A 72,089-nucleotide genomic window follows, 5' to 3' on the forward strand; every position below is an offset into this window, starting at 1 on the left:
TATGTCCTATAAAATTTGTTGATATATCTTACAGTTTTAATGAAAAATTTGCATAATTAATGATTTTAGGTAAGTTGACTGTATCTTAAAAATGTAAGCTTTAAATTTTGTATAATATGGTACATATATCAACCATAATAATACGCACCTGTCCTATGAAGTTTGTTGCTACAACTTTTACCTTTAATGAGTATTTTGAATAATGAATGATATTCAGTAATTAAGCAGTATCATGCACTCTTCAACTTCTGTATAATTTGGCACATACATTAACCTAAGAAAGCATGCTTGTCCAAAAAGAAAGCCTGTTACCATAGTTTTTTTTTTTCAATTAGTTATTTGCATAATTAGTGATTCCCTTAGGGGAGGCATTCTGTTTAAAATCTCGTTACATTTGTATTTCACACAACCATGATTGATGCAATCATTCCTGGTTATACACTGTACGGTACCTAATCAGGAGTCAACACTAATGATAGTCTCGCATCTCCAGACTATCAATACTTGTCATGTGGACTCACCATAATATACTTTTGGTGGCCTACTTGGGCTAACACAGATTTTGCAACAATTTTTGCTAGAAGATAGACGATTGAGGAATGGAAGTATTTTAATTAATACATGCATATTTCCAATGTGGACCTCAGGTCACCATCCATTAGCAGTCAATTTCTGAAAATGAGTCCACTGGGACTAAGAGAAAAGCTAATATTGATCCCTGGATTGTCTGTAGATGTACTATGCATGTAGTTGACAAACAATGGCAAGAAACCAGGAAGGGAGTGCATGTTACTTCAAGCTATGAATATTCATCAGGCTCATGATATTTACTGTCATCAATTTGGGACATTCCCTGTCTTGTATCATGTGTATAGCAGTTGAAACAATGAAGCTTTCAGTGTACAGTTGTTTCAGATTTATCTATTTATCTTGATTTATTTAATGATCAGTTCCGCAGATTAGAAGCGGACCTTAGCAGGGAGTTTGGTGATGAGATTTCCATCGTAAGTGATGTGTTTATCCTATTTCTTTACTCCAACCCTATTGATGTGAGCTTTCTAAGGGATATCATATCAATGTCAGGATATATTATAACAGTATTTTTTGTCAGAAAACAAATCCCAAAAATAGCTTGATGAGTTGGTAATGGTCCATGTATTAGTGAGCATTAACATCTAGAGTATCCTAAATTATTGTTACCCAGTAATGGCTAATGATTTGATGGAGTAACCTCCTAAACTGAATTATTCATTGCGTCTGTGCAGATGTAACCATTAGCTTGGTAGGTGCTTGGAATCACATAAAGAGTAAACAACAATGGATCATTCAGTCTAACCTCCTTCCTGAATGAATAAACTGGATTTGATCCTCATAAGCTAGTCATACAACATACATTTTGAGGTCTGTGTATTAAAATGTCTAACTCATGATTACTTTGTACTCAGGAAGGAATGTCCACACCAAGCAATACTGGCTATTTTGAGGTAGAAGTTGGCGGCAAGCTGGTTCACTCCAAAAAGGTCAAATAAATGCATTCTGACTTGTAGTTTAAGAGCATACACATAACACATATATTTGTTCACATATCACCATCCTCAGAGTCCTAACCATTACATCAATATCTTTCACAGTACAAAAACTATATCAAGTAAACTAATAACAAACTTCATAGACACAATGGAGAGACGATTAGCAGAGATTAACAGAAATTAGAAAACAGTCCCAAAGATGTACACCATCACACCTAAAATTGTAAATTGTATTTCCCCTTTTTTCATAGAATGGTGGTGGGTTTCCAGATAAACCCAAGACTCAGAAGATCATCAAAGCTATAGAGGGCGCACTGAAGAATTAACTACAAACACTGAAGTCTTTTGAATGTCAGAAGATAAACTAAGGTAACAATTATTACAGTGTAATCAGGGTTGCCTCCAGGATATTTCCATTCTTTCATCAACGAAATTGATGGCAACAAAAAAATCATTCTAATGAAACTGGATATTTTTAATGCAAATGTCGTTTAGATCAGATGTTGTAGTCAATCATTCAATTGTATTTTTCTGTTGACACAACATGTGTTTCAGATGGTGCTATAAGAGGAATGTGGTTTGAACTCAACCATCCTCGATTTGCACCTTCCATGCAAGGGAACCTTTGGTTGCTTTACATCAAAGGAAACCCAAAAGTCTAACAGCAAGACTGGTAATTTTATCAAAATGAGTTGAACAGTGAATGCAAAAAGTATGTGTAGTAGATCATGATGATGTAGAGATGATTTATGTTGAGTTGAATTTAACTCTGATTAAAGTAAGACACCAAATCTCTAGAAGTTAGTAGAATGCTTCCTGGTTAAAATCTGTTTCAGTCAGCTAGTTGTTCAGTTGGATTAAGATATCTTTTTTTTTTCTTGAATACTAAATTTGTATTATTGTTGTTGGTTTTTCAATCTTGACTGCTGTTCTAACATGTCTATGAAAGACATACCCTAGTGAATTGAACTACACAGATATACATCCAATGTGGAAGTTTAAAACATATGCCTTCTTGTTAGCAGCACATGTACATGTATATACAAAAATGGTTTATTTTGTCTCAGTGAACACATTCTTTTGTACTAAAATGTCATTTTCGTTATGTCTCTTTATTTAACAGTCCACAGTCCTCTCCACAATGTTTTAGATAAATTTGCAAAATAACAACTTTTTTTCTGTTGTAGTTGAAGCTGCTTGACTTGTTCCAAGTGAGAAGTCTCTATATGACAGAGCTAGCTGAAAAATGGCACAAACACCATTGGGTTAGGTTCTTGATGAAATGAGAAAATTCACTAAGAATAGGCTAACCATTTGACTTTGTCAGTTTGTAGATTAGAATTGATGTTATGTCTTCATGATTATGTTTTATTATCTTGTCTTTCTGTCTCATCATCCAAATACTCATCTAACAGTGAGTGGCTTTTAGATTCTTCAAATGTTGTGTCACCCACCTGTTGATTCCACACCTATTGATGTACTTAGATGGTCAAAGTTCAATTATCATTGATGTATGATTTATCTGACTGTTGCTTTAAAATTGATAAAACAAATTATTAATGGATCAGGGAGCATCTGATTTATACCAAAGTTGTATTTGACATGTCAAGATCCAGTCATTGAAGATGTCTGAATTTCTAACTACATGTCGCAGGAGTACAGATATATTTTCTTGAGTACAAACAAAGTTGAAAATACATGAGTATATAAATTACAATACTAGTAATACATATCTTTATTTTTTTACTGAAATACATTGCATAACTGCTTTGCTTTAAAGAACTTGAATGTACAAAGACTTACAGTTTGAATTACATTAACTTGTTTGAATTACATTAAGTTGTTTTCTCAAATTTATTCATTGATGGCTCAGGAGAATCTATAAAATGACATCAAAATTCAGTATGCCAATATTTCAACAAGGAGCATGTTTACAGAAATAAAAAAGGCCAACATAACCAAACATTTTTTCCCATTCAGTAAACAAGGTTGGAACTTCAATTATTCACCACACTGCCCTCTGGTGGTGGATGTAGACTCAGTAAACAAGTTCGTACTGAGGTTGCAACTTCAATAATATAGTAATGTTCTTTGATAAGTTACACAACCAAATTATTTTCGTTCATGTCTACTTGACTCTTGCCGTCCTTGGTCAAACTGACACTTTTAATCGAAAAGTATTTTTTCCAGATTTGTAGATCATTATAAAGATTGTAGTAAATTATGACATTATGCAGTAGAAACTATTTGAAGTGCAATTCTTGTAACAGGACTACATTTAATCATAGACAATCTCAATCCTTTCTAATGTTTGTTTATATCAAAGTTCATATTTTATGAAAGATGTATTTATTGTATCTAGCTTTAATATTCTGATTTCTTTGGATGAAATAAAGTGAAATTCTTGAGTTTGGACTTCATTTATTGACTTAATAATATGTGTATCATTTTCACTAATAGAAAATTGTAACCAAGATGATCGATTGGACCAGGTTCAATAATGGCAAATGTTTTGTAAACCTTCGGTTGCATTAGTTTCAGCTCAAACCAACTACAATGGTCTGAGGTTGCAGATTATTTAGGTTCTATGGTGATGGGTGTATGTGTGTGTGAAAACTTAAGGAAAATGTGGTATACTTTTCCCCCAGTTACTTGTAGCCTCCCAAGAGGGCTATACGCAATCTCCACTTTTGCAATCACTCACTTGGAGACTTTCACACACAAGAAAAAAAGAACACAATTGTGTTTCAACAATTCATTGAAATAAAGATTGAAAAAAACCCATAGACTTGAGGAAGCCTAAAGAGATCTTCAGATTCAAACCCAATAGCCTCTAGACCAGCTAAGCCATCACTAAAGTCATGCTCAGTCTGTGCATGCCTGTCATTTCCCACACTTAAAAAAATAATACAGACATTCGCAATGTAACCTGTGATTTAATACCTGTGTTTACCCAGTTTGTTTACAAATCACTTCCTGTAAGTAAGCAAAAGTATTGGTGCTATCTTTAGTTTTTCGCAATTTATTGAGTTACAAAGGTTTGGTTTATGCTATTTCATTTTTTTAAAAGTCATTAATTAACTAAATATACAAACCCATTCCTCATCCATATTCTCTGCTCATTCATATGGAAACTTGCTGTAAACACCATGCATACATCATTCGGCTCAACAGTGTTAGCGCCCTCTACGATTTCCCGGGAAATCAAAAACCGGATTGTTTTTTGGTTATGACAGTGAAATAAACGTTTCTGTATCAAGCATGAACGATCTCAACATTTAATCACGCATTATGCATCATGCATCTACAATAAAATGGCCCACATATGTGACCAACGTGTTATATGATATTCTATCCTCAACAGGGCCATATTCGAACAACGGCAAAGCTAGGGGTGCTTATTCTGAACGCGCCATTTTCAATATTCAGTAAGTTTCCTGTGGTTTACTGTACATACTACATGTAATATTTTCAGTCAATACACGTATAACGTAGACAACGATCTGTGATATCGTCGCAATCGGTTTGGCAAAAGTGTAGCAACATGGCTGGGTTAGACGACGGGGTCAAAGTATTCGCCGTCTTATCGGTTCATGAGAGTCCCAAAGAGTTATTCAGGTTAGTTTCGGTGCAGGTTTCCACTTCCAGTTACCTCTTTATCAGTGTATGTATTACCACAGACAAGTATTATTCAGTGTAACGTTATGTTTTCACAGTCCCTCTGTAGAGGATATAATGTAGCTCCCAATTGCAATACATATCTGAAAGCTGTCTGTGATCAAATCCAAGGGTTTTTATTATTGTCACGGTACAGTAACACCACCCTGCGGCCTGTTACACTTACAGGATTACACCCTTTATTATTGTTTTGTTTTTGACAAGGACTTCATCACCTACAACTTGGTACAAGTTAAATTACAAAAATATTAGCGCCATTTAAAATACATTTTTCTGAAGGTGACCGGCCTGCAGCAGACTTAAAAGTTAAATCAGTTGCATTCGTGAGATATGCATACAGTCACCCAACTTTTACTTTGAGCACAAATATTTAAAACAAATGTGCATGTTTAATTATTTAAACCAAATGATGTAAAATTGTTTCCCATGAAATCCATGTCATAGGCTCAGTGTAAAATTAATGCAAAGGCAAACCAGGGAATACCTGTGTTTGTCAGTCAAACTGAGCAGTATTTACAGTGTAGCAAATTTAAACCTAAATCTTGCCATGGCCATCGTCATTTACATTTAGCTGCAATAATTGTAGTATTTGTTTGGAGTGAGTTTTTCCCGTTTTTTGAGCTTTTTGCATTCCATCGTTTAACCGGGTTTTTTTTCAGTTAAACAACAGAACGAAAAAAGCTCAAAAACAGGGGAATAAAACTGAAACTCAAAACAAATGTTGCATTTATTATATGAAGTTGAACTGAGGGTTAAAACAAGTCCTGGTCATTACCCAAACCACAGACACCAGTGGGTAAGAGGCCACTCTGTGACTCTCCTGATAAAAACTGATGGGTTTTATTTCTATTGCAGTAATGAAGATCAGCATCGTTTTCATTGCCGTTTTCCCCTACCACTACCTGACTTCCTTGTGTGCTTTACTGTTGGGTCTTGGCAGCAGTACAGTGATGGCAGTGCAATGCAAATCAAAGTGGTATTAGATGAAGAAACTGAACCAGTTAGTATTGGTGTTCTGTCTGAACACAACAGGTGAATGAAATGTTATTCTCATCCATATATCATTGTGAATTATACAATACACTTTTCACCACTTCATTTCAAATTTCAATAGAATTATATAATGAGTATCCATGTTCTAAGAAGAATATTGACCTTGCTGTTTACATGCAAAGGTCAAGTACAAAATTACTAGTATTTTCACCATTTCAATGAAATGCTAATTTAGTAGTTGCTTGACTGCAGTTTCTTTAGTTTAATCTCCACAATTTTTGTCAAAATGTATTCTTGAATTTACTTATTATGTTAGATATAACAGTTAGGTTATATGGTTTACCTATCTATAAATTTAACCAATGGTAGCCTTAGATTTATACCCTTATCAACCAATGACAACTTGATATAGTATCCTAATGACCCAATGACAATGCAGCTTTGTATTCTACACAACAAATGAAAATTTGGATTTTATCCCAGTCAGTCAGTGTCAGGCTGATTGCTTTCAGAAGACTTACAGATACACACACATAGGAATCATATGTTCAAATAGTCACACATGCAATGTTGTGTTATTTTTTAATCCTCTTTCTCCATGGGGGGTATTTTGTTTGTACACAACTACATACAAGGTGGGACAAAGAGGATAAAGATTTTTTTATTTTTAATTGCAGGTCATTATATTGGCAAGAAGCATGGCCAGATGATTTTTTTTCTAAAAGTTTACAAATGCAAGCCCAGGGAAGAATGGCCAAGTTAGAGGTGACAGTGGGAGACATTCAGAAAGAGTCTAGTTGTACGATGGACAGTGGACTAGATGTAGAACTATTGACAGCTAAAGATTTACTTTTACAAACTGATAAAGATATTGATGATGTCCAGAAATTAGTTGAAGAAAGTAAACTAGGAGAGTCAGACAAGAATACTTTCATTACTCCAAAGGTGAGGATTATTGACTTGTTTTAGATTATCATTACAAAGTGGTTTCAGCAGTGTACAGTGGCATGACAAATTGACATAGAGGGCATGCTGCTAGTAGGATGATCTACCCTAGTAGAGTTGTTGATTTTCATAATACCAAGTAAATTCTTTCAAGACTGCGACTGGACTTTTCTGTACTTATCCACTTACATATTCCACCAAACATGTAATATATTACTTTCATGTTTTAAAACAGTTGTAGAGAATGAAGTGTTCATTTTTGTTGCTTTACAGTATTTGTTGTATATCACAAAGTGTTCAATTTCACATGATTCTTGCAAAAGAAGTGTTCATTTTCATGTTGTAGAGAACGAAGTGTTGAATTAAAGCCCTGCTGTTCATAGAAGCTTAGACACAGTTTGTTTGATTTGTTTTTTTTAACTGTCATAATTGATAGTATTTGTTATTTACATACAGGTTGAAAAGTTAAAGTCAAAGTCAGAATCGAAGTCAGCTAGGGGAAGTAACAAGAAGAAGAGAAAACCCAGTGATGACTCGGCAGAGATAACACCAAATTCAACAAGTAAGAAGACAAAGAGTGTATCTAAAACAAGAAGATTACAAGAGGAGTGGAAACAGTCTCCAGGAAAAAATAATCATACAAAAGGTAGACAATAACTAATTCTAATTTGAAATAAGATGTCAATTTTGAACCAGGCATTGGCAAATAAGAACTACTAATATTGTGCTTCTGAGACTTGCACTGTACTGCACTGTACTGTTCTGCACTGTACTGTACTGTACTGTACTGTACTGTACTGTACTGTACTGTGGAGTCATGATGGGTGAATGGCTAGCGTGACCGGCTTGGAATCTACAGGTTGCAGGTTCGAGCCCCGTCGCTGCCTGCTGTTTGTTTCTGAGTGGCTAAAGTCCTTGGGCAAGATTTGAACCACGACTGTGCCTCAGTCAACCCAGCTGTATAACTGGGGACCTGGTAGGATGTAGGTTGCAATGTGAAGGCTTTAATCCTATGCGCTTAAATGGCTGCAATGGATTGTATGCTCCCCGGGGAGTTGAGGAAGACTAAAGGGCCGTTGTGCCATTCTGATCCGAGCCAGGGGTAATAATTGTAAAGCGCTTTGAGCACGGAGTGGGAAAGCGCTATATAAGAAACCAACATTATTATTATTATTATTACTAACTCAACCAACCAGTGGCTTGCAATGCCGTAGTAGCAGTAAAAATTACAAGGTTTCACTGTACATGCAATTATAAATTTCTGAAAGCTTTCCATATATAACTACCTCTTAATAGATTGCGATGACTTGATATTACAGTTCCAAGTGAGAGATGGGGTCACACATTATGTATGATTGGCACCAAAGAAGCCTTGTTAGTTGGTGGACAAGGCCCTAAACAACAATTAAGCAAGGACTCTGTATGGATACTTGAAACTGGTAAGTATAGTTCATTCAGTAATAAAATTTGATTGATCTGATGATAAATATCAATGTGATGTGAAACTTGTTTTTGTCTACCTCCAACTCCAACAAGAGCATATCACTCAACCACTTTGTCTTTGATAGACCAATAGCAATGGTCTGTTTTGACAATTTTATATCCACTTTCTGTATCATATGATCCCATGTCTATTAATTGTTACTAATTTACTGAGAACATAAACTCTATTTTTTTGTATTGACAGAGAAAAAGAGCTGGAAGACACCAACAATTGTGAATAGTGATAACAATAAAGCTCAGTACAGAATGGGTCACACAGCTACATATGATCCAGTTGTTAAGTGTGTCTATGTCTTTGGTGGCTCTAAAAATTTACGATGGTACAGTGATATACATGTCCTAGATGTGGAATCATGGACTTGGTCTTTGGTTCAAGTAAGTAGTCATAGTGAGATGAATACTTTATCCATTACATTAACAGTCTATGCTTTAACAACCATCAGAATATCTGCACTGAACAAACAAAACCAGACAAAAAGTGTAAAATGTTAACTGCATAGTTCATGTAAAGCACTACCCACAAAGTGGGATAGACTCTGGTGGTTATATTCTCAACTCATTTGGGGCAAAAAGTATTACAATTCTCACTAAGTCTTGAAACCACAAAAAGCATTCACATATAACTGTACTGTCACTGGGTGGAGGACATTTGGTAAGATACCCTGGGAAATTGTATTGATTTCATCTAGTTGCTGTCCTTAACCAAACAATCATTTAGTTGTACAAGTATAAACTAGTAGTTTCCAGTTGTTGTTCTCAGCATAGCCATACTGATAAACAATATAATTTACACTGAATGCATAAATATGAATGAATCATGAACTAAGTTTTATCTACAGAGGCAGTGAATGTTTAACAATTATTTTATTCCCTTGACTTTGATAGACCAACGGCAAGGCCCCAACCAGAGCTTACCACTCTACCACTTTATACCGCAATGAATTATTTGTCTTTGGTGGTGTTTACCCCAATCCTGACCCTGAACCTGATGGATGCAGTAATCAACTACATGTTTATAATCCAGGTAAAATTAATTAAAAAAGTGAAATAGATAATTGATCATGATGACAGAGGTAGTCTGAGCTTGCTCATTTTCATTATGTATTCAAGATGTGAGATGTTATAGAGCATATGCTGATGATCCCCAGTGTAGGGAGACTTCAGAGGAGGGTTATATTCAATATTCAACAAATCGATTATCATGTGTCTCAAAACTGCTGTTCTGTGTTACTTTTATAATTTGAATTACATTTGTTATTTTGTATCCCTTATGATCTTATCTCACAAAAATGTTGTCTCTCACAGCTAATGAAAGTTGGTATGAACCAATTGTGATGGGAGATAAACCATTGCCAAGATCAGGGTATGTTGATAAGTGTTCTTTCTCTGATTCTCTTTTCCTCTCTCTGACCCCCTCTCCCCATGTATGACCATTTCTCACTGCCCCCCCCCCCCCCCCCCCCCCCCACTTCATGTCCGTTTCCTTTCCTTTCAGACCCCCTCCAATTTATGTACAATATCTTTATAGCAAATAAATGGATTGGTCACCCTTTCATTGTGACATAGATGTGACAAAAGGCTTCTAAATATGATTTACATGTAAGAACAACACAAGATATATTTACTGAGATATGTGTCCTGTTTCCATCCATCGTACCTCCCCATCATCCAATATACGAAAGACAAACAATACAGTGTATATAGTATACAGCTACTTAACTGCAACAACCAATATAAGCAGACTAACTTTATGCCGATTTTGTCAAATTGCACTCAAATCAAAGTACCAAGTATGTGTATAAATGCAGAACTTTTATTCTTAGAATTTGTACATAAAATACCGATTTACACATACATGTATACACACTGAAATATTTATAAGTGTGTATATATATAACACAGACTGGGATTGTTTTGAATGTAATACTTAGTAGTTTGCTCACACACTTTAAATATTATTATGATAATGAAGTACTATATGTTGTCCATAATATTGTATACTGTTAGGGAGAAATTGAGAGTGAATTGATATATATACACTAGTCTGTACTATATTAATCCATATTCCAGTATAGTGAAAAGTATTGCACAGAATATACATCTGTATAATTATGTATGTATTTCCCCATACATCGTAAAGGTGTCCTACAATTGTAATACAACTATTAATGCATGCCATGTGTACTTCTTCACAGACATTCAGCCACACCCATTGGTGACAAGTTAGTTATTTTTGGTGGTTGGGATGCGCCAGTTTCTTACAATGATCTCTCCATTTTGGATCTTGGTAGGTCTTGGTTTAAAGCAGATTTCAAATACATACATGTATATTTATATATTCTGATTCTGTTGATGTATCACTATTCAAATTGTCATATTATGCATCACTGCAGTTTCTCGTGAGTCCTTGTTTCTATCTCCAGTAGAATAGTTACCTGGATGCATTAGAATTGACACAGGCAGCAAACTATTCACCGTTTGTTTTCACCTATTCTTTTGACTCCTAAATCCTATCCAGGCCAACTTCAAATTAGATTAAACCTAGGCATGAAAAACAGTTGTCATGTGTGGTAGAGCTATCGAAAACATTTGTCCAGAACAATTGAATGATCCTATGTATCCTTATGGCTCCACTGATATGATAACACTAACGTAAGAACCTGGGATTGAAACATAGCCCACAGTCAGGCAGACGCACTATCAAATTTTGCACAGATCATTGTGTGTGGACATAATTGGAAATCCTTGTTGTATGAGCTGTATAGAGCAGTCTTTGCTCACCCATATGCAAAAGTAGCAAGCATGTTGAAGTAGCTTGTCATACCATATATGTATACCCACTGCACAATGTTTATTAAAAATACCATATGTTATGTCCCTATTGTGTAATACATGGAATATATCAGCAGATGAATATTACAATTGCATATTTTATCCACTTGCAGGTGTGATGGACTTTGTGTCACCAAGTGTTATAGGAACACCACCCTCTCCTAGGAGGTAGGCATATTTCTGTATGACATTACTCTTGACTTTAATTTTTCTTAAATATTTCCACTTGTTGATCTGTACAGTGTAGTATTCATCCATTGTTGGTGTCAGGATCTAAGTCAAAAGTTGACCCCATTTTGTTTGTCTCTACTCACAACCTTTGAGTGAGGCGTTTAAAAAAGTCTGGAGTTCTCACCAAGATTGTTGTGTTGTTTTAATCACACAGTTGGCATGTAGCAATAGGTTTATCTAATAACAGAGTGTTGATTCATGGTGGCTATAGTGGAGACCATGCCTTGGGGGATTCTTTCATTTACCAACTTGGTAAGTCTGTTCTTCTTGTGCAATGTCTACTCATAATTCATCAAAGATCAAGGCTAACTAATTCAAGTTTCAAGTTTATGATGTATTTTCTGTGATACCTACTGTAATAGTGAAACAACACAGTACATACAATATGCAAAAAAATCAAATGAAACAAAAATTAAACCAACACATTGGTTAACATACTAGTAGTATATAGAGTGTATAGACATTTTTTAAGCTGTGCTATAACACCTATTCCAATCCATATTACAGTTTTTAAAAGCTCTGCTACAGTATACATATAAAAAAGAATGTAATATCACAAATGAGTGGGGGGGGGGGGGTGTGGGTCTTGTTGGTAGTTTGCTAAATCTCTATCCGGAGCTCGGAGAGCAAGGGTTATATTTCATGGGATGTCAATGAAGGCCAAAAGATTTGATGATGTACATTTTATTATTTTCAACATAGAAAAGCCAGTGATGATTTCTATTTACTTTGACCCAAGTACATGTACTGACATTTCCTTCATCTTTGTATTAGGTACAAGTACATGGATAACACTGAAGAACCCTTTACCCATCACACCAAGGGCTGGTCATACCATTATATGTACAGATAGCAGTGAGAAAGAAAACACATCCAACAGTCAAGAGATGATTGTCTTTGGAGGTGGAAATAATGAAGACTCATTTCACAATCAGCTAACGGTATTCAAAGTGTCTATGCAATCATGAGGTACATAGACAGTGGTATTCAATCAGCTAACTGTATTCAAAGTGTCCATGCAATCATAAGGTACATAGGCAGTGTATTAACTGTTTGTATTCCTGTCAAAGATCGTGCTAGCCGCAACTATTTTATAAATGGAGATACTGGTACTGATATGTTTAGCTATTGTTTTTTTCCATGATTGTTTTTATGTGTATGAATGGGGGTCTTAAACAAATCATGTATCTTCTGGTTTAAGGTTAGTGCTGCACTAGGGTTTCTCATAACTTACAAATGCTGCAAATACTGAGGTTTTAGCTTGTTTTTACAGGCATCTTGCCAGGAATTACTTTCCTGTACTTATTGTATATGTTGACTATCTCAATATTAAGGGAATACATGTAAATCCATTACTTTCCAATTTACTTTGGTAGACTACTTCTCAGGGCAATTAATTATATGCAATTAATATTTCAGGGCTACCACACCATGCCCTTACTCTGTACTAGTTTCATTTACTTGGTAAGACAATGTTGTCTAAAACATTGTTTTGATGATTGCTTGACCAAAATGAGTGTATATAATCAAATTATAAATCAAAGCTGGAACTAGCTTTGTTATGTTACTTTCAAAATTCAATGAGTTACGTTTGAAGAAAACATACATGGGATCAAAGTACTACTCTTGTTTGTTTTCTATAAAATGACATTCATTTATTTATTCATTCATTCATTCATTCATTTTATACATGGCAACTTATATTCTATGTGATGTTAATCCTTTTTCCCCCAACTTGAACATAGTTGTGTACAAACGAATACCCCCAAGGAGAAAGAAGATTAACATTGTAAGCAATGAATTGTTCCAAAATAGCCAGCATAATTTTTCCATGAATTTCTTGATATGGAAAGATGATGTACTTGGTTCAGGATAATGGAATAAGTCTTGTTACATTGTAATTTAAGTCTGTTGTTGTATTAGTTACAATCAGAGTTTTGATGATCTTGTTTTTTAAATCAATAAAGTTTTTGTTATCAATGAAATAACTGCTTATGTCTTCATACTTTTTGTAACCGATATATGTTACACAAATCTGTTAAGACCTAATTACTGTCCATGAGCAGAATTTGTATGTATGTGGTAATTTTTGGATTGTAGGCAACAACAGTATGATTATGAACAAATTGCATATTAACTAGCCTCATTTGCATATGTACAGTTTGTGATATGACTCAATTGTGAGGTAATCTTATTGAATTTTCAACATACTGCAGAATTTACATAATCATTACATATCAATAAACCCAATTAACAATATTTGCATATCAATCAGATATCAAGCAAGTAAAGTAACATAACCTGTGCATATTAATCAACCTGATTTACATATGTGTATGAAAATTTTGACATCTCAAAAATCGAAATGACATTAAACATGGTACATCTGTATGTGCCAAGACAATATTATCTATTTTCTTTCTCATACATTTTTATTACAGTTAACTGAATGGCAACTAGTTTTGCTTTGTGATCAAATGAACTGGGATATGTTGTTGTTCAGTAATTTGATTTCAATGCATATTGATTAGTCAAATTTACATACGGACTAATGGACTTTCATGTTGTGTCATAATTTTTATATGTATTTGTCCAAATCATCTGAGTAAGAGTTGTACTTGATGTAGCTGTCAATGTTTAGATTGAGTTAGTAATAACATCATCCTCAAAACCTCTCAGCAAAATCACTCTTTCTAGTGTAGCTTTTTCCTTATAGTACTGACACGACCTTTCTTAGAACGTTATAAGATGATTAGCAGGTACAGAGCAAATTTTTTTAACCCAAATATTTCATGACAGTCTTGAAAAGATTATTTTATAGAAAGGTTACCAACAATGGTTGTCCACACTTACAAGTTACCGAAGTGGATTACGTGATCGCTCTTTCCTCAGACCACTAGTGGTCTGAGCTCTTTCGAGATGTTTAGCAACTGTTTGTTTAAGAATAAAATATATTCTTTGGACGAACATTATGGCAAGCCGTTCGGACCAAAAGTATTCTTCTTATTTTAGCTGTAGTATTTTGCACTTTTTCTGAGTAAGAAACTAATTTTAAATGTTTACGTGTAGTTTGTCGACGGAATCCACACTTTTATTCCATGTTAACGTTCAATTCAAACAAGTTTTCATTTATTGGAGATTGTTGTTTTACAGGCTTTATTTTGATTTAGATTATATATAATTGAAAATGATGTTACCATGGAACAAAAGTGTGGATTCCATCGAAAAACTATACATAAATGGTTAAAATTAGTTTGTAACCTCGAAAAATACAAAATACTACAGCCAGAACAAGAATAATACTTTTGGCCTGAACGGCTTGCCATAAAACATACCATTTAGGCTTATTCAGGTCGATGGTATTCCTCTCATTTTGTTTTCAACGAAATAATCTAGTGTACAATAAATTTGTGTTTTAATTTGGCTTTTTGTGATATGTATGTTTATGGAGTTATTGCAAAACCCTATTCGTGGGTGAGGACGGTTCTGTCAATGGTTGATGTAAATGTATTGAATAAAAAGAAGTACACAGATTGTGTTATCCAAAATACCTAGTGTTAGTCTATTTATCACTTACCAATTGTAAAAGACAAGCATATGCTAATTTTGAAAAAGAAGGATGTATTGTTTTTCAGATTTTTTTGACTATGTTTATAAAGTATTATGTAATTACTGTGTAAGTCATCTCAATTTAACCATGGAAGTATAACCCATGGGTTTTATGTCCATGGTGTAACTGACACATTGTACATAGTACCACAAACAAAGAAAATATACAACGACCACCTGTTGATATCAAGTTGTGAAAAGGGCTTTGTTTAGATGCAAGTTTCCCCAATGATATCATTAGAGGACATTGTCATTCCCCCAGTGATATAGTTCGAGGACACCATAGTTTCCCAAATGATATTGTTAGAGAACACTCAATTGATGCGTTCTCAACTTGTCACATCGAAATTAGGTGAATTCATCAGCATTTTCTGTGTCGTATCAACACATGTCAGTGTTTAGATCGCATAAAGCGTGAGACTTATGATCTCCTCATTTCTTGTTGTTGTATGGTCTGCTTCTAATTTTGCATTCTGCACAGTTCTCCCCTGAGACATGTGTGTGTGCGTGCGCGCGCGCGCGCGTGTGTTTGTTTATATATACTAGTATTTTAATTTATATTTAATCTGTGTTATTACTATTCACTTGATAGCTGCTTTCAATATGAATTTTCGATGTTATATATATATATTATATATATTATAATGCTTTCAGTAAAATCTAGAGGGGGTACAAGGTGGTAAATGAATGTGACCTCTTGAGCCTAATCATGTACATGTATATAAAGTTAATAACAGAGTTCACCACTCTTGTTCTCCGGGGAGCTACTACCCATGATGTATTTGGAAACATATGACAATTCATCTCTTGGTAAATTCCGCCTTACGTAATTATATACGGGTTGTTTAGAAAATGAATTTGTAATAAATAGTGTTAAATATGGCCTATATTGATATTTAAAAGAACGTGTGTTGATTATTATATAACTTCTAAAACTGCTATTGTCGAAGCATTGTGTCTAGGGCTGTCTTGGCGGGAATGTGTATACGACGTTGTTGAAACTGCAATTGATATGGAAATCTGCATTCAAATGAACCATGAAAAGGTCACTACAAGTACTGTCATCCATGTTCGAAAATTTACAGCAAGCATGTTACGTCTAAAGTGCCTGGTTGACACTCCAACCTGTTAACAATATACAACACAAACTACTATCATTGACTTAGTTCACGCCGTTGTTCAATTTGTAGACGATCGTCAGTTACAACATGGCCAAAGCAAGCGATAGTACCACAGACATTCACACTGACGAAGAAGTTATCGTGAAGGACGTTGACATTACGACGGCTCCAGTCATGAAAATATCCGCTCTAAGCGACAGGAAATCTTTAATGTTGGGGATAGGTTTCCTGTCTGCGATGGTGTTAGCAATCATCGCATCAACAGCGGTAGCAGCACGGGAGAAGTGGAGGAGAGATGATCCAATCGTAAGAACTCAAGCATTGATGACTAGCACACCGTTAATAGATGGGTAGGGCTTCCATTCTTTGATATTGTTTACACTTCACATCTGTGATTTTTTTAAAAGTTTACACGATTCGTGCACACACATTACTATTTTTACAGGACTCGTCATATATCCCAGTTATCCATGTTATTATTTATTCAACTGTGTGAAATAACACACAATCTCCTATAGCCCCCTACCTAATACTAATCTTCCTCACAATCCTCTAACGTAATGCCCGTTATGATATAAACTACAAACTACCTGCAACCTACAGTTTGTTTTTAGCATTCAAGTTACCTAGACTTGCCAACATGTTGAATAATATACCGAACTCCTGTCAAAAGACTTTGTATCAGAGCGTTTCGTGTGTTAACGATAGGATTGACTTGGGTGAAACAAAGCCCCTCCACCTCCACCCTAAGTGGAGGGTCTATGGATGAAAGCAGATATTTTAATACAGTTGTTGTCCCTGTATTACAACCTTTTAATACCTGCTTTGAATATGAATACTTGGAAAGTCACTGTTACAAAAGATTAACATATGAATTACGTACAATTGTCAATTCCATTAGGAATCCCATGAAAACATTATCTCGACAGTTTTACATGCCTGTTTTAACGCGTACATAAAGCGATGGCAGGATTGGTGTAATTCTGTATGATTTTAGAATACTAACTTCCTCAGGTGTTCGTAATCTCGTTAGTCCCCTGACACTTCTCTGTGGTCATTGACACCTTATACATCAGCTGGGAAATTACATGTAGTTACCTACTCTGGATTAAAACGTACATCTGCATGTATAGACTACGAGCTTCATCTTGTGTCGACATTATTCCCATAGCATATATAGCAATCGAGACTGTTAATATCTTGACATATATGTATTATAATTTATAGAATGTTACACTAGCACATTTATTTCTGTTACTTGTCCAGTGACCAGAAATGGGCGGATGCATAAGAATGTATTTTTCTGATGGATAAGTGACTGATAAGTATTGATTGATTGATTGATTGATTGATCGATTGATTGATTGATTGATTGATTGATTGATTGATTGATTGATTGATTGATTGATTGATTGATTGATTGATTGATTGATTGATTGATTGATTGATTGATTGATTGATTGATTGATCAATTGACAGATAAATAGACAGACTGACTGACTGACTGACTGACTGATTGACTGACTGCAAACATGATATATATATATATATATATATATATGTATATATATATATATATATATATATATATATATATATATATATATTACATACTGATATATTTTTTAATTTATTCCCACTGAAATTATGTGTGTATATATGTATGTATGTATGTATGTATGTATGTATGTATGTATGTATGTATGTATGTATGTATGTATGTATGTATGTACGTATGTACGTATGTACGTATGTATGTATGTATGTATGTATGTATGTATGTACGTATGTACGTATGTATGTATGTATGTATGTATGTATGTATGTATGTGTGTGTGTGTGTGTGTGTGTGTGTGTGTGTGTGTGCGTATGAATGCAACCCAATATGGAAAACCTTCAAAGCGGTAATACAAAATTACTTTACGATCCATTTTATTCATCTCTAACTATAACAATACCAATGTAACAATACTACAGTGTGTGAGTACCTGTGTATCCTCCATTTATACCACTATTAGGTACAACGAGTTGGCATCACAGTTACGGACAAAATATGGTTCTCAAATAGAAGGCCTTGACTTGGAACAAGATCTGAGTTTCGCTTGGGATAACTCCCATACCGACATACCAAGGATGAGGGAAGGTCGCGTTGGAGCTCAGGTACTTTGAACAAATTGTAGTAGACTTTTAGTCGACTTGCTTATTAAAGCTATATCTTGTTTTTGACTATCTTAGATGTTGTGGTTTGTCAACATATACGTAATAATGAATGTTCAATGTTAACTGGTAATGGGTTGGGTGAACGTACAAGCCATCCTATACTCCTTTCGGTTTCGCTTTTACCCAACTTAGCACATATACTATCAACACTAAAATGAATGATTTGACTACGACTTATGATATTTGTAGTTGCGAAAGATCTACTTATTTGCTTATATTGACTTTCTTTTCTTTTATGATTGCCGTTTACGTTGACTATCTCCAAGTGGGGTTTTATTTTTTTTTATTTTTGATGCCTGGACTCTGTACTAAATTTTGACTCCATTTATGTGACGTTTACCATGTGTCATGTGTCATGTGACTTACACCATCTTTTCAATGTGAATTTGACTTTGTCTGTATGATAAACGTAGCCTGTTTTCGACTGTATTTATTCATTTGCCAACGGGTACCTTTTGGAGATGAACGTTTCAGATATTATGTGTGTCCACATTCCCAAATATGGGTAGTTTAGATTATTTAAACCTGGTTGCAGGACGCATCACAAGTCATGTGAAAATGTTCCGACAGTGTTGACCATTTTGAATCCGCTATTTTATGAATCTATCCATTGATCAGTAAGATATAATTCATATTCCAGTTTTGGTCGGCATACGTCAGCTGTGACGCACAGTACAAAGATGGGACAAGGCAGGTATTGGAGCAGATTGATATTATCAAGAGAATGGTGAACAAATTCCCACAGACGTTTAAATTTGTCACTTCTTCAAAAGGTAAACTTTTGAAAAAAAGAACCGTGTCAACATAAATATTAAATATAGACATGCATACAATTAAAAGAAAATATATCATCCCTTCTCATACTCGAACCCCTCCTTTACTGTCTTCAATATCGGAGAATACAAACCGTTATACACGGCAATGATTATAAATCTTGGGCGGCAGTGCCATCTGAATTCATTCATTTCCGAATGAGTATATGCTGCTCTATTGTTCTTTTTCAAAGGAGAGCTATTTTGATGGAATAAATACTGGTAGTAACACCTCGGCTAGCTGTTCCGTGGTCAACGGACACTGCATTGTTTAGAATGCCATCTAAAATCATACTTTTTTACTTCTGATTTACGAGGATCACCACTTCTGGGAGTAAATGCATGTTCATAAACTTTGCATTCCGGAGTTATTTCATTTCACATCGCATATAATTGGGCAAGAAACGCCAATTGAATCTTGCTTCATATTCAGTGTTCTTTTACTGTCTTAGCAGCGCTCCAGTGTTGAATCATGGGAGTCAACAGACATACGTATGTATCAAATAAACAATAATTATTAATGATTCCTAAGTGCTTATTACCTTCAGATAAATAGTCATGAATATTCATTGTTCATCTAACACATGCATGTCTGCTTACTCCCATGCGGCAATGCTGGACCACTGCTACGACAATGAATGTGTTGTAACCAGTTTCAATCTGGTATTTCTTGGTAATCGTGCAACATGTATATCATTTGAAATCATGAAATTAATCTCAAGAATCAAAGTTTATGAAAATGCCTTTATCTCGAGTCGTGGAGTGGTTTTTCTCTTTCATTCCATAGAGGTCTTGTTTATTTAGTCTCCAAAGGTTATGTTTCTGACAGTAGAATACTTGACAGATTTACAGCCGACATACACTCACTTTGGTTACTGCATTTTGATTGACAATTCCCACATTTTCAAAGAAAATGCTTCAGTTCTGTTCTTTGTAGATGCGAGTATAAATTGTTTAGATTACCAGCTGTCCACAAAGACTTCAATTGTTTGTTTGCTTTTTTTTGCAGGAATAACTGATGCCTTTAATCAGGATAAAATTGCAAGTCTGATTGGTGTTGTAGGTGGTCATAGTATTGATAGTAGTCTGGCCAGTTTACGTATACTTTATAGCTTGGGAGTACGTTATCTAACTCTTACTGGTGACTGTAATACTCCATGGTAAGTATAAACTTTAACTGTAATACCCAATGGTGAGTGAATATTTCTAACAATTTATCTGTAATAACCTATGGTGAGTGAATATACCTAACTATCATACGCTATAGCTGATACCTAATTACTCTATGGTAAGTAAATATAGCCAACACTTTAACTGTAATTACTCTATGGTAAGTAAATATTTGTAATGTTAAGTAAAACAACCGAAATACCATGGTATATTATTTTCCAGTTTTCAGTTTGGTTTGTAAATTTTCCAATATTTACCAGTTTAAAACCCTCTCTCTACCAGAGGGGTATTTGTTTGAACATGTTGAGCAAACCAGATTTAAGCAATATACTTTTCAGCGTGCTGACCTGACTTTAGAATGATTTGTGTGCCTTTCCTTGCTATGCCATTTAGATCTCGTACTATTAAGTATCCTCTTTCATGTTTGCAGGGCTGACTCACATAGTGGGACACCCAAGAACGACGGTTTGTCAACGTTTGGAAAGGTAGGCAAATGTTTTAATGGGTCGCTCAAGTTTACCTAAACTCACTTGACAACTTGCAAAATTAAAGAACATTTTTCTGAAGCATTGCAGCGGATATAAGCGTAGTTAAGCTTGCTCATTGTCAATATCAAGGCTTGTTTAGTTAGTAAGCTTTACACCAAATGTCAGACACCAATCCATTTGCATGTTCTGTTCAATCTAGTTCAAAGTAAGCTCAGTAGGTTAGTAGGTTGGTATGTCATCATTTGAGACTTTACATAACATACATTTTTGCATTGTCATGGTTACGTTCATGTAATCGGACGAGTTTTTACTCTTACGAACAGGTGGTTTGCACTATTTATATTACACTTCTTTAGGATGTTAGGATATGTTGATCTCCTAACAAGGGCCACTTTGAACATTGCATGTACAGACTGAGATATCTGCCGACTTTCTAGATGTTATCGATAATATTGTACACACTTTTTAATTCGATACACATACACATAATAAGACACCATGTTACAAATTATAACATCGATTTTAAATATTGTGACGTCATATTAAATAATATCTCAAAATATCTCAAAATACGGGCTTGATATTGTTACACTCGATGTACATTTACTGTAACAGTGAACGATGTAGGGAATGAGTGAAGCGGAGTCACAGATTCAGCCAGTAAACAGCCTTAATATCTTAAAACAGTATTCAATAACACGATCGTGATTTCCTGCTTCTTTCAGACAGTAATACGAGAGATGAACCGTCTTGGCATGATGATTGATCTATCTGACGCTAACGAACTCACGATGGACGATGTTTTAGACATCACAGAGGCTCCAGTCATCTTCAGTCACTCCGCTGTATATGCAAAATGTGCGAATACGAGAAACATACCTGACCGTATACTCGACAGATTGGTATGAAACGATACATTATTTTTGCAAAGGAATACCTACATGATTCGCTAAATTTTATACCTATCGGTTTTCCACAAAGTGATTTGTAATGTAGACGTTTAAAATGTGCAAATTTACGTTTGATCTTGTAGTAGTGATCTGCAACGTTCTCTTGTCATCACTAAAATTTCTTGAAGTCGTTTTATCAGATATACAACAATTAACACATTTCCAAATTTGAGAACCACTTACATACATCGATAGCGTAAATATTGATTTTTCACGCTGAGAGTCTTCCTTCTACTCGTAAAGTTTTCTTTAAATGATGACGCATACATTAGTTAAAACATGCAACCAAACCACGGGAGAGTTTGAGGTAATAAAGAAATGTATGCAACAATGATCAGACATTGAGTGTGGTCTGTGCATGATGTATATATAAAGAAATCAGTATATGTATGCATGTCTATTTGCAGACAGGAAACCAGGGTATAATAATGATCAATTTTGATAGTGAACTGATTGGTTGTGGAGCTAACGATGCATCTCTAATGAAAGTAGCCGGTAAGTTGATCTTTTCTGTGTATACACATTATAACTTTTTCATTTCCTAACTTTATCGTTTAAAAGCTAACAATTTCACAATATGCCTGTCGATATTTCTACTATAGTAATGATTTCTATCCAACATAGATCACATAGACTACGTAAGGAAAAGGATCGGTGCCCGACACGTTGGGATAGGTGCTGGGTACAGTGGAATCAGGTAAGCAACAACATATCATTGCTTAGTATTGTCTCGCGGCAATGCAAATGTTGCCACTGCTGTGTTGCCATGGGAAACAATAATGCCGCGTCACGAAGTGGTGAGCACCGTGAGGGAATGTAGGCCCACTGTATACGACTTCATATTTTACCACTTGAAACGAGATTTCTATTTAACAAATACATTCTGATTTTTAAATGTCTACATAACCTGGCTCCAATGTACCTCTCTGACCAAATTGTTGTATTTTTACTCAGTCTTTTAGTTTTGAAAGCTCCAAACTTTGGAACATTTTGCCTTCTCCCCTTATCAGTATTACGAATTTAACGTGTTTCAAAAAATTCTTTAAATTCATACTTATTTGGATCTCTTTAACCTTTCCATTGTCTGTGATTATACATTTTTATCTCTTTTACGCTTCATACTTTTTATTTATTTGTTTTGTTTTTCAATGTTTATGTGTGTTACCTTGTTTTTGTTTTGTTGTTGTATTGTGTACATTTGCTTTAGGGCCCCTGGGAAGATTAGGCTGGACCTAACAGGGTCACCCTTTTCTTTTTGAAATAAAAATCGTCATTATTATTATTATTATTATTATTATTATTATTATTATTATTATTATTATTATTATTATTATTATTATCATTATTATTATTATTATTATTATTATTATTATTATTATTATTATACTCATGGCAGAATTCACACACATTGGTATTACATCACTGTGTGTGTGTGTGTGTGTGTGTCTTTCTGTCTGTTTGTTTGTCTGTCTGTCTGTCTGTCTGTCATGGCATCACTCTTGAAATCGCTCTTAGTTACATGTCGTTTGTACACTAAGATTTGTATTACCTTTTTTTATCTCCAAAGATCACCATCAGGGCTTCAAGATACTTCAACATATCCAGATTTAATAACTGAACTAATACGGAGAGGGTGGACTGATCGAGAGGTAGAAGATTTGCTTGGCAAAAATCTATTACAGGTGTTTGAATGGGTTGAAAATGTACGTTTATACCTTCTGTCGTTTTATATTGCCATCTGTACAAAGGCAGAACACCGTACTGTGATTGTATTTGGAGAAATCACTCAAAATGTAGTAAATATTTTTCCCCTGCTTCATGGACCCTTTCTATAAGAGTGATCGTATACAGTTGATACATTCATGAAAACTAAATTGGAACTGTAAATATGTTTTATTGTAGCAATCTACGGCGACTACAACCAATATAATGAATTGAAATATTATATGATATATGATGTGATATATGATATGGTATGATGTGATATGATGTGATGTGATGTGATGTGATGTGATGTGATGTGATGTAGCGATTTCTCATGTTGCGAGTTTCCGTCTGTGATATTTACCACCGGTTCACGATTACGAAAAAAAAACATTTATACTTGAGATTTCATTTTTTTAGTAGTTTCTAATTTATGAAGCTGAATAATCTTAATGAATTTTAGTTTCATAATAAAATGACAGAACAAAATAAAGGTTTGGATTGTTTTTAACAAAATTGTGTGTTAATACATACATGTATTATGTTCAGCATTGTCTTTTTGAGACGTTTAGATTTTGTGAAGACACACGTATTTAATGTGATAAATCTTAATCAGACTATTTTTGTGTCGTTGTTATCCCTCAGGTCAGAGACCTAAAGTTGAAAAATGGCGTAACTGCATACGAAGAGGATATACAAGATTTACCAAGTTCAAGCTGTCGTTCAATTTGGAGGGGACCTCCATGAAACTAATCTATGTCGACTCTTTGTGTATTTATTTCAAACATGAATTCATTGGTCTTCATTTAATCGTTAAAGTTTGAACCCAAACAGTATTTAACATCAAGATCAGGGATTATCAACTGAAAGGTGGCATTGTATTTAGGGTACTTTTTGTGATTTTAAGAAAATTCTAGGGAGCAAATGTCGTTTTGTCATTCCAATATCATTGTGGATTTATTGTTGTAATACCAATATATATATATATATATATATATATATATATATATATATATATATATATATATAATATCATAAAACAGAAGCTTTAACCATTGATATGCAATAAGCCGACAATAGCGGGAATTAAAGCTTTGGAATCCATTACTGATGACTATGTTTGAATCACATCATGATTACCATGAAATTCCATCAGTAACTTGACAATGGGATTTTGATAGATTGTATTTATAACTTACTGCCATACTCCGATCCATAAGGTGACATTTGGTTTTTCCCATTTTTCTTATCTCAATAAAATTCGACTATTTTGATGATTGTGCGAGTTGCTTACTGTCGATGGCATGTGGGAGTTGCATATATGAAAATTGAACACCAGTTTAACTCTGTTCGATGTCGCAACAGGTTGAGAGAGAGAGAGAGAGAGAGAGAGAGAGAGAGAGAGAGAGTGAAAGACAGAAAGAGAGGGGAGAGGAAGAAGAGAAGACAGAAAGCGTAACATGTATGTCAAATTAATGTTATTCAAAACGTCGTTTTCTGTTTCTGACAAACTAGAATTCAAGAGTTGGAGAATCCCTAATTAATTAACGTTTGCATGATTTTAAAACTATTCTCGACGGGGGAAAAGTTTGAATATTACGTTAACGAGTCATCAAAGGCATTTTTAAATATCAGAATTTCAAAAGTATTTAACAACCACAAACCATCTTCTCCTTCAGACCACAGGGAGGTTACAAATAAATAAATAATAAACGAAAAAAAAGGAACAAGCAGACAGACAGACAGACAGACAGACAGACAGACAGACAGACAGACAGACAAAAAATATGCATGGTAAATGAAATTCAACCGTAAACTATGATGGATTACCAATACACATGTATACTATTGAAATAATATACCATGTTTCTATGTATAGATAGTATATGTTTTGTTTGTCTGTTGATTGATTGATTGATTGATTGATTGATTGATTGATTGATTGATTGATTGATTGATTGATTGATTGATTGATTGATTGATTGATTGATTGATTGAGTTATTTATTTATTTATTTGTAACATGATTTCTGAGCTCCCTGTGGTAGACCTACAGCTATGTGCACAGCCTTGTTCTACGTATGCGAGTTTCACGAATGAAATTATGATACCCGGCCCAAAATGAACCACTGGTTTCAATGCCTATACCACACGACCGGTCGTACGACCAAATTTTGGTCGTGGATAATACTTAATAGTAGCATATACTAATACGGGGCTACAGTAAGAAATACCCGGATGTTCGAATGATCTTGGACATAGGTCGTCTTCTTTACTCATGTTACTTATCAGGAGTTACCATGAGTATGAATCTAAGACCAGACTAAAAATCAGATTCACATTGGAAGAACATATGATTATGAATCAAATCTCCTAATTATGAGGCTGGAACTGGGGCTCAATATATTAGAAGAGTCTGTCTCATAAGTATCTTCAATCTTCAGTATGTGAACATGAATCTGAATCTGAGACAAGATTTATACTCTATCTTGATAAGAACATCAGTCCTAAATTTCAGTAATATTTTTTGACCGGTCGTATGGTCGTGGCATGTATTTTTTCCAATGAATTTTCTCCACGACCGGTCGTATGGTCGTGGCATGTATTTTTTCACCATCTTTTCTCCACGACCGGTCGTATGGTCGTGGCATGTATTTTTTCACCATCTTTTCTCCACGACCGGTCGTATGGTCGTGGCATGTATTTTTTCCAATGACTTTTCTCCACGACCGGTCGTATGGTCGTGGCATCCATTTTGGGCCAAGCGACGTAATATTGGCCCTAATTTTACATAAGTCATAAGTATGATTGAAGTTTAGGATGATCGAGAATAGCTGACAAGTGTATACGGACTTTGATCGATACTTGTACACCTTTGCCAACACCTTTGCCACCTCTTACTATAAGAAACGTAATTCATTTGTTTTAGTTCGCAAGAGGAAATGGGAACATGAACGATTTGTCCTATTGCAACGCTTACTATTTCATGCACCATTTACATCGTCATTGGTATGCAAACTAAACTAGCAAAATTCATTCAAAGTTTAAAGCGTTTTATTAACTCTGCAAAACATTCTTTCAACGGGAAATTGTATTTACCAGTCTTCGTGCTTTCGTCTTCACGCTGTTTCTGTGGTTTCATTCGCCCGTTTCCGCATATCGACACTCAGTTACTTAAAACAGGCACTGCACAATGACCTTGACTGCTTTCACGTGTTTCAAATATCACGTGAAAAAATGTACAAATCTCTCCAAAAAAACTAAAACCATTGCTGAATAATTAATTTTGACGATCGGTCTTTTTGTTTTCACCTCAATAAATGGACACAGGCTGTCGTCGAGATCTGAGTTGACCTCAAATGCGTGACATCGCACCGGTAATTTCCGGATTGTCGTTCGTGTAAGTTTCACGATATGTCGGGCCCACCCCCAACATGACATGCAGCACGGCCTAGCTTTGAACCTTTTTGACAACTCCTTTTCCACATAAATTCTGTTAAAATCAATTAGGGTGACGACCATACAAGAGTCACATGACATGTCGTACACACAGTGTTGTTTATCTCTCTGCTGTTCGATGTGTCCCAAGAGCGAACCCGTGTCGACTTTGGATTCAAAAAAATGTTACGTATAAATCCGAGAAATTTTAGGTACATGTTCATGTAAGTAATTTTAGTAATGTAACAAGTAGAAAGTCCGAGCCCGGGCCGATTCCAGTTCGTCGAATACTACACGATCATTTCTGGTCGTGACAACTACCGCCAAAGGAAGTCTCTATCAATTTGAGAAATTCGGCAAAAAGACTTCTTTTTAGGTGTTGATGAATCCATAATAAAATAAGGTTTTTATAGCAATCACATGGTTGTTTTTGTCACTCATTTATTGCTGAACATTCCATTCAGGCGATGCCATCTTGTGCTGGATAATACTTCACGTACTCCAGTTGTGTTCCAAACCGAAGGTGTCGGCCTACAAAGCATGTGCTACAGACTTGTCTTTGGTGTTGATAGTTATTGACCAAATTCAAGTTGTAACTTCAAACGCACACAGTCAATCTCAGAGGTACCAGAATCTCAGGACACGTATTCAGGGGATAAACTCACAAGCACACAGAATATTACTTTTGGTGAAGTAGGTGTATGCTTAAACCGACAATACGAGAGCTTTGGATTCGTTTTCCTTCACTTACGGCAGTTCAAACTAGATAGAAACAATAGTTCCCCGTAGTATTCCTACTACGACGCAGATCAGACACCGTAAATCCAGACGTGTTGCTCTCCTCGCTGCCCCACAAGATCTCTCCGTGTAAAGTAGCTTATTAGCATACACCCAACATTCACATTTTATTCAAATCTAAAATCTTCATTCCGTAATACAAATATGGTTAGTAAATAACATGTTTACAGTAAACTTCAATTCTTTTCCTTATATAGGAAGTGTTTATGAACTACAGTTAATTTAATTCAGAGATAATCTATTTTGAAAATACTCTTTTCTACTAAGGCTGAATTCATTAAAAGTTGTGATTTATCACTTGTAGTGACACTTGCAAACGTTCACTTAATTACAAGTAATAACATGGTCTAGCTCGTATTACTATCTCATTAATCAATTAGACCTCACACGGTCGGGTAACCTAGATACAATTACTGTGTTTATAATACAGTTATATACTTTGTAACACATGTAACTTGCAAAATTTAACCTGGAGGTCAAGATTCAAGTTCGCAGCTGTGGGTAATGGACATTGAACCGATCAAGTTCAAGTTCGATTCGGTTTTAAGTCGGTTTTTCCTGTCCTAACTACGACAAGTTAAACCTGTTCCGAACCGATTTACTTTGACCCGAATCGACCCCCCCCCCCCCCAGGTAGTTTCGAACCGATTTAAGGGATTCGATTCGAATCGAAACAGGTTCAGAATTTAGGTGCCGAAAGGGGTGTTCTCAATAGCGGGGTTACATGTATTCTGATTAAATCTCATATCAACGAGTTCTGTGTTAAACGTGATGTCGAAAGTTTTTTCCGTCGTTTATGTCTTATCAGGAACACCTTATTTTTAGTTCGTATAAAGGGATCTTACCTGATTTATATATAAACACTTTATTGATGATAATGTTGGTGCAGCTTCACTCAAACTTGCGGAATATGTAACTTCAATCCTGCTATTCAGTATACTTACATGTATGATATTCTGAACTATCAATTTCCTTGTCATCTTTCTTAGGATTGATGGTCATGATATAGCTACATCTGTTAATACTAAACCTACAGATTCACATTTATATTTGCAGTATGGTTCATCACATCCTAATAAATGTAAAGATTTCATTCTCTTTGTCTACGTCGTATAATATTTGTAGTAGTGATTTGGATTTCAGGGATAGCCCTGCTAAGTTTTTCCACGTACTTCCACCAACGTGTATCCAGTGTCGGTTACCAATGCGGCTTTAAAGGTGTCTTCTTTGTCTAGGAAGCTTGTATCAAATCACATGATCAGAAGATCAGAAGAGTATTAGGAACATAATAAGGACTTACGTTCTAATAGGATAATTTCCTGACGCACCTTTAACAGCTTGGCGTGGTGATACCAATCTTAGAAATACGGTGGTCCGACACATAACAACATGGATTGGAAGTTAATGCTGGTTCATTTCCATGACATAGTACTCGATGTGGTATATGTCGTTTCATTATTAATACTATAATCGTGCATTTGGCCCTAAGAACAGCGTGGCTGTTACGACAGTAGCTTTACTTGTATTAGTACTACAGACCCTTTTCATCAAATTTCCATCCTATGAATTCATAATTTTTTAAAAAACCATCCTGATAACATATTTCATTCCATATTTCATATCTAAACTATTTATTCAAGTGCAATGTATGTATGTACTACAAATTTGGGCAAGCGCTGGTATATTTTGTTTGACGATTTAAACCCCTCCCCCCATTCCACATACACGCACATAAAAAGTAAAATAATATGAAATAAAATAAAACGTGAGTTTTCACATAGATTTAATGTATCCAGGTACAACCCTAACAGTTACACGTTCTCTAAGCCATCCTGCAGATCTGTCAATGTGTACTGTGCAAATTAATACACAATGAGCAATATTTTTAGATCGTCTAAATAGTGGATACTAGTACTTTATAAAGTTTAGTATAAAATGTAGAACGATATTTAGATCGTTTAAATAGTGGATAGTTTATCAAGTTCAGATAATGATATTTAGATCGCCTAAATATAAAATGTAGAGCGATATTTAGATCATCTAAATAGTCGATAGTTTATAAAGTTTAGATAACGATATTTAGATCGTCTAAATATAAAATATAGAACGATGTTTAGATCGTCTAAATGTAAAATGTAGAGCGATATTTAGATCGTATAAATAGTGGATACTTTATAAAAGTTTAGATAACGATATTTAGATCGTCTAAATGTAAAATGTAGAGCGATATTTAGATCGTCTAAATATAAAATGTAGAACGATATTTAGATCGTCTATATGTAAAATGTAGAGCGATATTTAGATCGTCTAAATATAAAATGTAGAGCGATATTCAGATCGTATAAATAGTGGATACTTTATAAAAGTTTAGATAACGATATTTGTATCGTATAAATATAAAATGTAGAACGATATTTAGATCGTTTAAATAGTGGATGGTTTATAAAGTTTAGATAACGATATTTATATCGTCTAAATATAAAATGTAGAACGATATAGATCGTCTAAATAGAGTTTAGATAACGATATTTAGATCGTCTAGATATAAAATGTAGAACGATATAGATCGTCTAAATAGTGGATGGTTTATAAAGTTTAGATAACGATATTTAGATCGTCTGTAGAACGATATTTAGATCGTATATATAGTGGATAGTTTATAAAGTTTTAGATTTAGAGTAAGATCATAATGGTTAACTTAGCTTTCTAATTTCTAACTTAAAAACTTTAGATTTAGATTTAGACACTTCTAATTTATCTTTCTAAACTTCTAGCTAAACTTTCTAAACTGGCTAATACACAATTCCGCACCTTGCTGCAGTATACTTAACATTTTAGAAGCGTCATGTCATCTCATCGTGGACGTATACAGAATCAAAAATATAAATTAGATCAAAGGCAAATTAAGTTCAAACTGACATTTTAAGATACACAAATATTTGCATATTAAAAGGAATCGTGAAAAACCACATCACGTATTCAAAAATGGTATTTAAAAATGGGGGCTACGATCGTACAAAGGTCGTGGGGGAAAGAGTGCAAAAATATTTCTTCATCACTGTCCCATGGTCGTGGAAAAAAGACAGTAAAGAAATACATACCACGACCATACGACCGGTCGTGGAGAAAAGACAGTGAAACAATACATGCCACGACCATACGACCGGTCGTAGAGAAAACTCATTGGAAAAAATACATACCACGACCATACGACCGGTCGTGGAGAAAAGACAGTGAAAAAATACATGCCACGACCATACGACCGGTCGTGGAGAAAAGACATTGGAAAAAATACATGCCACGACCATACGACCGGTCGTGGAGAAAATTCATTGGAAAAAATACATGCCACGAACATACGACCGGTCGTGGAGAAAAGATGGTGAAAAAATACATGCCACGACCATACGACCGGTCGTGGAGAAAAGTCATTGGAAAAAATACATGCCACGACCATACGACCGGTCGTGGAGAAAAGATGGTGAAAAAACACATGCCACGACCATACGACCGGTCGTGGAGAAAAGTCATTGGAAAAAATACATGCCACGACCATACGACCGGTCGTGGAGAAAAGATGGTGAAAAAATACATGCCACGACCATACGACCGGTCGTGGAGAAAAGATGGTGAAAAAATACATACCACGACCATACGACCGGTCGTGGAGAAAATTCATTGGAAAAAATACATGCCACGACCATACGACCGGTCGTGGAGAAAATTCATTGGAAAAAATACATGCCACGACCATACGACCGGTCGTGGAGAAGATAGAATAAATTTATTGTTTATTGTCCGAGGTCAAACGAACATCCGGGTATTTATTACTATAGCCCTGTGTATTATATGATACTAAACATCCACGACCGAAATTTGGTCGTACGACCGGTCGTGTAGCGTAGGCATTGAAAACAGTGGTTCATTTTGGGCCGCATATGGACGTCTGCGTGTACTATGTATTAGGAGGACTACAAATTGTTCCCAGCGAAACCGTTAGTGGCGCCCTTCATCTAAGACATACAATACAGAAGCTAAGACCACTATATATGAGAACCCCACCAGCAATTCAGTGATCAAGAATGGCGGAACACGGCCGAGAATGTTGTTCGTGTTGTATAGGTGTTGATGTGGGTGGCACAAATACTGATGCTGTCGTGTTGAGAGGTGGTGATGTTGTGAGTTCATCCAAAACCCCAACTACAGAAGACGTCACCAGTGGTGTGTCGACAGCTATTGCCAACGCACTCAGAGATGCATCGAAAGTTCAAGGTATAAAGTATAGTAAGTAGGGTAGTACTATAGTAGGGCACAGCGACCGAGGGCCTGTTTTCTATTACCGGCACGTGAATAGGCATGGGAGAGACTCTACAAAATGAGCAATTTATAAGGCACGTGACATATTATCTTTTTATGAAAGCACAATACAATTCAAGGAAGTAAAACTTGGATACGGATAGTTTTTGATATACATACATTTGTAATATGGCGACCTCGAAAGACTTGCACATATAGTAGTAGTCCTTGTATTCTGGCTATATTCACGAATTGTTTTTTCTTCCTGATCATATATGGATTTTTTCCTTCGCACCCTCAGGTTTCCAAGGTGATGTGTCAAGGGTCAACATTGGCACTACACATTTTGTGAATGCTGTAATCCAAAGAAGAAATCTTGCGAAAGTTTCAGTTTTGAGATTGTGTGGACCGGCATCAACATCTCTGCCACCATTTTGTGACTTTCCTGAAGATCTGATTCAGGTAGGTTACCATGGCAATCTGAATGATGTATCAGGTAGGTATACCATGGCATATCTGAATGATGTATCATGTAGGTATACCATAGAATATCTGAATGATGTATCAGGTAGATATACCATGGCATATCTGAATAATGTATCAGGTAGATATACCATGGCATATCTGAATGATGTATCAGGTAGGTATACCATAGAATATCTGAATGATGTATCAGGTAGATATACCATGGCATATCTGAATGATGTATCAGGATATACCATAGAATATCTGAATGATGTATGAGGTAGTTATACCATTGCATATCTGAATGATGTATGAGGTAGGTATACCATGGCATATCTGAACAATTAAATGAGGTAAGGATGAAATAAATGATTACAGACTTGTTTGTATTTTGTAGGAATCTTTATAAGGCCTAATAAAATATATGATGTGATTCCGATTATGCTCAATTTTAGAATAGGTGGGGTAGTTAGATTTTTTATTTTATTTTATTTTTTTTTTTCTGTGTGAATGTCCAGTTCAGGTTTTCCATGGCTTTCCAAACAGTCTCTGTGTTGTTTATTTCTTCCTATCAGATGTACATCCATTACAGATTGGAAGAACAGTTTTATTTTGTCTTTTTAAGTTGATGTCAGTTTCAACGTATAGAATGTAAATTTGACATTTTTTTTTTAAACCCAGTTTTCTGTATTTCATATTTAATACATTTTACATTGTACATTAATTCTATTCTATAACTTTTAGATCAATCAATGTAATGTAAACATCACATTTTATTCTTCCTCAAGTCAGCTAAAAGAAACTGACAGCGTTTCCAAGATATACTAATTATGTATTTATAATGTGACATCAATTTAAACATCCAATTTGACAGGCAATTTGTGAGTCTACCCATTTCCTGCAAGGTGGTTATCAGTTTGATGGAAGGGAAAGCACATCTGTTGATGAAGATCAAGTCCGACAATGTATAAACCAAATCAAAAGCAAAGGTGTCAGTAATGTGGTTGTTAGTGGTATCTTTTCTCCAGTCAATCCTGCTCAAGAACTTCAGGTATGTCAATCTATTGTAAAGTTCAAGTTACTTTTTAAAAAAATTGAAGTACAATGTACATAAAAATTGTATGATGTATAAAAGAAGATAATATCTGTTAGTTTTAATTATGAACTGTTGCAGTCTGTGGATTTCTATCATCATTTTATTTATAACAATTTATTAAATCATTATCAATTTCTGACTGTTTATTTGATAGTACCCAGTTATATGCATTGGAGTAATCTTTGTATCTGGTTCAAATTCTATTTTTTCCACATTCACAGGTTGCTGAAATTCTTAACAAAGAATACCCAGACATCAGTTTCACCTTGTCCCATAAAGTTGGTGAACTTGGTTTATTAGAAAGAGAGAATGCAGCCATACTTAATGAAAGTTTGAAGCCACTTTGCATAAAAACCATCAGTGCTTTTGAGAATGCTTTGAAGACTCTAGGATTGAACTGTCCCTTGTATCTAACCCAAAATGATGGCACAGTATTGAGGTAGGGGCTGTTTTAGCACAGCTGAACTGAGAAGTTCAGTCGTGCTATAGGCATGGAGAAGTGTCTGTCCGTCTCTCTGTGTGTGTAAACAACTTAAAGTCAAAAACCGCTTAACCAATTGCTTTGATATTGATGTTACTTTGGGTATCTAGTGGGGAAATTGTTCAAATCAAAATGATTGCACCATAGGTCTGTGTTTTGGGTCAAAAAATGTGATTTTGGTTTTAAAAAAATGTTGATAGGTGTATATACACAAAGGATTGTGCATGACATGATATGCAAATGTGATATAAATATGTGGCTTTTTGGTCAAAATATTAGAGATATAACACCATTGATGGGTAGGCATGGGAATAAATCTTCAAAAAATGTATGCAAATATGCCTAGTGTCAAGACCACATAATCATAATAGAAAATTAAAGTTTACTCCCAACAGTTGTGCTACAATGCCATTGGTGTTTTGTTTATCTGTTGTTATCTATACCTGCTATGCTAAAGAAATCCCAGGGACAATTTGATTTGTTTTTAATGATAATTTGTTTTCTTCTATAGTTTATTTGGAAATTCTTCTTTTTCTCCTCTTATATTCCCCAAGTTTAATAGTTTAGCAGTAGCAGTAACTTTTAATATATTTTTTATTTTAAAAAAATAAACAACAAACCTTGGTAAGTCACTGCTGATTGCCAAGGTGTGTATGTTGGTTGCTAGGTAGTCTGAAATATCCAGTCATTGCTTCATTTCTCTAACCACTCGTTACTCTCTACTCTTTGGAACATATTGCATATAAAAGTGGAAACAACAATGGATCTTTCAGGTAACTTGCTACGGAGTATGTGAAAACCATGGCAGTGACAAGTATTCAGATACATTTGGTTTGATTTCAGTGCTCAACAAACATTAGATCTTCCAGTACATACATTCTCATCAGGCCCTACCAACAGTATGCGAGGAGCTGCACATTTGTCTGGAGTTAAGGATGCTATTGTCATTGACATCGGTGGAACTACTACTGATGTAGGGAGTCTAAAAGATGGATTCCCTAGACAAGCTTCAACCCATGTAGAGGTAAGATTCTGTTGATCCAGTATACTATATTCTGGTTTTGCATTTTGTGCAGCCAGAGAAGCACTGTGCAAAGTCACCCCAGGGTAGGAAAAATTATAACACATGGCAGGACAAACAGTAGTCAACAGAAATGTGTGCAAAGAACTCATGAGTTGCTATGAATTACATTATCAATATGGAAGAAAAGCACACATGTAATCTTGCTAAAAATAGCATTGACATGAAACTATGAGAAAGAACGATTTTGAAAATGTTGTCAACAGTTTTGGTCCTCGTATCCAATATTGAAAATCTTATTGTGAATAGCGCCCCCAATGGCCAAACTATAATCTTTTCTCTTGAGTGAAGCTTTTCAGATAGACTAATCTGATTAAAATCTGATGTAGTGTACACTTCACGATTTCTTTTTGGGTGTTACATTTATTTCTTTTCCATCTTTAATTAGACTGTAAAGCAGTCATTGACAGCACTCGCATCCCACTAACCACAATTACAATGTGTAGAGTTCCAACAACTACTGTATTTTACAGTAAAGCAGTCATTGACAGCACTCACACAACACTAACCACAATTACAACGTATGGAGTTCCAACAACTACTGTATTTTAGAGTATAGGAAGTACTCAACATCATACTTTCATTTTTTCGTTCCATTTGACTCCTTAGCGATGCATAGAATTGTATTGCAGATAGCGAGAATATGATGATAATAATTTTGCTGTGTTTCCTATCAGGTTGGCAATGTTCGTACAAACTTCAGGATGCCAGATGTTTTGAGTATTGGTCTTGGTGGAGGATCACATGTCTGTAGACAAAGTACAGCAGAAGAAGTGGTAAGTTTACAAGGAGATGATAAGGGAGTAAGTTCACAAGGAGATGGTAAGGAAGTAAGTTCACAGGGAGATGATAAGGGAGTAAGTTCACAGGGAGATGATAAGGGAGTAAGTTTACAAGGAGATGATAAGGAAGTAAGTTTACAAGGAGATGATAAGGGAGTAAGTTCACAAGGAGATGGTAAGGAAGTAAGTTCACAGGGAGATGATAAGGGAGTAAGTTCACAGGGAGATGATAAGGGAGTAAGTTCACAGGGAGATGATAAGGGAGTAAGTTTACAAGGAGATGATAAGGGAGTAAGTTTACAAGGAGATGATAAGGGAGTAAGTTCACAGGGAGATGATAAGGGAGTAAGTTCACAGGGAGATGATAAGGGAGTAAGTTTACAAGGAGATGATAAGGGAGTAAGTTCACAGGGAGATGATAAGGGAGTAAGTTCACAGGGAGATGATAAGGGAGTAAGTTTACAAGGAGATGATAAGGGAGTAAGTTTACAAGGAGATGATAAGGGAATAAGTTTACAAGGAGATGATAAGGGAGTAAGTTCACAGGGAGATGATAAGGGAGTAAGTTCACAGGGAGATGATAAGGGAGTAAGTTTACAAGGAGATGATAAGAAAGTAAGTTTACAAGGAGATGATAAGGGAGTAAGTTCACAGGGAGATGATAAGGGAGTAAGTTCACAGGGAGATGATAAGGGAGTAAGTTTACAAGGAGATGATAAGGGAGTAAGTTTACAAGGAGATGATAAGGGAGTAAGTTTACAAGGAGATGATAAGGGAGTAAGTTTACAAGGAGATGATAAGGGAGTAAGTTTACAAGGAGATGATAAAGAAGTAAGTTTACAAGGAGATGATAAGGGAGTAAGTTTACAAGGAGATGATAAGGAAGTAAGTTTACAAGGAGATAATAAGGAAGTAAGTTTACAAGGAGATGATAAGGGAGTAAGTTCACAGGGAGATGATAAGGGAGTAAGTTCACAGGGAGATGATAAGGGAGTAAGTTTACAAGGAGATGATAGGGGAGTAAGTTTACAAAGAGATGATAAGGGAGTAAGTTCACAGGGAGATGATAAGGGAGTAAGTTTACAAGGAGATGATAAGAAAGTAGGTTTACAAGGAGATGATAAGGGAGTAAGTTCACAGGGAGATGATAAGGGAGTAAGTTTACAAGGAGATGATAAGGGAGTAAGTTCACAGGGAGATGATAAGGATGTAAGTTTACAAGGAGATGATAAGGAAGAAAGTTTACAAGGAGATGATAAGAAAGTAGGTTTACAAGGAGATGATAAGGGAGTAAGTTCACAGGGAGATGATAAGGGAGTAAGTTTACAAGGAGATGATAAGGGAGTAAGTTCACAGGGAGATGATAAGGATGTAAGTTTACAAGGAGATGGTAAGGAAGTAAGTTTACAAGGAGATGATAAGGGAGTAAGTTTACAAGGAGCTGATAAGGAAGTAAGTTCACAAGGAGATGATAAGGGAGTAAGTTTACAAGGAGATGATAAGGAAGTAAGTTTACAAGGAGATGATAAGGGAGTAAGTTCACAGGGAGATGATAAAGAAGTAAGTTTACAAGGAGATGATAAGGAAGTAAGTTTACAAGGAGATGATAAGGGAGTAAGTTCACAGGGAGATGATAAGGAAGTAAGTTTACAAGGAGATGATAAGGGAGTAAGTTCACAGGGAGATGATAAAGAAGTAAGTTTACAAGGAGATGATAAGGAAGTAAGTTTACAAGGAGCTGATAAGGGAGTAAGTTCACAGGGAGATGATAAGGAAGTAAGTTTACAAGGAGATGATAAGGGAGTAAGTTCACAGGGAGATGATAAAGAAGTAAGTTTACAAGGAGATGATAAGGAAGTAAGTTTACAAGGAGATGATAAGGAAGTAAGTTTACAACGAGATAATAAGGAAGTAAGTTTACAAGGAGATGATAAGGGAGTAAGTTTACAAGGAGATGATAAGGAAGTAAGTTTACAAGGAGATGATAAGGAAGTAAGTTTACAAGGAGATAATAAGGAAGTAAGTTTACAAGGAGATGATAAGGGAGTAAGTTTACAAGGAGATGATAAGGGAGTAAGTTTACAAGGAGATGATAAGAAAGTAGGTGTACAAGGAGATGATAAGGAAGTAAGTTTACAAGGAGATGATAAGGGAGTAAGTTTACAAGGAGATGATAAGAAAGTAGGTTTACAAGGAGATGATAAGGGAGTAAGTTTACAAGGAGATGATAAGGGAGTAAGTTTACAAGGAGATGATAAGGGAGTAAGTTTACAAGGAGATGATAAGGGAGTAAGTTTACAAGGAGATGATAAGGGAGTAAGTTTACAAGGAGATGATAAGGGAGTAAGTTTACAAGGAGATGATAAGGGAGTAAGTTTACAAGGAGATGATAAGGGAGTAAGTTTGTAAGGAGATGATAGGGGAGTAAGTTTACAAGGAGATGATAAGGGAGTAAGTTTACAAGGAGATGATAAGGAAGTAAGTTTACAAGGAGATGATAAGGAAGTAAGTTTACAATATTTATGCAAATGTAGGTTTTCATGGTGGAAGTAATTTTCATACAGCCAAAAAATTATACAGTTTGAATTTTTTTTAAATTAAATTTTATCTTAGCATGACATGTTAGTTACTTCTCATATTATCCCCATGTGATAATTCTTTAATAATCTTTAATCTTTAATAATCTTTATTTATGTTGGATAGTTCTTTGAGCATATAAACACTTCTCTCCCAAGAAGTCCAGTGAGGGCCATCCCTCATGGGTTCAGTGTTAATGCAGGAGGAAACCGGAGTACTCAGGGAAAACCTACATTGTTCGGTAGAATCAAACTGAACGACACTCTTCTTACTTACAGCGTGGTAAATTTAATCAAACCCCGACCACAGTGGTAAGAGGCAAGTGGTTTAACCACTCAGCCACCGACAACCCCTCAATCATGTCTCTGGACTCAACTCCTATGATGTATTATTTACAATGAAAGACTCCCAACTTTCTTCAAAATCACACCAGATTACACTACTATTTGTTCATCTTTCTTTTTGCCTGTTGTAGAGTGGAATTCAAGTTGGTCCCCTTAGTTGTGGTTATAAACTAACAACAGAAAGTCTAGTGTTTGGTGAAACTACTGGCAACAAAGTATTGACTGCAACAGATATTGCTGTGGCTGCTGGACTCATAAACTTAGGGGACCCTACCAGAGTGGACCACCTAGATGAGGAGATGGTAAAGTCGGCAATAGATGAAATACATAAAATGGTGGAATGTGCCATTGATCAAGTTAAAGTGAGTTATAGTAAATTAATCTATGATACAAACTTTATATATTACATACTTCTGTCATGTATAATCCTGATGTATTGTCAACACAAAATTGCTGTTTAATGACAACCTAGGCAGATGTGTGTGTGTGTGTGTGTGTGTGTGTGTGTGTGTGTGTGTGTGTGTGTCGTGTAGGGGGGCAATGTTTCTTTTAAATAAAGTGTCATAAATTTTCTAACTCAGAATCCTTCAACAAATGTCATTTACTGATATGATGTTGATAAGTTGTTTTGATGTAAATTTGAGTTTCAACAGCACTGTGAAGGAGTTAACATATCTTTAAAATGGAAAGTGCTTTTGGCAGAATCTGCAAAATTTATATTAATGTTTTCCAACCAGGGAAATTTTTCCTGTGCAAATATTTTATTTCTCTACTTGTGTTACATGTACATATTCTAACTGTGTTTTAGATAAGTGAAGAAGATGAAGCAGTTATACTTGTTGGTGGTGGAAGTATTTTAATTGATGACGAGAGAAAATTGAAAGGAACATCTAGGGTTATCAAGCCGCCATTTTATGGTGTAAGTATTAGTAATAAAAAATACATTATGGTGTAAGTATTACTTTTCTTGGACTGCAAACGATATTGGATGTAGACTATATAGGACTAATACTTCATTTGTGAAATGAGGAGTGCACTTTAATCTTTTAGCTGTGTTCACACCACCAGACCAGGGGTTGAATGGCAATGTTGATTATGTGAAGTATTTGCAGCTATGCATTCCAGACATCTGGTACACTGGTTGTTTTAGCAAATTATCTGGGGACTACCAATAACACATGGGTTGTCTGTCCTACCTCACAGACTTTCCCAGGACACCTTGTCAAGTAGGAAAGTTTGGCACTTACAGAATATGACCCCAAGTCACACACACACACACACACACACACTCATGTACAGATGGAATACATTTAGAAAGGTTTCAAGGACCCTCCTATAGGTGTCATAAACCAGGATAGTTTCAGGACACATTAGCAGCCACATACTGGAATGACCTATACCCCTAGATGACCTGGAATGACCTATACCCTAGCTGACCTGGAATGACCTAAACCCCTAGCTGACCTGGAATGACCTATACCCCCAGCTGGCCTGGAATGACCTATACCCCTAGCTGACCTGGAATGACCTATACCCCTAGCTGACCTGGAATAACTTATTCCCTTTAGCTGGCCTGGAATGACTTACATCCCTATATTTGTATAGTTTGTTTAAGCCTAGCTTGTATTTTGATATATCCTAGGTTGCAAATGCAGTAGGAGCTGCTTTGAGTCAGGTCAGTGGACAGTATGATGATGTGGTCAATATGGATGAAGTCATGGAAACCATGGTTACAGAAGATGCAACAGAAGAAGAGAAGAAAGAAGCTAGAGAAAGAGGAAGACAACAAGTGATAGAGACGGCAAAGAAGAAAGCAATTCAGGATGCAGTGAATGCAGGAGCAGATGAAAGTACAGTCAAGGTAAGAGCAGTACCAAATCTGGTGTACTTTTTTAGAACATGTTATCATATTTTTGTATATTAGCTAAAGCTATAGTCAGAATGTTTAGAAAACTGTACTGTCCTCCGTGAATGGTAACTGCAATCTTTATGTTTTTCTAAGATCTTTTTGTAAACTTGTGAAGAAAATTCAGTTATTTAAATGCAAATACAATAAGCAAAGGGCTTTATCATGTTTCTGATGAAGTACTGAACCACATTTTGCCAAGTTAGAAAATGGTTTAGTCTGAATACTGGTATTCAGATTCTGACCTTAAAAAATTCATATTTTGTAGTTTGTTGATGTTATAGCTCAGCACACTACGTAATCTGTGTAGTGGTCTTGGAGGAGGGTCACATTGTTTCATAGTCTTTATTCTGTGATTTTCCAAGTAATGGTCCAGTGTTGCCTCATGGGAGTCAACAGACATGCATATGTATTCGATGAGCAATTTATCAACTCTTAAGTTTTTATTATCTTAGATCAATAGTCATGAATATTTATTGTTCCTCTAATACATATGCATACTGGCTAACGCTCTTCAGACAATGCTGGACTTGGACAAATACTGTGACAAAGGTTTCAAGTTGATGTTTCTCAGCCATCGCACAGTATTTGCAATGTTAAACTCTCCCGAAGTCACAGTTTGTGAAAATACCTTTTCTGGAGTGACATTCCCTTTAATGCACTCCTGGCGTTATTTGTCTACAGATTATGGATCTTGAGGAAGTAACTGTAACCTACTTGATTGGTAATGCTGTAAGATACAAAGTGAAAGCAGTAGGATCATTGAAATTGACAGATGGTAAATCAGTACCTGGTGCAATTGACCAATCAAAGGCACAGGAAATGAACACAACATCTGGTGGTATTGACCAATCGGAGACACAGAATATTGGGAAGACTGTTACAGGAGTTAGCAAGGAAGGTAATCAATTTACCGGTAATTATGAATAAAGAAAAGAAGAGAAGTATAATATTGTTTCGGGCTCATTCTACAAGATCTTAATAAAAGAAATAAAATAGCATTTACGGTTCTGAAAGTATCATTACTTTCTCTGAAAGATAGAATTTCTGAAACTTGTTAGATATACCCAACTGAAGTTGTAAGTTACCATGACCATTGCCATAGTATAAGAAAAGTTGCTTTTCTAGTTTAAAAACAGAATGAATTAGTTTTCATGTAATCAGTGAACCCGATTGGCCCTTTTTTTAAAATAGAGAATGTGACATGTAAAGGTGCCTCCAAGCTTCAACCAAAAGATGAGGAATGTGTCAAAGAAAACGAACCGTATATAGATGAAGATACAGGAGAATGGTGGTTGTCTTGTTATGATTTGGACTGTATTGCTGTTGGAGGAGGGATTCTTGGATGTGGAGGAGGTGGAAATCCACATGTTGGAAAAATAAAAACACAACTGCAATTAAGAGCTGGCAAGAAAGTCCGAGTTATTACACCAGATAGGTATATATATATAATATACTAGATGTGCAATATTACAATATTTGTGTATTTGTGTATTGTTTTTATAAACAAAGACATCTTCAAAACTATATTTCACATCATATGTGTCTTACATTTATGTTTTTATTGTTTTTTCCTATTTCTGTCTCTCAAAGACTACAGGATGATGGCCAAGTGGTAATGATTGCGTATATGGGTGCACCCCTAGTAATTATAGAAAAACTCTGCAATAGTGTAGAAACAATGGAGGGAGTGTTCTGTCTGCAGGATATAGCCACAGATGGCTTTAAAAATGGTGACATTAAGAACAAAGGTATGTGTTCAATGTAATTTGACCTATATGAACTTTGACCTCCTAATTTGAATACTGAAAGTGTAGGTATTTAAGTTATTAAATTTGCTAAAATTCTCTGTATGTATTTATGTATTAAAATTACAGTATGCATTGATAAATTATGTGTCATTGACTATACAGCTCTTTTGTGTGTATCGTTCATTTCATTTCATTTAGTTAGTATATGTGCAGTTTTGATCAACTTTATGTAATATTTATCCCATTTACTTTGTGATTCAGATGGTGTTGAAATTAAACAAGGTAAAGGGGTCAAGTATGTTGATAACTACCCAGTAAGAAGAAATAAAGACATTGATCCAGCAACTCTTGTCAGACAAAGTGATTGCAAGATATCTGGTCTTATGAGTGCTGAGGTTGGAGGTCTCAATTCTGTAGAACCGTTGTATGTTGCTGCTCTACTTGATCTTCCAGTTGTAGATGCTGATGGAATGGGAAGAGCATTTCCGGAGTTACAGGTATTGTGATTTTTAGTCTGTGACTACTGTCTACTAGTATATGTTTGTCTGTCTGTGCCTCTGTCTGTCTGTCTGTCTGTCTGTCTGTCTGTGTATGTGTTATACAGAAGATGTTTTCATGTTGTGACAGCAAATGTATGTGTTGTGTTTATATTCCTACTTTTAAAAATCAAGGGAAGAGAGAGCCAGTCAAGTCAGAAATAAAAACTAAACTGACATTTAAACCTTTTAATTCATGGCATGAAACTGTAATCTACAATTATGATAATTATTCTTCTTTTGTTTACAAGCAGACATAAAAACTGCTAGCAAATTTTGCTACGATTAATTATTTATCTTCAGTATGATTCTGTTCTGTAGATGTTTTCACCAGCTATGTATGGTAAGGAGTTCTTTCCAACCTGCTTAGTAGATGAGAATGGTAAACGAGCTGTCATTCTGCAATCAGATTCACCAAAAGATGTAGAAAACCACTTCCGTCAAGTTGTTATCCAAATGGGGTAATGAGTATAAATTAATGTCAGAACTGCATGACTTTTATATATAATGAACAATTTAAAAAACGAACCCTGTCTTTAAAGAGATTTCAATGTTTAGTTACCAGAATAATCATAATGTATATATTAATTGTTATTCTATCTTTTCTCTGCTTATTATTCTTAAAAATCCAATTTTGTTGTGTGATTGTTAGCAAGTACCAAAATATCGCCATCCTTCAACTTCTGCAGCAGAAAGTAAAAGGGAAAATACATAGACAGAAATGATATACTTAATTGGTATAATTTGAAGCTTTTTGAAAAGATTCATTTTTATTGGGTAGAAGTGAATATCGAAAACTTGAGACCAGTTGCCTGTAATGTTAATGATTTTAATAAAGAATTGTCATTTTCAATCAACTTGACCCTTCTGAAGATTTAATTAAGCCCACACAAGTTGCCAAAACTTTGAAATAATTCTTTGATTACCATGACTTATAACTTGTACATGCAGATGTAAAGGTGGACTGACACTAGGACTCACTAAGGAGGAAATCGACACAAAGACAGTATGGTATTCATTGAGCAGAGCTTATAGACTTGGACACGCTGTGCTGTGTGCCAGGAAAAACAAAACTAACCCAATTCAAACTATTCTACAACATGAAAATGGAAAACTTCTCTTCAATGGAAAAGTAAGTACATTATTGATGTATGGTATTTGAATTTCTTTAGGATAACTATCATTAGTGTTAACAGTTTAAGATTATACTGTGAACTAAACAATTTTTGTTTAAGAGATTTTTTTTCTCATTTGGACAGATGTCTGATGTAAGTAGAGCAACTGAAGGTGGATTTAATAGAGGCAAATTGACAGTAGAAGGATTTGGAGACTATGTTAATCAGAGATTGATGGTTGATTTCCAAAATGAGAACTTAATAGCAACACTGGTAGATGCAGATGGCAATACAAAGGTATGTCAACTTATATTTTACATGTTAACGAAAGTCATGTTTGAATTAGGGTTTTTAGAATAATGGAAAACCCAACTTTTAGTCTCTGCTCCGGGACTTTTAAAAGAAATTAAATAAGACTTAGTTTCAGTTTAAATGGTGTTCTTTACTTCTTATTATTGACAAGTATTTTCCTTCCTGTCAATGTAGGTTGTTGCCACTGTACCAGACCTCATATCTGTGGTTGACTTTGATTCTGGTGAACCAATACCTACGGATGAAGTAAAGTATGGTCTCCGTGTTGCTGTCCTGGCTATTGCATCACCACCATTATTGAGAACACAGAGGGCACTAGAAGTGGTAGGGCCACAAGCCTTTGGTTACTCTGTTCCGTTCACTCCCATTGCTGATTATCAGTTACATGATCCAATACCAAGGAAGTAAAAACACTCTGCAAAGTGGGAATTAGCCTGTCAAAAGGTAGATTGGTACTGCCATCAAACCATCCAATACCTAGAGAAGTAAAGTACTCTCTATGGTGGGAATAACAGATTTTGAGATTTGGAAATATCATCTTTAGAGTACCTTAATTCATGTGCATTTGTTGTTGGGGGATGTGTATATTCTATGAAGACTTGTTTATAGAGCAATGTAACTACAACAGTGATAATACATTAGGATTTAACCACTTATGTATTATTTATCTAACTTTAGGGCATATTCATTCAATGTAGAAAAACGTTAAATACATTTGATTTTTTTCAATTTGATGATCTGCCTATGATAATACTTTGTATTAATTATGTAGTATTAGTCTATTCATTAGTAATGCTTTGATTTTCAAATACATATCAATAACCATATATGGTATTATTGATCACCTTGTCATTAGTAATGGTGTGTACTAAGTTTGGATATATTCTAAATACCAATGACATTCCACAAATTATTAATGTGGACATTTTGTAACATGTATCTTTAGCTACCTTTGAAAAAGGAGTCAAGTTTTATCTTAATGTGTGATTTTTTTTATTTTTTTTTTATTATCTGATTATCATTTTATTTGTGTATGTAGTGTGTGTGTGTGTGTGTGTGTGTGTATATGTGTGTGTGTGTATGTGTATGTATGTATGTATGTATGTATGTATGTATGTATGTATGTATGTATGTACCATGTATGTGTATTTATGTGTATGTGTATGTATGTATGTATGTATGTATGTATGTATGTATGTATGTATGTATGTACCATGTATGTGTGTATTTATGTGTATGTGTATGTGTATATGTGTCTGTCTCTCTTTTGTCTCTGTCTATGTATCTCTGTGTCTCTGTGTCTCTGTGTATGTATATACAGTGTATTCTCCAAGGATTCTTTATAGCAACCTGAGAAATAATGCTTACAGAGAGAAGAACAATACATAGACAAATAAGAATTATCTTTGACTCAGTCATACAAATAACTACTGGTGTCTTTTCTTGGCTAAATCCACAATATGTCAGAATGACTTCGCAGAGGTAAATATAACTCAATTGTCCAAACCCACACAAACAATCATGTTAGCAACCACCTGTCACATACACATTCTAAACTTGATTTGTCAGGTTGCACAATCTCAACATACCTTAGAGGCAATACAGTATATAATACATTAATGTCTCCTTGAAACATTGAAGTACTTAGACAGCTTTATTAGAAAATTATTTTGTTTGTATGTATTATAAACTAGCTAATATATGTAACCAGGGTTAGGTTGGAATTGTACTGTAAACAACTTTTAAAATATCTTTGAACAGATCACAATCTTACAGTACTGTAAATCCATTTTAAGTGGTGTATAATTCTACAGGTTGTACCGAGTGATTTGTAGAAAATTTTGTCTTGAAGAAAACAGGCGAGTGTCAGGAGAGTTGCAATCCTCTGTACTGTTGCATACATTTTACATGCATATTGATATCTGAAGTGAAGACTTGTGGTCACATTGTAAGATATAATATGTTTTATAACATCTAGTTAATTCAGTTACTCAAGGTATAACAGTTACTTCAAGGAAAGACATGGTCTGAATGTTGTGACCATATGAGTATGGAGAATAATTTCTATTTCAGGAAGTGACTTGTTCAAATTACCAGGAAACTAATTCTAGCTTAGTACTGTGAACATAAGTATTTTTTGGACTTCAAAGTTTTAGTAGAAACACAATCTTCCAACTTTTAGCACCAATTCATTTTGGAGAATAAAGAGGGAAGAATTGTAGCTATGCCTCATCTATCGCCATGTCAGGTGGCAGTGTAATTTACTTCTGATAAGATAAGACTTGCCTCTGTCAACAGCTCTAAATTACATGCACCAAATTACTCACTTTTTAAAGTAATTTCACTTTCATACTGTGGTTTATTTTTGGTGTAAACATTCGAAGTAAGCTGAGGTGAGTTCAGAACCAAAATACATATGTTCACAGCATTTTGAAAATATACATATCAAATTATTTAGGGTGAAAATATATTAAAATTATGATACAAACTTATGATTCACATAGTTGCACAATGAAACAAGTCATATATGAAATTCAAAATGTGTACTCTATCAATCACATTGTTCAAAATTAGAAGATCTAGAAAATACTGCTGGGGTTTCTGGAAATGAAGGCACATATTAAGGTGTGCATATTTTTAATGTACAAATAATGGCAGAAATAAAGATATATATGTTCTTTTGTAGCAAGGATTGTGCTATAGTGTATGGATTTTTTGTAAATATTCTTACGGCCTAGTTGAACGTTTATGTTCAAATAAAAAGATATTGCACAAATAAAATAGCATGGAAAACCACATTTGATTAAAATTTCAAACAACTTTTCTTTCATACTTGACTAAAGTATAACCAGTTAATCCAGTATGAACCACACAAAGTAGATGATAATTCATGATCTGTGTCATGTTACATGTAACCATCTACATGCTGTTAGTTCTTGAGATGGGAGTCAAGTTTTTATACCTGTTTATGAGGAGTATTTCTGATTAGAGTTTCTCACAAGTTTTGTGTTGTGTGATACATAGTCCTCTCCCACCCCATATTGCTACAAAGTCGACCCCCCCCTCCCTTTGCACAGTCAACTGTAATCACATGAATTGCACTGGGTAAAAATGTTGACTTTGGTGTACTGTTTGTGGATCATAGAATGATTGTGAAGTCTTGCAGTCTACAAAAAGGCACTGTTTTTGACCCCAAGTTGCCAGTTCTGTTTCCTCCACAGCATACCACTGTCAGCATGTGCAAATCCACTTTCTAGGCTGTCGACGTCTTCCTGTCTAGAACTTGAAGGGTTTGTATTCAGGGGAAAGTCTTCCTGTATATTGCCATTGTTTTGCGAGTCGTTCAATGTCCTGGAGTTCTTCGATTGGTGTCTGTTATCTGACTTGTCCACGATTCCACCGTCACTCTTGCCATTACCTTGAAAGTGTGGTGTGTCTAGATCGTTCATCATACCACTACCACGGCCATTCTTTGATGATGACGTATTTTCCTGAAAGCGAGCATACGTATACAATTGAAGCATTCTGAAAACTGTCCCAATCAATGTATTGATTTCAGTACAGTAAGGTTATAGGCCCACACAGCAAATGGTATTACAAACACTTCACTTCATAGAAGGAGATGCCAGTCCATTTTTCATTGCAAACTAAATAGATGAAGCTATTAAATAACAGCTTTGATGAAGATATTTTCTGCAAGGATGGAAGCTATTCAGAGTGAACTGCTGTAATTTTACACTCCCATAACTAATTATCATTAATAACCCTTAACCTTCAAGAATCTATGACCAATAAACGAAACAACTGTTTTACTGTTGGAAAGTCTAGTCGGGATCACAGATGCACATAACGATCATTTAATATAATACTGTTCGTCATCTATTTAATCACGTGACTGTTTATTCTCAGCATGTTACTACAAAGTACATCAACGGTCGGACAAAATGTAGTTAATGCTGACAACCCTTTATTGTTAAATGTAAAGTGCAATTCGATTAGCAAGACAAAAAGTTATAATACCCGTTAATAAAATTTCGCCTATTCTGATCGACAGGCTTTTTACTTGTCTGTGGTTTAACAAAACGTGAAGAACCCTATTAACATGTCGGTGATATGTTACCGTTGGTTGTCTGAGGATGCCATTGAACAAGATAGAGGCCTTGCTTCACATCATCAGTTATCCAGGTCGTAACTTACTAAAGTCTAGTCTAATATACCTTAGACAAACAACACTGGGGTCACATAATGATACCTGTGGTGTATATATAATAGCCATGTCCTCATCTGATTCGGTTCGAATTAGAAGTAAACTGGTCCAGATCATTTTAATCCGCATCGAAGTCACTTTACGTCCACACTAAAAAACTGAAAGATGGATTCGATCGAAATGTATACGAATGTACAATTTGTTACCTGATCAGACAATGATGAATCTGTAGGGTTGAATATCGGGTTATCCATCTTCATACCATTGTCGACATCGGTATGGTTTGTAGCAATGGTCGTGGATATATCATCACTGCCAGCAGCGTACAGATGTGATCGTTTCACCACTTTCGTCCTGGTAATAAAACAAAATATAGATCAGTGACCATCCACGAAACATGCTAGGAAACACTCCAAAACAATGATAATGTGACTTCTAGTGTAGTCGCTCTTTTCAACTCTAAAGATGTCCAACTTACTAGTACATCCAAACTATGACGAAACAGTACACACGATAATGTTTGCCGCATTGAGTACATATACATATATATCACAAAATGTTTACAACCCGAATGTATATCGTACAGACCTCAATCATAAGGTCACATGTACAATCTCCAGTCTGTAAAACGTTTATATTCGGACTACAAACTTCAAGGTTAATTTTGCATGGGATTATCATTTTATCGATCAAAAATATATTATTATAATGTATGGATAACAAAATATCGATATAAAAATATCAGCGTTTCATTTATAAAGCAAACTACTTGTAGGCCTATATAGATTCTAAAATAGGTATTACGTCAGTTATTAATATACTTACTGTTTGCTGTTTTTACAACGTCGATATATAATAATTATAAGAATAACGACTAACGTAATAACTACAGCTCCTGCTAGAATTGCCGCTGCGATTATAAAGGCTTTCCAACTCATCATCATTGTATCACCTATTAGGAAACAAAATACTTTGTCAAAGTCTGAAAGGAAATCTACTATGGTGGAAGTATTTGCCAGTGTACTTGATTTTTGCACAGCTTGAATACCACGTCGGACTGGCGCCTGCTTACGTTAATTTTAAAACAGACGAGCTGAGGAGATGTAAAGTTATCATGGTCTCTCTCTCTCATGATTTCACGTAGGTGACTCTAACTTTTACATTTCATCAGATTTCATCAGATTACATCTAACATTGAAATAATAGTGATCAACAGGTGGTTGGTATTTGTTACTCCGTACCTGAACCAGGTGGTCGTGGAAGGTCGAATTTTGGCAGTTCACCGCTACACGTACATGATAATGATGACTGACTTCTGCCGCCACTGGAACACCAATTTGTTGTCATGACAACAGCTAATGATACAAAGTCGTCGAGTATCTATGGAAGACACGAAATTCAAACGAGTTTTTACATGCAAGTTGTTTCATGCACTCTCAGAGTTAACTTAATGTATCTTACTTTCAAACATACTGTTGTTTTTGGCTTGCATCGTGATTTACCCTGACTCTCCTCCCACACGCAATTCACGAGTGTATTCGGTCAGAAAAAAAGTCTCCAAATAGTCAGCGTTTCCTGTTAAATTATTTTGTATATTTGCCAAGATTTATAGTGAAATAAAAATAACGTTAAAGATAAGTTAAACTACAGCGAAATAGGTTTATATCTTTGAACTATTGATATTTAAGCGACTAATATTGTTAGACGCCATACTATTTCATAGGGACATAGTCACTCACAGACTGATTAACAAAGGGATGCGCCGGTGACTCCATTCTTTACCAAGCAGACTCGTCTCATCCAGACAAAACGATTACAACTGGTCTCACATAACTGTTACAAATTGGTGAAAGGTTTGACCACAAAATTTTATAAAATACCAGAATTTCGTACATTAAATAACGACCGTTTATCACATACGGCTATTATAACTTGAGAGTTGAATGTAGATTGTCTTAATGTCTTAATTTAGTGTTGTCTGTATCCCTAGCCTTCACTAAACGTCGAGTTGAGCGAATCTAATATGAATGTTCGTATACATGATGTAACAAGACGAACGATTGACTGATAAATGAGAGACTAGTTGAAATATTTGATGAGCGAACGAATCGTACGGTTGAAGTAAAGCAAATTCATTGACACTGAAATAAAACGGAAGGGTTAAACCATGTGTTACCGGTAGCTGCATTAAATTATTTATAATGCCGTCCACGTTTTCAATTAGTCACTGCTCATTATCCGATACACCTGTCCTGGTAGTCATACATCTAATGTTGGTGTCAAGGTACTGAATCAAAAGTGGGTTACAGTGCTGGTTGATATTATGGCAATTTTATTGAGAAAAAAATTTGTAATATTGTAATTTTGAAGAGTGTGATGTATTGTACAGTATGTGTTTATAAATGATCCACCTGAAAAAATATATACCATTGCCAAAACCGACACCGAGAAAAACTACAAAATGGTAGAAACAGTATTACATTCATGTAAACAGTATAATAAAACAAACATTGTCGACACACCCATATCCTAACAATAGCCGTCGTGATGGGTAAAAGTGAACGCCATATAATATCACATTCACAGTAACATGTGGTGATGCAGATTTCAAATGATCTAAACATCACTTACCATGTATATTTCAAACACAATTTATTCCTCTGTGTCTTTCTGTAAACCAGTTTCGCAGTTATCAACTCCCTTGACAGATGAAATGCAATCAAATGATGGAGGTATGTGATGGCGAAATTGTAATTCCAAATAGGTTTATGTTGGTAGCTGCAGCTGTAACTTAACTACGTGGATGATGGCGTTTTATGCACTCTGTGCGATGTGTCTTTGTTGTGGGTTACACTCTCCACTGACCTAGACGTCGGAATAGTGAACTCTATCTGGCCGCTCTGTTATATGGCATTGACATTCACGTGAATCTTTCCTGTCAAGCAGCTGTTCTCCTCTCACCTTGATCGTACATATATCATATAGCAATATTGAAGGGAGAGTACATATATATACATATTAATATGTACATCGAGCAGGTGACGTCATAAGATCTATTCATTTACATGTGGGGGTGATAGCAACACATGTCGGTGGGTGTACGTATTGAAGATTAAATTCTCAGTATTCCGCCAACAACTTCCCGGGTCACTTGAGTTCAACTATTGTTTAAATTGAATACTCGGAAAGTATAACTTGTAATGATCAGGTCGTGGTTTTATCGGAATGTATGACGAATATTGCTTTACCTGGTGTGAAAATGAAATGGATAGACCGTTTTCCAACCGCCATATGTTTGTTATGTCATAGATTCCCCATACCCCAAAGTCGTTGAAAAGCCACCTAAACAACCCCCGAGTCAGTTCAATACAGTACATTTATATTAGATAGGGACATTCATTGATTACATTTTTTTCTTGAAAAGGAGATTATATTTTGATTTTTGAGTAAATCAGCATCGACCACTTTATAACGATGATTACACTTTTTGTTTTAAGAATATAGTTATTCAAGATCCAATAAGCCTTAGTTTTTAGTTTTTCTTTGCAACCCAAAATAGTCATAACAAATCTTGTACCATGAAAGGTTACTCAATAAACTAAAGTAGCTTCGGGTCTGGTTTCGATATTTTATTAACCATATATAGTGCAGTATGTCGTTTCGATGAATACCGGTACCAACTTTCTATTGGTTCTACTCATTTGCAAACACATAGTCATTCTTACGACGAATTTAACAGTTTATGATACTGTAGACCTTGGGCTCAAGCATGTAAAGTGACGCTGCTGACTGACCGTCTAGTTGATAAACTATAACAGAACCAAATACCAATCAGTAACACTGAAGTAAAGCACTTTTTCTATGTGCTACACTCGTTTATGGCATTCATATCAAGTATAAAATTATACAGTTTCAATTGGTATATTTACAAGCCCAGCATGTGACCTTTCTTATATAGTCAATTAGCAAATGAAACAGTATACTTTTACACTTGATATGGATGATATAAACTATAGGAGTACATACAGAAAATGCTTTACTTTGGTGTTATGGCTTGTACTAGTACTGCACATCTGTATGCATTGACCTTCTTTTAAATACACACGAAAACAACGAACTATGTAGTACGTGGTGTCCAAGATCAATTTTCTCAGTGTTTGTGAAATGGTAGACCTGGTTCCCGTCAACTCGTTGATTTCCGTCCGACGGCTGTGTAAATTTCCTACTTCCAGAAACCCTACCCAATGTATACTTCACCCATTCTACCACTATTTTAAAGGAAACTCGTATGTGGATGCATTGGCATTGTACAGAAGGTGTACATTCGATTAAATCGGGATTGGAATGACGATTTCTCACGATGGGGTGTGACTACCCCGACAATAAACCCTTTCCCTTCCACGTGTTGATTTTTGAAAACATGAACTATTTTCTTTGTTGAAATTTGTCTACTGGAAAATCAGAAAAGAAACTTTGGTCTGTAACCTTATCTATTCATGTCTTGATTTATCGCCTGACTTTCAGCGTATTTCATGTACATGTGGTCTTTAGGAGTATGAGAACGTGTGGGAATTTACTGTTTGGATTCAAGTTTGTTCAGAAGCTTAAGACAATTGCGGTATTTTACTGATTCTAATTCATGTTGGCCTTTGACTCTAAGCATGAGTAAATACTAACTATGTGGTATCACAGGCAGTTTGTAAAGTATGTGATCTGAAATTTCACTGTTGTGAGTTATGTTTTACTTCCTATTACAATACCCTGAATTTCTCTCTGTTTACCAAGTAAATAAAGACATCTTGTATTATTTCACTCTTACCTCATTCCCTTACACACGGACAGACAGACAGACAGACAGACAGACAGACAGACAGAAAGACAGACAGACAGACACACACACACACACACACACACACACAATCATATTCCGATGCACACAGATAGACCATAGTGGAGTCTAATCCAGTCGCTGCTCATGTGTTGAGCGTATTATAAAAACCGAAACAACGTACACCTGAATCTTTCAGACTAAGATAGACCCTATCGTCATATCATCATATTACATAGAAAATACTCTTTATTTGATTCTACTTACTTTCGCAAGGTCTTGGTTCTCAATAGATGAAAATAATGAGTATGAAAGTTACAACTGGGCAGTACAAAAATCGCCTGCTGAGATTTCAACATCTCTCATCATGTTATAGAAGGAGAGAGTTCATAAAACTTGAAAATACACCATCGTCGAGTCGTTACAATCGCAAGGTATTGAATGACAAGTTTCTAAAATATGGACGGCTATATTGAAAGAATACTAAGCTGGAGATTTATATTAAAGTTAAAAGGAAAAAGAAGATTTGTAGGGATAAACGAAGACATTTGATGAGTTGAAATTATTTGAAGACAAGTGATTTATACAACGTTACACTTGTTAAAGCTATTAGAAAATATACGACCGTCTCTATATTGCTGTCAAAAAATATCAAACGGTTGAAACTAGGTCATGGAACTGAAGACAAAAACTAGTAGTATAGTACTGCCACTAAGGGCGTCCTATATATGTTTTGTGTGATAACACAAAATTAACATAATCCACTCTTCAGCTGTGCACCGTGATGGTAAGAATGTCACACCTGTAACATTGTTCTGTATAATCACCTGACAATAACTGATTTTACAATATTACATAATTGTTGTGTATACAACAAACTATTAACTGGTCCTGCAGTGTTCACATATATGTAATAAACTTACTAATAATATCAAATACTGAACACGTTTCCATGGAGATTGAAATTCTCCATTAAACTAACCAAGCTTAAGATAAAACAATACTGGAATCAAATTTTGAAGACTTGTACATCCCTGTCTAGCAATAGAGTGGTTTCAAAGATACTTTTCCTGATTATGAAAGTAAATCTGTCAACATGGCAGCGTTGTGTCGTAAATTCGTTTAATATTGCAGTATTTCGGGAAACCCCATACACTGATTACTAATTTTAATAAAAATAAAACTGCGTTGTGACTACTGGTAATTTTCTATGGTGAAAAATACTGCGTAAGTTGAGATTGCCATATCCTTGAGTCAATATACTTTTAAAAGACTCATAAAACGTGTTAGTTTAGGGTTTCAAAAATTCTTGAATCTCTTTTTCTGCCACAGTAAACGCGAACCTGTATTGGTGTAATTGCATGGGTTGGTGCTTGGCGGCACGTCTATTTTTAGAGCTTGTCCTGCTTCGTATATATCGACAGCATGTTGTCCCATTGTTGATGAAGCCTTGTGAACGTTCCCGTCAGATCGAGACTGGACTCCGCGTAATGGATTAAACATATTAAAATCAAAATCGGCATCGTTTCGTTTACCGTTAACGCCTCCCCACGTGTTGTCATTTAAAATTGAAATCTTCGTCCCCGTCTGTTGGTCAGTTGTGTCGTCAATATCTTCCGGAGTGAACGAGTAATTCGATCCAGTTTCCGATGCTTCTCTCCCTTCTTCAAATTCAAAGTCATCACCGAATTCCATCGCAAGATCAATCGGTTTGTCGTCAAATTTACTCTAAGAAAAAGACAAGGGGAAAGGGTTACATTGGTTAGCCCAAGACTTGAACATGAAGTACTACAAGCACAAAATTGTGAGAATCCAAGCTATAAAGCATAATGAATACAGCTAATAGCAATAAGCTCTATGCTAACAATTACATAACTAGGTTGATTACAAATTGATCTGAAATGTGGCGTAAAAATAATCGCTGATGGGGAAGACTGTTCAAACTGTCTACCAACTTCCTATAAGCCTTATTCATTGAAATATTAAAGTAATCGAGACTATCAAAAAAGAATCCGTCTTTCTTACGTTTGCTATCTGTAATATTTGTCAACTCCCATCATATCAAATCAAATAACGAATAGACATTCATTCATTCATTCATTCATTCATTCATCCATACGTGTTCACTCCGACACTGCATCTCCGATGCTTACCATATCTTCTCCCTCTAAAATATCTTCCTTTCCAAACGCTGGATTGGTAGTAATGCTGTGTTCATATTTCCCAGTCTCGGTTCTGACCACGTCATCAACTTCGTCAACACTTGCCATAGCATTTGGCTTTTCGGGTTCATCTTTCCTGAAATAAAGAGAGTAGTAAAATATATGTCATTCTTTATCTTTCAGTATTGATATAGAGCTTACCGTCCATATGAGTGAGCTAGAGTCAGATATTGAGAGAGAGAGAGAGAGAGAGAGAGAGAGAGAGAGAGAGAGAGAGAGAGAGAGAGAGAGAGAGAGAGAGAGAGAGGAGGGTGGGAGGGAGGGAGGGAGGGAGGGAGAGAGAGAGACAGAGAGAGAGAGAGAGAGAGAGACAGACAGACAGACAGACAGACAGACAGACAGAGAGCGAGCGCTACGCTCGCTGTACACATCTAGTCCGTACAATACTCTTTACGTTTAAATGGGTATGTATTAAAGGTAAGTGGTCACTGAAGATGCAAGAAGAAGGTAGATTATGAATTACATACCTTCGTTTATACACCATACATGCTACTCCTATAAACACAAATATGATTGTCAAGACAACAATACAAGCTACAGCTATGATAATGATCATCGTCGTCTCCTTATCCATGGCCATGTTTCTGAAAAGAACAAAATTGTTATACTTTAAAAAACCGAAATATTGGTTTGTTTATAGACCTTACTATTTGGGATCTATATGAAAGCCGACGCATGTGGATTTAGTGACATGTACGGTTCAATAAACAATGAGACCACGAGCAGTTTCTTCTAAAAACAAGACCAAGACTGAAGTACAAACTAGACAGTTGAAACAACATCGTGATGCACATAAAAATACACGACTAACGTACACTTGTTCACGTAAAGAACAAGTTTAAGAGAGCTCATTTAGCTGTTAAAATTTACAGGGTTCATGACATGACAGGGTTGGTACAGTTCAAATATTATACACAAACACAAATCACATTTAACCCTACATGAAATAATAATCTGAAGGTGTCTAAAATTCGAGGTATTTATATTCGCCTAACGGTACTGACTTGAGTTGGCATCTAATAACACCTGACATCACATTTCCTATACGAATATTATCTAAATTATGCATGGACAATTGCCTGTGTAGCGAGGAAGTCGGACAGTTTATTTCCGTTTTCAAATAGTATTATGCCTATGTTACTATAACAACATCTACATATCAATACATATATCTGACTTTGCTGCTTTATTTGACTATCAAGACAATTCTTAATATAGCCGTCACCTTGGCAGCATTAGGATATGTTAGTATAGGTAGATGATCCGAAATGTCATCAGCCCACAGACGCACTACGTCTACAGTGTACATGTACATGTACATGTATATATCCTGCACTGCATACAGATTGTTGTAAGATTTGGTTGACTGGAAGTGCCGCAGGCAAAACTAAATTTACACATAACAAAGTTGTCTTAGACTTGTTCGTTTTCTTCCTTGTCTGTGATTGATTATAGTGAAACCAGGCAACAGAAACTAATGATATACAGCGAAAGAGGAACATTGTCGAATGGAATTCAAGTCAGCAAACAAAAAGTACTTTGACACACTGACTATTTGGCTTTCCATAAGGACAGACGTCATAATCTCCAGCACAGTTTGTTATAATATAGACAGTCTATGGCCGTAAGCACTTAAAATATGTACAGCTAGGTCTCTGTATAAACTATGCTTATCACTCTCAGCTAAGCACTTTCACCACATTCAGTCTTTGGTGACGTCACTGTTTGCTTATACTCTCTGTCTCTTTGTGTCTGGGGACATATTTCAACAAAAACAAACAAAGTCTCTCAAGGTACATGTACTTGTCATGGGTGTGTCCATTTCATTTCACGTGATTTCAAGAGTTAAGGAAACGTTAGTTACAACTATAAATGCACAGATTGCAATTGGATGTGAACAATGCACATACACCAAAATTGTGTGACTCCAGACTTTGGAATAACAGGCTATCAACGTGACCAATATAATAATCCTATATTGTAAAGGATCCTCAAATAGATGTTATATTATAGTAATATATCAGGAGAGTAAGGAAAATAAACAGAGGGAAAACTTATTTATGTTGTCAAGTTACGTTCCAGAATATAGGGGCCTATATAATCTCTGTAGGTAGGTCTATAAGACCCCACTTCATAAATGTCACAATAATAAAATGGCCAACAAAAGACATAATTATCATACTTGGAAATGACATTGCTAATTCTATTGTTTTCATAAGAACTTACCTTTGATGATCAGTTTCACACAGTCAATTATTTGTGTAACAATTCCAATGCTACGATGACATCATTATCAGCAAACCTACAGGATACAAAACCAAAATTAATTATTACAAACTTGACAGTGACAAGCAAGGTATGGCTAGCCATGTACTCTGGAAAATAGACGTTACTTAATAGACAAACGGTGGACACTACTTAGCAAAGGCTATCCACATGATTTAAAAAAAACTGTTCTAATTTTATTTAAAATCAGCAACGATATCTCGAGTCATTTTTAATAACATTTTTTGAATTAGTGTCTTTACTATGATAATACTCAATATAATAGTAATTTCCATTGTTTTGATATTACGTATCATATTCCAAATTTGATCAGTATGTATATTTATATAGAACACTGTACTTTTTCTAAGTTGACGCCCCGTAACCCCGGAGGCCCAATGATATCTGCTGAAAAGATTAAAAATGAAGCAAATAAAGTGCAAAACACAATGGGTTCAATGTAATACGTAGTGCCTAGTAAGAATCAGACAGATAAATAATTTAAATACTACCAACACCTTTAGAACTATGGTAGATGACAACACAACGATCTTGAACCTAAAGGTTGGATTTGTTCAAATCTCAGACCACGGTCAGAGTTCAAATATACTTGAAACATCAGTAAAATTCCTCCAAAATAGTATGGCGATATAAATTTAGTAGATTTATATAAGGAACTTTACTTATTTTACGACATGTTATATATCGCTATAAATGGTGTCCTCCACCAAGACGTGTCGTAACACAAACTTAAGATTAACAGCATATATTTCCACCACAGTCTAATGACTCAGATAAGAGATATTCACTTCAGGTTTGTTGAACTGGAAATTCATTCAGTATTGGGAAGATATAGGTTCATGTGAACGTTGTTCAAACTTCGATATCACCGATGATTTGGTAGAATCATAGACCCTTTCGTGTAGGGTCTATGGTAGAATAAGTTATTTTCTTACTTTGGTGCCGTTTTATTACCGGCGTGTAGCTTTTTATAACGTGTTGTGTTGGGTGTGGTACACTATTGTTGACGTAAGCGTATAATAGACGGTGCGTAACACCGGTAGCAGTACTGACCGTAGATCTCTATGTGGCTCAAGATACACTGTGCGTTGCTAATACAACAGCTCACTTTAGATTTTAAAACGCAGTGAAATTTATAGTTTTTCACAAATGTATAGAAGTCAATGGTCATTCAGATACTAGTACATTCGAGTACAGTTGCACCTTTGATTGAACTAAAGCTATATAATACAGTGATCTGTTTAGTCCTAATTGTCCATGGTTTAATAGGCCATTGCAGAAAGACACTAGATTACATGTAAAATGAAACCATACGTTGACCCACTGATTGTGACATTAAAATAAAATATTTCTTTCTCATATTCTGTTTACCCAATGTAAATATTCGACCACTGAAAATTGGTCTATTGATATGAATCTTCCAAGCTCCAGATAGAGACAGATGTATATGTATGAAACTCGGATTCTAGTAGTTAAGCTTAAGTTCCCGACAATCTGTAAGTTCCCAAACATTGGTAAAAAAAATATAAATCCACAAAAGAATCTTCTTTGTGACCGATCAACTATTATTACCTATTCGTGCTGTAATGGTACATGTACAGAGTTAATTAAACTACAACTGTACAATACAATGGTGATTAAACAACCTGTTTGAATGGAGTGACATAAAATGAAATAACGATGATAAATATGGCAGAGTTTCTGGGTTAGTCAAGATACTGATCAATGCATATGTGATAAAGTGAGATACACAGTTACCACGAATAAGTTGATACACATTGCCTTAAACCAAAAAATAACTTCACACTTCTTTGGGCGTAAACCGATTGGAATATTCAAAATGGCGTCACTGAATGGTCCTGGCATTGATCAAGTTAAAACATCGATACATAGCAGTGATAACTAATCACGCAGTACGATTTAACCAGTTAGAGAAGCGAAGTAAATTACTTACTTGATTTCGAACACAATCGGTGATATCACTGGAAGGCTTGTTGCTGTACCTCTGTTGTAAATACGTACATAGGTGTGTTGGGAGTCAATGACCAATGACACAGAGAGCTTGGCGTTTATTAACATTTAAATACTACACCGGTATTGTCATGTAAACAAGAATGCCACAACAATACGCATGTTCACTTGCGATTTTTATTCAGGTAGAACAGCGCCACCAACGTGACAGGGCAAAACATGAACATGTGGACTGTTTTTGAAATTATTGCCAGGGACATGTCTTAGCGACATCCGCAAGAACAGAAGAGAACAAGTACATTTTAAAAATAATTTATTGTAATACATGGACCTCAGGGAAGCATTACTAGACAATATAATAACTTTAACCCTCCAAACTTCAGTCATATGAACATATATGATAAACTACAACATTTATGGTAACATTTCTCATTGATACTGCAAACTTTATTACACGAGGCCTTTAACCTTTATTTACAACTGAGACGTATGTGATATTTATTTATTTATTTATTTATGTATTTAATTTGATATTCTTTGTGTCCTGCCAGCCAGAGGGCTGGATGTGGCTCTCTTTTTTGTAAATGTTATTTAAGTACTGTAGAATTTGTTAAGTCCACATAGGACACCTTAATAAACAATAACATAACATAACATAACATAACATATAAATATAAATATTCAAATGATCAGAATTTATAGTTTATATGAGGGAAATGGTGTACTTAATTTTTATCTATTTATCCCAGTTACGTGCTACTAAATCATCCCCAAACATTAAACAAGAGTGGTAGTACAAGTAACATTTCTGGCTAGGGGGTATTCGTGCCCCCTTCCCGCCCAACATGAAACATTAAAACTTTTGGGAGCTCCCCCCTCCCCCCAAAAAATAAATAAAAATAAAAAATCTTGGGGAAAATTCATAACCTTGACAATCCTCCAGATACCCTTTGAAGTAAAAAATGAGCACACATACTGATTTTCTAGAAGTACAATATTGGATTCAGATGTTTGTACTTACAATGTATTTCGGCGGAATATCAAGGTCATGGTCGGATGATTGTGTATTTTGAAAGCCCGCCCTCAAAGGTAATGTGGGAAGAAGGTTGTGGTGACCCACCGTGACCTGATAACAACGCAGGGAAAGTTGATCAGCTGACGAAACGTAACCGGGAGACCGAAACAACGTCTATACGTACGTTCATTAAAGCCAGGGTGACAGAAAAATTGGACAAATTCCAAGGTAAATAACAGGATTCGTATGTGTACAGTATCTGGTTTGTTAACTAATTGAATTACTACTCAAATTTACTATTTTTGAGAGGAAAGATTGATACCGCCGGACTTCTACTGTCGTTACCTTTCGCAAACCGGTGCTTACAAGTTACAGCAAAAATAGCGGCAACTCAACTGTGATATACCAGTGTAATCCTATGTGATCGCATTTGAATCGTAGCCAACAAAACAATATAACGGCGATAGATACATCTTTTCATCGTAGTAAATTGCAAGAACAATTTCTTTCTTTCTTATTTCTTTTTTGGGGATACATACCGGATGAATTTTGAGTTCAAAGCGCCGCTGCACTGCCACGTCAATCTGGCAAGATTTGTTTACGTTTTTACAGGTTGATACTTTTTGAAACCTCATTACATGGTTATACCATGGATGTATTAGTGAACTATACGTCCATGGCTATACTATAGCTGATGACATCAAACCGTGGACAAACGGAATGTATTGTAAACAAGGAAAGTAAACAGTTGGATTGTAATCCTGTGTAATCCTGACCTTTACTGTTGAGTTCAAATGAATGTGTAATCCTGACCTTTACTGTTGAGTTCAAATGTATATGTAATCTTGACTTTTACTGTTGAGGTCAAATGTATGTGTAATCCTGACCTTTACTGTTGAGTTCAAATGTATGTGTAATCTTGACTTTTACTGTTGAGGTCAAATATATGTGTAATCCTGACCTTTACTGTTGAGTTCAAATGAATGTGTAATCTTGACTTTTACTGTTGAGGTCAACTGTATGTGTAAGCCTGACCTTTACTGTAATTGTCAGGTATCCCTGACCTTCTTGAGGTCAAATGTATGTAACCCTGACCTTTACTGTCAAGGTCAATGTATGTGACTCCCGTGCCATGTACTGTCATTAACATATTTATGTATCCCTGACCTTTACAAGGTAAAAGTACATAACCATACCCTATACTGTCAAGGACAAATAAATACAACTTTACCTTTATTGTGGAATGTATTAAATAAGAGTTTTCATGATATGATAGATTGTATAAAGATGTTATGATTTGAAGGTTTATTGGGTTTCATTGAAACCTAATATAGAGAGAACAGGTGACATGAACCAAGTTTATTTATTTTGCAAAATTATCAAATAGAGTCAAGGTTAATACATAGAGATTCAACTCTTATGTCTAGATTCATGTATCAAGGTATATAATATTATAATATGTATTGTATATGATATATTGTATTTGGCCTTGACCTAGATTGAAGACAGTTAAAACTAAATCTCTTCTAACTCTAATATAGCAAACATGTGGCGTACTATTATCAGTGTGTCCTATTACAATGTGATTCATTTTTTTTGATGCCATTCTTTTGTATAAACCAGCCTAAGAGTAGTTTTGAGCTCATTCCAGGACTTTTTAAATTGAACCAGATTCATTTGGTTTTTAGCACAACTGAACTTCTTCAGTTCAGTAGTGCTATTGGCATGGAAAAGTGTATGTGTGTGTGTGTGTGTGTGTGTGTGTGTGTGTGTGTGTGTGTGTGTGTGTGTGTGTAAACAAATTAAAGTCAAACACTGATTGCCATGATATGTTACCATGAGTGTCTAGTTAGCAAATTGTTATAATCAAAATGATTTGGAAATTGTTCAAATCAAAATGATGTTACCACCGATGTGTGATTTTGGTAAAAAAAATGTAATTTTTGATCAAAAAAGTTCAACTAAAAAACTACTGGGCAGATCAGTCTGAAATTTGGTGTTTAGATTAAGAATTGTTTATGACGTAATGATCCATCAGTGATATGCAAATTAGGTCTAAAAATGTGATAAATATATACAAAAAAAATGTACAGTTGTGGTACAACACCATTTGGTGCTATTTTGAAAACAGATTGTATGCTTTCATTCATCTTTGTATATCTGTGGGCATTAATTTGAAATCCTACCCCTAGGGATAACAACTGTCTTGAAAACTCAATTTATGGAAATGAAAGAAGACATAAAATTTTATTTTCACAGATGCATGTATAACTTATGTAAAATTATTTATTACAAAGATCTCCCTGGGGAACATGTGCTATTCTTTTTTGTTCAACAATATGTTTCCTAGATAACATCATAACAACAATATTCTCCTTTCAACAGACAATCAAAATGTTGGACGATGGTCATTTGTCGATATGGGTGAGGTTTTACATCTATGCCATACATGGATATTTCACTGAAGTTATGTTCACTGCTGGATGGGAATTCGTGGTAAATATCAACTGGAAATTTCCCGGATGTTCAAGTGTATGGTCACTCTTCATCTATGGTCTTTCCACAATTATCATTGAGCGTATGTATTTGATATTGAAAGACCGTTGCCCATTATTGGTCAGGTGTCTTATATACACTGTGTGGATCTATTGCTGGGAGTTCTCAACTGGTTATGTATTGAAACAGTTTGATGCATGTCCATGGGACTACACACCATTTGATGCTCATTTCATGGGACTGATCACTTTGGAGTATGCTCCAGGTTGGTTCATCGGATCCTTAATGTCAGAACAGGTGCTGATTAAGAACACTCTACGTCTTCAGTTTACATCCAAGTCAACAGGTACCAAAGACGAGACTGATGGAGATAATTTATACAATGGACCAAAAACTAAGACCAATTGATGAAGACATACCCAACTGAGGATGCCTCAAAGTCACACTATCTATACAACATTTTATATCCTTCTGACATTGCAGGACAGCATGAATCAAAGACTACATCCACTTTTAGAATGTCAGTGTCAGGAAATATTGAAACCAAACAAATTGGTCATAACTTGAGAATTATTTTACAAGAAAGAGGGCTGGTATCTATTTTAGACTAAAGTTCTTTGTACTTGAGAGTTATATGTGATATATATATTGTATGTAAATCATGTCATATTATTTATTTTGTTTTTGATCAGTAATTCATGGAAGTAACAATGTAACTAGTTTTGTTTATCTGTATCTGTACATAAGTTTCATGATATCGAATATGAAATGGGTATAAAAGCTGATATGTGTACACATTTGCTTGGTAATTCTGGCTTCAACTGGACCTGGAAATACAATCCAAATAGATAAATTCAAATTTTTAATACATGTTAAGGCAAACATATACATGACATAAACATGGATGTATATTTCCATGACATAAAATAACCACAAATGATGAAAATGTGACTTGACAAATTCAAGGAAAGTAAATGCATGATATAGGTTGAATGTTTACAGATTCAGAATATACTGAAATGTTTTATTTTATTATCAAATGTATGCATGAAACATGAATGATAAATTTTCTCTACTAACAAGATTTTAACATTCAAGTAATAGTATTTTTAAAGAGAATGAAAGGAGTTTGATGTATGGTATCACTTTTATTGAATTTGAAATGTTTGATTGCATTTACTGAAATGAACAGAGAAATGAAAACACTCTGTTTTCTGGAACATCTGGAGAATCAAACTCACATGAACAGAGTACAATTCCTCTGGAAAATGTTTATTTCAGATGTTGAATTTAAGAGCCATACATCACAAAATATTGAAATAACATCAATCTGAAAATGAATATTTTAGTCATCAGTCACAGGAATATTTTTAGGATAACAAATGTATTTTTTTTTTGTGTGTAATGTCATGTGATACATGCCTCTCTAGGTCTACTTTGTATCCTATCAACAACTAAACATTTAGTTCAGTTGATATTTTACAGTTAATAGAGATTGGGATGACCTAGTTTTTATTGAGAATTGCATTTATTGTTAAATATTTGTAAACACTGTGACATCTGGCAATGTATTTTCAGACCATTCAGACTAAGTATTTGTATACACTGGACATCTGACAGTGTATTTTCAGACCATTCAGAGTTTTCCAGTTCTTGGAACAGTTCTATACTGTAGGCAGAATGAACAAGTTGGTAAATAGGTAGCAACTGTACTGTGATTTAGTACCAGTATGAGTGTAAGTACAAATACAGAGACACAGACACAGACACAGACACACACACAGACACAGACACAGACACAGACACACACACACACACTTGCATGCACACACACACACACACACACACACACACACTGACACAGAATGCATGCACATACACATGTACATGCATGCATACACATAGTGACACACATGTATGTACATAAATATTATGCATTCACATACACTTGTACACATGCACATACACACACACACGGGCACATTTTGAATTTCACAGACACACACACACGCACCCCTCCAATACACACCAACCTTATCCTCACCGACCCCTGCCCACATACATTGAAATTGATGCAAAATATAGCATAAACATTGTATATGTACAGTAATAAGATATATTTTCACAGTACCAAGTTGTAACAATTAGCCATACCATGAAGAATAAACCTTTCATACCATGATAAAATAGTTTGTACGTCAGAAATTTTATAGTACCCAGTTGATTTATTATGTCCATTTTGGGTCCATTTTGGTGCAATTATGTGAAAGTGCTGTGTTCTTCCAGCTATTGTAACAGCTTCCCATATATTGAAATATGAATGATCAGTACTGCATTGTGTACATCACTTTAATGTGATATGATTCTACATCATAGATTTAGATAGAATTCAATCATGAGTAACTGAGATTGAACACAGTTGCATTTCCATACTCTTTATATGATTTGAAACACCTGCTATCAGATGTTGGCCAATCATACGTAAGTTATGATAACCAGACCTGAATAATTTATTCACATACTGAACAGTCAATCATCAAAACACAGATAATTATTCAGTCTTGTAGGATATAATAAAATAAATCATATATAAGAACCCTACCATTTCAATAATTTCAGTTCTAAAACCCCATAAGTTTATAATTAGTTTTTATTTTTTTGTGATGAGTGTTTGTCCTCATCTTCCAATGTTAACTGTATTGGACTAACTATGGTTTTTCATTGTTAACTATGGTTTTTCATTGTTAACTATGGGTTGTCAGTGTTTACTTTGGGTTGTCAGTGTTAACTATGGGTTGTCAGTGTTTACTATGGTTTTTCATTGTTAACTATGGGTTGTCAGTGTTTACTATGATTTTCCATTGTTAACTATGGGTTGTCAGTGTTAACTATGGGTTGTCAGTGTTTACTTTGGTTTTTCATTGTTAACTATGGGTTGTCAGTGTTTACTGTGGTTTTTCATTGTTAACTATGGGTTGTCAGTGTTAACTATGGGTTGTCAGTGTTTACTATGGTTTTTCATTGTTAACTATGGGTTGTCAGTGTTTACTATGATTTTCCATTGTTAAGTATGGGTTGTCAGTGTTAACTATGGTTTTCCACTGGTAACTATTAACTATGGCTTCACTGTGTTAACTATATATAAAGTTAATTAAATGTAAATCTCAACATTGGCTCTCAATCTGTAACTTTAACTTCAGTGGAAATAAGTTGAGCTATTCATGAATTAAACTCAATAACTAGGTTTCAGTGTTGCTGACAGTTATATCATATTACCTCAATTTCTTAAATGATATAGTGGAATATTTTCATAATGAATTATTTATGATAAATTCTAAGTTCATATATTTGGTTAATATTACAGTTTACTTGAACAATGACATGAATATAAAGGACAATGACATTTTTTTCAGCTCTGATTTCTCTCAACAGTGAGGGAGGGCATTATTGTGATATAGTATGATTTCAGTGCTGCATGTCAAGTATAGTTATAAAGCTGGCATTTGTGTTTTTGAATTCACTTTTATTATTATTATTGAATATTTATGTATATGTACAGAACTGAAATAGTGGTATGATGGGAGAGGAAATATTGTTTACAGAAAACTTCATCTTCTGAATGAATAGATTCTGTCAAAGATGCAATTGCAATGCAAAAAATTTGAATTCAGCATGACAACAACATAACGGGTGATTTCAGTTTAAAAAGAGAGTGGCATCCTTTATTGCTGGTAGATTTTGTGTCACACAGTCCTAACCTCATTCACAGACTAGCACACAAAAAGGCTAGATTATTAAAGTGATTTATCAATTTATGCATGAATTTAAATGAATACATTTTAAAATTACCATTTTTGCAAAGGACTAGCATGTTAAAATTAGTGAGGACATTATGACATAGATAACAGACTAGCAAGGGCAGTGAAACCAACGTGTTTGGATTAGCAAGGTTAGTGAAACCAATGTGTTTGGATTACCAAGGGTAATATAACAAGTGTGTGGATTACCAAGGGCAGTAAAACCAAAGTCTTTTGGATTAGCAAGGGCAGTAAAATCAACATGTTTGGATTAGCATGGGTAATTTGGGTAGTAAAATCATGCTGTTCAGATTACTGAGGACATTGCATGTCATGTCTGGAAGGGTATTTTAACTAGTGTTCGAATAGTGAAGAGAGGGCAGTATAACCAGTGTTTGAAAAAGTGTGCTGCAATGCACTCAGTACTTTGTTATGTGTTGCAAAGTACTAATAACCAGTTATTTGGTAATTTTAAAAGCATTTCTTGTGTACTTTAATACATTGGTATTATTATTTGCAGTGAAGTTAAATTTATTATTGTTTTGCATTTTAAATTTAAAATTGAAAATCAAATGATGTATAGTATGCACTACTACATTTCCAATATACTAGAATGTCTGACAGGAATTATGTTGCCTCTAAAGCTAGAGAAATTGTGCATTTACAGTAAGGTGGGTGTATATGCTATGTATGTATTTTGGCTGTCTGTTTTAATTCCTCGTTGAAACATTGCATAGAAGGGACATGGACTTAGCAACATTGCATAGAAGGGACATGGACTTAGCAACATTGCGTAGAAGGGGCATGGTCTTAGCAACATTGCGTAGAAGGGACATGGTCTTTGTAACATTGCATAGAAGGGACATGGACTTAGCAACATTGCGTAGAAGGGACATGGTCTTAGCAACATTGCGTAGAAGGGACATGGTCTTTGTAACATTGCATAGAAGGGACATGGACTTAGCAACATTGCGTAGAAGGGACATGGTCTTTGTAACATTGCATAGAAGGGACATGGTCTTAGCAACATTGCGTAGAAGGGACATGGTCTTAGCAACATTGTATAGAAGGGACATGGTCTTAGCAACATTGCATAGAAGGGACATGGTCTTAGCAACATTGCATAGAAGGGACATGGTCTTAGCAACATTGCATAGAAGGGACATGGTCTTAGCAACATTGCATAGAAGGGGCATGGTCTTAGCAACATTGCATAGAAGGGACATGGTCTTAGCAACATTGCATAGAAGGGACATGGTCTTAGCAACATTGCGTAGAAGGGGCATGGTCTTTGTAACATTGCGTAGAAGGGACATGGTCTTAGCAACATTGCATAGAAGGGACATGGTCTTAGCAACATTGCGTAGAAAGGACATGGTCTTAGCAACATTGCATAGAAGGGACATGGACTTAGCAACATTGCGTAGAAGGGGCATGGTCTTAGCAACATTGCGTAGAAGGGACATGGTCTTAGCAACATTGCATAGAAGGGACATGGACTTAGCAACATTGCATAGAAGGGGCATGGACTTAGCAACATTGCATAGAAGGGGCATGGTCTTAGCAACATTGCATAGAAGGGGCATGGTCTTAGCAACATTGCATAGAAGGGACATGGACTTAGCAACATTGCATAGAAGGGACATGGTCTTAGCAACATTGCATAGAAGGGACATGGACTTAGCAACATTGCATAGAAGGGACATGGTCTTAGCAACATTGCATAGAAGGGACATGGTCTTAGCAACATTGCATAGAAGGGACATGGACTTAGCAACATTGCATAGAAGGGACATGGTCTTAGCAACATTGCATAGAAGGGACATGGACTTAGCAACATTGCATAGAAGGGACATGGTCTTAGCAACATTGCATAGAAGGGACATGGACTTAGCAACATTGCATAGAAGGGACATGGTCTTAGCAACATTGCATAGAAGGGACATGGACTTAGCAACATTGCATAGAAGGGACATGGTCTTAGCAACATTGCATAGAAGGGACATGGACTTAGCAACATTGCATAGAAGGGACATGGTCTTAGCAACATTGCATAGAAGGGACATGGACTTAGCAACATTGCATAGAAGGGACATGGTCTTAGCAACATTGCATAGAAGGGACATGGACTTAGCAACATTGCATAGAAGGGACATGGTCTTAGCAACATTGCATAGAAGGGACATGGACTTAACAACATTGCATAGAAGGGACATGGTCTTTGTAACATTGCATATAAGGGACATGCATGGTCTTTGTAACACTGTATAGAAGGGACATGGTCTTAGCAACATTGCGTAGAAGGGACATGGTCTTTGTAACATTGCATATATGGTCTTTGCAACATTGCATAGAAGGGACATGGTCTTTGTAACATTGCATAGAAGGGACATGGTCTTAGCAACATTGCGTAGAAGGGACATGGTCTTTGTAGCATTGCATATATGGTCTTTGCAACATTGCATAGAAGGGACATGGTCTTAGCAACATTGCGTAGAAGGGACATGGTCTTAGCAACATTGCATAGAAGGGGCATGGTCTTTGTAACATTGCATATATGGTCTTTGCAACATTGCGTAGAAAGGACATGGTCTTAGCAACATTGTATAGAAGGGACATGGTCTTTGTAACATTGCATTGAAGGGACATGGTCTTTGTAATATTGCATAGATAAAAAAAACATTTTGTCTACGGCCAATAATTGTAGTGTTATGTACGACACTTACCCTTATTTATAAGGCATTGACAGCATTGAGTGATCACTGCAACAGTATCAGTTCGTTATATAACATTAGTCTAAATTTTCCATTGTATTATTTCTCTTGCATTCTTAGATGGTACTGGTATTCTGCCATTATGGAGGGGGGGGGGGGACCGGTAATCTCAGTGAACAAATATAGCAACCAACCTAAGACACTCCAGAAAGTGTAGTACATGAATTATTGACTTTGCGAAATAGTTTTAAACAGATGTTCATTTCACGTCTCTCTGTAATGGTACAATTTTAAAATAGTGAACTACAAAAAAAAAGGGTTTCACCAAGTCATACAAATATTAAATGTACCCAGTATGTTCATATTTTCACAATTGTAGTAATATTTACTGTATCATAATGTTTCATTGTAAATGCACTATCAATGCACTGTTTGTATCTATGATAAAATATGAATTTATTGATATATGTAATTGACATTTTATAGATATATATGATTTCTCCGTTGAAGAGTTTTGTTGTATATTGTTGTGGTCTTAATTTGAAAAGTTGGTGTTTTTGTAGTGAGTGACCAACTGTTTTACCTTCATAAATTCCTTTAAAAGTCATGTTTATAAAATGCACACGCGGTAGTATGAAACTTATAAACTTCAGACTATTTTACAAAGTACTATCTTTTGAGTTTGAAAGCTTTAAAAATATTGCTGTGTACATTTTTACAGGTGAATTTAATTTGATTGTAGTATGTAATTTTGTATTTGATGTGATGTGATGTGTTTGGTTATAACATCTTAGAATACAACTGCCAACATCAGACTGTTGATGAATGGAACCTGTTACAAACAGAGAAAGTAAACAAATTAATTGGATTGATAACACTTGGCACATCATGTTGGAACAGCTGAGGCTTTTATTACATTTTATGGTTTGATTAAAACAGTTATAGCCTCTTTATGTGTACATGAAATGCCAGGGGAACTTCTAATTTGTTTGTGAATGTGAACTAATATGTAAAGAGGCCATACAACTGTTCTTATCAAATGATGAAATGTACTAAAAGTCTCTCAGACTCTGTGCTTCCAACATGCTGTGCCCACTGTTATAAATCCAATTTAGTTTTTTACTTTCCCTGTTTGTAACAGCTTGGTTCCATTCGTCCATGGTCTGATGTCGGCAGTTGTATAAATATTATGTACTATGACACAATTTACTAGTCAGATTGTACTTGATAGGACATTTTTGAGTTAAGGGCGTTATAGTCGTTTTTTGTTATTTTTATGTTATATTCAGTTGTATTTAGATTGATAGCATACAAATGTAGCTAATTAGATTAATTCTGAGTTAATTAAGTATGATCCTGTTATGAAAATGACAAATTTAATTCATGAATCCATATTCTTTACCTACCTGCATGTTTTAATATTTTCTTTTCATTCTTGACAATCTTGTTATTTGCATAATTATTAATATTAGTATTCTCATCTTTGCACTTTGATCAGATGTTGATAATCAAATATGGATGTGTTGTATTTTAAAAAAATAACCTTTTTACGTTTATCTAACATTGACCTTTTAAAATTCATTTTCTACAGTTGACACATAGTTAGGCTTAATTGTGTGTGCTGAAATCCTTTGTGCTCAACTCAAACATCTGTTACTGTTGCACCAATTACCATGAAAACAGTATGTTGTAGTGGTTTTATGTGTGTCCTACATTTGATGAATAGAGCTGTATCAATCTGATTAAAATCCAATGTAGATGTGGCTAATCATTAATTGCTATTTTACCTTC

At 35.2% G+C, this 72,089-nt stretch overlaps 6 protein-coding genes across 6 annotated transcripts; 4 read left to right on the top strand and 2 right to left on the bottom strand.

Moving 5' to 3' along the window:
- The first annotated feature begins 5,073 nt into the window (after nucleotides 1-5,073).
- LOC144446024 (kelch domain-containing protein 2-like) lies at nucleotides 5,074-12,679 on the top strand. The gene is made up of 12 exons (XM_078135695.1): nucleotides 5,074-5,147; nucleotides 6,063-6,239; nucleotides 6,878-7,145; nucleotides 7,602-7,791; nucleotides 8,465-8,584; nucleotides 8,833-9,023; nucleotides 9,534-9,672; nucleotides 9,954-10,011; nucleotides 10,844-10,935; nucleotides 11,594-11,648; nucleotides 11,866-11,963; nucleotides 12,486-12,679. The coding sequence occupies exons 1-12, from the start codon at nucleotides 5,074-5,076 to the stop codon at nucleotides 12,677-12,679; spliced, it is 1,656 nt and encodes a 551-aa protein (XP_077991821.1).
- A 3,715-nt stretch (nucleotides 12,680-16,394) lies between these two features.
- On the top strand, nucleotides 16,395-24,748 carry LOC144453395 (dipeptidase 1-like). Its single transcript, XM_078144678.1, has 10 exons — nucleotides 16,395-16,791; nucleotides 18,460-18,601; nucleotides 19,302-19,434; nucleotides 20,483-20,633; nucleotides 21,074-21,128; nucleotides 21,857-22,033; nucleotides 22,489-22,576; nucleotides 22,706-22,778; nucleotides 23,649-23,784; nucleotides 24,431-24,748. Exons 1-10 carry the CDS (start codon nucleotides 16,529-16,531, stop codon nucleotides 24,530-24,532), a joined length of 1,320 nt encoding a protein of 439 aa, XP_078000804.1. The 5' UTR covers nucleotides 16,395-16,528; the 3' UTR covers nucleotides 24,533-24,748.
- Nucleotides 24,749-32,102: 7,354 nt separating this feature from the next.
- On the top strand, nucleotides 32,103-45,455 carry LOC144446032 (uncharacterized). The gene is made up of 17 exons (XM_078135705.1): nucleotides 32,103-32,292; nucleotides 32,618-32,778; nucleotides 33,656-33,832; nucleotides 34,099-34,316; nucleotides 35,202-35,382; nucleotides 36,117-36,215; nucleotides 39,274-39,504; nucleotides 39,951-40,061; nucleotides 40,785-41,003; nucleotides 41,733-41,949; nucleotides 42,243-42,486; nucleotides 42,642-42,799; nucleotides 43,061-43,296; nucleotides 43,657-43,796; nucleotides 44,287-44,467; nucleotides 44,595-44,747; nucleotides 44,937-45,455. Exons 1-17 carry the CDS (start codon nucleotides 32,103-32,105, stop codon nucleotides 45,168-45,170), a joined length of 3,150 nt encoding a protein of 1,049 aa, XP_077991831.1. The 3' UTR covers nucleotides 45,171-45,455.
- Nucleotides 45,456-46,179: 724 nt separating this feature from the next.
- LOC144451310 (uncharacterized) lies at nucleotides 46,180-51,969 on the bottom strand. The gene is made up of 5 exons (XM_078142117.1): nucleotides 51,601-51,969; nucleotides 50,211-50,349; nucleotides 49,795-49,921; nucleotides 49,176-49,323; nucleotides 46,180-48,253 (listed from the first exon to the last, which is right to left on the bottom strand). Exons 1-5 carry the CDS (start codon nucleotides 51,601-51,603, stop codon nucleotides 47,930-47,932), a joined length of 741 nt encoding a protein of 246 aa, XP_077998243.1. The 5' UTR covers nucleotides 51,604-51,969; the 3' UTR covers nucleotides 46,180-47,929.
- A 2,062-nt stretch (nucleotides 51,970-54,031) lies between these two features.
- LOC144452510 (uncharacterized) lies at nucleotides 54,032-60,373 on the bottom strand. The gene is made up of 5 exons (XM_078143615.1): nucleotides 60,260-60,373; nucleotides 58,246-58,321; nucleotides 56,487-56,603; nucleotides 55,951-56,095; nucleotides 54,032-55,525 (listed from the first exon to the last, which is right to left on the bottom strand). The coding sequence occupies exons 3-5, from the start codon at nucleotides 56,597-56,599 to the stop codon at nucleotides 55,097-55,099; spliced, it is 687 nt and encodes a 228-aa protein (XP_077999741.1). The 5' UTR covers nucleotides 56,600-56,603; nucleotides 58,246-58,321; nucleotides 60,260-60,373; the 3' UTR covers nucleotides 54,032-55,096.
- A 3,312-nt stretch (nucleotides 60,374-63,685) lies between these two features.
- Nucleotides 63,686-64,195, top strand: LOC144446037 (transmembrane protein 229B-like). Its single transcript, XM_078135720.1, has one exon. It carries the CDS (start codon nucleotides 63,686-63,688, stop codon nucleotides 64,193-64,195), a length of 510 nt encoding a protein of 169 aa, XP_077991846.1.
- Nucleotides 64,196-72,089: the final 7,894 nt, after the last annotated feature.

The sequence above is a fragment of the Glandiceps talaboti genome, chromosome 2 (assembly GCF_964340395.1).
Source record: "Glandiceps talaboti chromosome 2, keGlaTala1.1, whole genome shotgun sequence".
NCBI classification, from domain to species: domain Eukaryota; kingdom Metazoa; phylum Hemichordata; class Enteropneusta; family Spengelidae; genus Glandiceps; species Glandiceps talaboti.

What these genes read in the sequence shown, in the direction of transcription:
- LOC144446037 (XM_078135720.1), top strand. Translation starts at nt 63,686, where the DNA reads ATGTTGGACGATGGTCATTTGTCGATATGGGTGAGGTTTTACATCTAT.
- LOC144451310 (XM_078142117.1), bottom strand. An exon ending in CGTTGTAAAAACAGCAAACA is followed by an intron (nt 49,324 to 49,794) that starts GTAAGTATATTA and finishes TTTTATTACCAG; the next exon opens with GACGAAAGTGGTGAAACGAT. An exon ending in ATTCATCATTGTCTGATCAG is followed by an intron (nt 48,254 to 49,175) that starts GTAACAAATTGT and finishes GCTCGCTTTCAG; the next exon opens with GAAAATACGTCATCATCAAA.
- LOC144446024 (XM_078135695.1), top strand. Translation starts at nt 5,074, where the DNA reads ATGGCTGGGTTAGACGACGGGGTCAAAGTATTCGCCGTCTTATCGGTT. An exon ending in AGTCCCAAAGAGTTATTCAG is followed by an intron (nt 5,148 to 6,062) that starts GTTAGTTTCGGT and finishes TTTCTATTGCAG; the next exon opens with TAATGAAGATCAGCATCGTT. An exon ending in ATACTTTCATTACTCCAAAG is followed by an intron (nt 7,146 to 7,601) that starts GTGAGGATTATT and finishes ATTTACATACAG; the next exon opens with GTTGAAAAGTTAAAGTCAAA.
- LOC144446032 (XM_078135705.1), top strand. Translation starts at nt 32,103, where the DNA reads ATGGCGGAACACGGCCGAGAATGTTGTTCGTGTTGTATAGGTGTTGAT. An exon ending in AAGCTTCAACCCATGTAGAG is followed by an intron (nt 35,383 to 36,116) that starts GTAAGATTCTGT and finishes GTTTCCTATCAG; the next exon opens with GTTGGCAATGTTCGTACAAA. An exon ending in CAAGTTGTTATCCAAATGGG is followed by an intron (nt 43,797 to 44,286) that starts GTAATGAGTATA and finishes TTGTACATGCAG; the next exon opens with ATGTAAAGGTGGACTGACAC.
- LOC144453395 (XM_078144678.1), top strand. Translation starts at nt 16,529, where the DNA reads ATGGCCAAAGCAAGCGATAGTACCACAGACATTCACACTGACGAAGAA. An exon ending in GTTTGTCAACGTTTGGAAAG is followed by an intron (nt 21,129 to 21,856) that starts GTAGGCAAATGT and finishes TGCTTCTTTCAG; the next exon opens with ACAGTAATACGAGAGATGAA. An exon ending in ATCTCTAATGAAAGTAGCCG is followed by an intron (nt 22,577 to 22,705) that starts GTAAGTTGATCT and finishes TATCCAACATAG; the next exon opens with ATCACATAGACTACGTAAGG.
- LOC144452510 (XM_078143615.1), bottom strand. Translation starts at nt 56,599, where the DNA reads ATGGCCATGGATAAGGAGACGACGATGATCATTATCATAGCTGTAGCT. An exon ending in TGTATGGTGTATAAACGAAG is followed by an intron (nt 56,096 to 56,486) that starts GTATGTAATTCA and finishes TCTTTATTTCAG; the next exon opens with GAAAGATGAACCCGAAAAGC. An exon ending in TTTTAGAGGGAGAAGATATG is followed by an intron (nt 55,526 to 55,950) that starts GTAAGCATCGGA and finishes TCTTTTTCTTAG; the next exon opens with AGTAAATTTGACGACAAACC.